The 55,135-nt window shown below is 50.3% G+C and overlaps 4 protein-coding genes across 5 annotated transcripts; 3 read left to right on the top strand and 1 right to left on the bottom strand.

Moving 5' to 3' along the window:
- Nucleotides 1-12,160: 12,160 nt before the first annotated feature.
- Nucleotides 12,161-13,740, top strand: Rangrf (RAN guanine nucleotide release factor). The gene is made up of 5 exons (XM_051167670.1): nt 12,161-12,391; nt 12,479-12,595; nt 12,779-12,935; nt 13,023-13,108; nt 13,318-13,740. Exons 1-5 carry the CDS (start codon nt 12,315-12,317, stop codon nt 13,436-13,438), a joined length of 558 nt encoding a protein of 185 aa, XP_051023627.1. The 5' UTR covers nt 12,161-12,314; the 3' UTR covers nt 13,439-13,740.
- A 16-nt stretch (nt 13,741-13,756) lies between these two features.
- On the bottom strand, nt 13,757-17,555 carry Slc25a35 (solute carrier family 25 member 35). Of its 2 annotated transcripts, XM_051167668.1 has the most exons (5): nt 16,994-17,555; nt 15,273-15,338; nt 14,720-14,872; nt 14,276-14,410; nt 13,757-14,144 (listed from the first exon to the last, which is right to left on the bottom strand). In XM_051167668.1, the coding sequence occupies exons 1-5, from the start codon at nt 17,366-17,368 to the stop codon at nt 13,971-13,973; spliced, it is 903 nt and encodes a 300-aa protein (XP_051023625.1). In that variant the 5' UTR covers nt 17,369-17,555; the 3' UTR covers nt 13,757-13,970. The 2 variants fall into 2 exon arrangements, with proteins under 2 accessions (XP_051023625.1, XP_051023626.1); XM_051167669.1 differs by lacking the exon at nt 14,720-14,872.
- A 9,508-nt stretch (nt 17,556-27,063) lies between these two features.
- Nucleotides 27,064-40,496, top strand: Arhgef15 (Rho guanine nucleotide exchange factor 15). The gene is made up of 16 exons (XM_051167834.1): nt 27,064-27,163; nt 28,572-29,226; nt 29,639-29,971; nt 30,178-30,232; nt 31,647-31,705; nt 31,784-31,995; nt 32,115-32,275; nt 32,789-32,941; nt 33,570-33,699; nt 36,902-36,976; nt 37,081-37,173; nt 37,269-37,429; nt 37,530-37,682; nt 38,000-38,082; nt 38,198-38,302; nt 40,258-40,496. Exons 2-16 carry the CDS (start codon nt 28,620-28,622, stop codon nt 40,407-40,409), a joined length of 2,532 nt encoding a protein of 843 aa, XP_051023791.1. The 5' UTR covers nt 27,064-27,163; nt 28,572-28,619; the 3' UTR covers nt 40,410-40,496.
- A 9,984-nt stretch (nt 40,497-50,480) lies between these two features.
- Odf4 (outer dense fiber of sperm tails 4) lies at nt 50,481-54,032 on the top strand. The gene is made up of 4 exons (XM_051167291.1): nt 50,481-50,527; nt 50,722-51,014; nt 53,469-53,603; nt 53,809-54,032. The coding sequence occupies exons 1-4, from the start codon at nt 50,481-50,483 to the stop codon at nt 54,030-54,032; spliced, it is 699 nt and encodes a 232-aa protein (XP_051023248.1).
- Nucleotides 54,033-55,135: the final 1,103 nt, after the last annotated feature.

Genomic DNA, 55,135 nt, shown 5'->3' with positions numbered 1-55,135 from the left:
CAGAGAAACCCTGACTCAAAAACAAACAAACAAACAAACAACAACAACAAAACCAATAAACAAAAATAAAATGATTTTTTAAAATATTATTTATTATTATGTATACAGTGCTCTTCATGTACCTGCAGGCCAGAAGAGGGCGCCAGATCACATTATAGATGGTTGTGAGCCACCATGTGGTTGCTGGGAATTGAACTCAGGCCCTCTGGAAGAGCAGTCAGTGCACTTAACCTCTGAGCCATCTCTCCACGCCTAAAATGGTTTTTAAAAGATGTATTTATTTACTGTAGAGTGCTCTATTGTCATGTACACCTGCATGCCAGAAGAGGGTACCAGCTCCCAGTGTAGACGGTTGTCAGCCAGTGTGAGTGAGACACACTTTTAATGCCAGCACTCGGGAGACAGAGGCTGTGAACTCAAGTCCAGGACAGCCAGGGCTCTGTGTAACAGAGAAACCCTGTCTCGAAGAAACAAAATAAATAAAAAATAAAAAAGGGCAGGCTGGCCTACAGAATGAGTTCCAGGACAGCTAATGTTACACAGAGAAACCTTGCTTCCAAAACCAAACCAAACCGACAACAACAAACAGTGGTTTTCAGTGCACTGGGTTTGTAGGTAGATTGGCTGTGCTGCTCCCCTCAGGCAGTTCCCCTTTGTGTCTATTTACAAAGCTCTTGCCGTCAGGTCAATGGAGAGTACTAACTTGACATTATTAGTGCTGCTTTCTCTTCCCCTCTTCCTCTGTAGCTATCCTTTCCCCTCTCCCTCTCTTCTCCCTTCAGTTTGTCAGGAGGATTTATCACAGAACTAGGCACATTACTGTCCCTTTCCATCTGTGCCCAGGTAGCAGAAGGGGGCACCATTGCTGGGGTGGCAGCAGGAGGCTTGTGGACAAAGGGCCCATTGGGGACCAGCAGATGAGAGCTGCCTTCTCCAGGAAGGCCCCTAGCCAGGGTACCTTCTGCTGTCTACTACACTAGCCCCACTCTGCTTCCCTCCAAATTGCCACTGGCATCTCTCTCTCGCAGTACAGTACAAACAAGGCACTGTGACCAGAAAAGGAGGGGGGTTCTAGGCAGCAAGCAGTGAGCCTGTGGACAGAGCAAGATGTTGCCTCTGCAGGCGGATCTCTATACGTTCGAGACCAGCCTGGTCTACAAAGTGGGTCTAGGACAGCCAAGATTACACAGAGAAACCCTGTCTCGAAAAACCAAAAAAATAAAAATAAATAAAATAAAGAGATGTTGCCTCTGGAAGCCAAGCCAAGTTCTTAACAAGCAAGAACTTTCTGGTCCAGCATTGGACACTTGGGGGCAGCAAAGAGCCAGAGAAGGTACTCCATAGGTCTGCTCCGTGCACCTCAGCATCTCTGGGGCTTCAAAAAATCAGTCCAGGTAAGCCGGTCACTAGGGTTCACCCAGCACAAACAGACATGGACGACATCATCCATCTGGTTTGGCTTCAGGAGCAGAAAGGGTGGGACAGAGGGCTGTGGCCCTGGGGCCTGCCCACCCGGTAACGATTGTGCAGAACCTTGGCACTGTGGCACAACGGAGGGAGGCTGGCTTGGAATAAGTGATGTCTTTCTTTTACTTTGAGAGCTCTCAGCAACACAGGGTTCTAGAGGTGAGAACACACAACAGTTTGCTTGCCTAAAGGGCAGACAGAGTGTGGAAAACAATATTTGCAGAGCCCCAGAGGCTGGACAGGGTACACTAAGGAACTGAGTGAATGAAAATGATTCTGTCGGAGACATGAAGAGCAAACCCGATCGTGCAGAGACCTAACGGAACATGCTAAGGAACCAGGACAACGCAGGGCGGTGGTTGGTGGCGCACGCCATAATCCCAGCGCTTGGGAGGCAGAGGCAGGCCAGCCTGGTCTACAGAGTGAGTTCTAGGACAGACAGCCAAGGCGACACAGAGAAGCCCTGTCTTGAAAAGCCAAAAAAAAAAAAAAAAAAAAGGGAATAGGAACAAGGAAACAACAAAACAACAAAAGGCACTTAAAGAGATGGACATAGGAGATACAGGTGTGAACAGATCTGGCCTTTGGCTGTCTTGAGATAGGAAGACATATGATCTACACTGGCCTCAAATCCACTGTGGAACTGAGAATGACGTTGAACTCCCAGTCCTCTGTCCTTCACTTGTGGAGGGCCATGGTTGCTTACGGGAGCGCACAACCACAGCTGGCTTACGGGAGCGCACAACCACAGCTGGCTTTATGTGGTGCTCAGAATTGAAACCAGGACTTCATGCATGCTAGGTAAACTACAGTACTGAGTGAGTAATACCCTCAGCCCCAGACTTGAGACCTACAGAGAGTAGCTGCAGGGAAGGAAAGAGGGTGGGAGGCGGAGAGAGTGCAGTGTGGAAGCTATACAGTGACCGCATAGCAGCTGTGTCCGTCTGGAACGGCCGTGGGACTTAGAGAGATGGAGAGAAACGGGAGGATTTGCGAGCCAGGAGAAGGTGAAAAAGCCAGAGTGAATGTGGACGGCTAAGTGTGAGACGGGGATAAGAAAGAAGATGGCAGAGAAGAAAGCAAGCCAGTCATGTTTTGTTTGGTTTGGTTTTTGGAGACAGGGTTTCTCTGTGTAGCCCTGGCAGTCCTGGACTCACTTTGTAGACCAGGCTGGCCTCGAACTTGCAGAGATCCACCTGCCTCTGCCTCCCTGAGTGCTGGGATTACAGGCGTGCGCCACCATGCCTGGCTGAAAGCCAGTTATGAAGCCCAGAGCTCTGGCCTGGCCCCTGGCCCACCCACCGGATATACAGTCTCTCCACTAAAGGCAAGAAGACACATTTGGGAGGCAATCTTACACTTTGCTTGGGAATCACTGAGTTTGCGGTGTCAATGGGCCATGCTGGTGGAAGCAGTTAGAGGCAGTGTCCTGCAGGCAGTTAGGAGGAACCGAGGTCCTGGGATGTGGATGGATGAGGAAGTTTATTTAGGGGGAGTATGCAGGCCTAAGAGCTCAGCACCAAAGGACTTGCCAGAGAAGAAATGATTGGCTATTACGGTCAGGTCTAACCTGTTGAGTGGCTTTCTGCTGCCTGAGTATGCTGGGAAACCTGGAAGGTATCCAGGGCAACAGAAGAGCGTTCTTTTTCTCCCCCTCCCCTCCCCCGCCCCACCCCCAAGGAGTCCCAGCAGAGCTAGAGGCAAAGTCCTTGCTTCACTACTACTGTGTGGTAGGCCCTCCCTACGCACCCAACAGCTCACCTGTGGAAATTTGCAAAGAATTGGCCTTGGCCAAATAAAGCAGGTGAGAAGGTTCTGCTGAATAGAGCTTTGTAGACTTGATCCTGTGGGCTTCCAAAATGGACCCCTTTCCTTAAGAACCCTAAGGGGTTTCTCTTTTCTTTCTTTCTTTCTTCCTTTAATGGTTATTTTCGAGACAGGGTTTCTCTGTGTAGCCTTGGCTGTCCTGGACTCACTTTGTAGACCAGGCTGGCCTCAAACTCACAGTGATCCGCCTGCCTCTGCCTCCGGAGTGCTGGGATTAAAAGTGTGCCCCACCACACCTGGCCTGGGGTTCCTTTCTTATGGAAAGGACAGGTGCAGCCCCACAGGGTCCTGGCCTGGGTTATAGGTCAGGGAAACCTCCACCCCCCCACCTCGTCCTGTCATTGTGGGTGTCTCTTCTCCACTGAAGTCTGTGTGATCCTGAAGAGCTGGTGTGGGAAAGCACACTCCACACCTTTCCTCAGACTCTGCAGGCCACAGGCTGGACTCTCACACCACACACCCCGTCATCCATTCCCTTGTCCAAATCTTGTCCTACCTCCACCTCGGGAATGCGTGGTGAGACAGGTGGGGGCTACAACCCTGGTGAGAAGACTCAAGAGTTTCCAGAGCTGATTTGGGGCGGGGGGATAATATAACTTGCTTTGTGGTGGTATGAGCTGTTACTGGCTCCAGACCCAGGCTCCTCGTGACAAAGGTTACAGAGCACTGAGTCCTTGGTCCTCGGTTTGAATAGGCTTGTCCCACCACTACTCACAATGAAGCTTGGGCTCCCTTGCTAGGAGGTGGGACTAGTGGCGTTCGTTCGGGCCCACAATATTCGGTAACCGTTTTCCTCAGTTCTCCCTGGTAGTGTAAGGGAGCGGGTGAAACAAGAACTCTGGGGTGGGGGTGGGGTGGCTCACACTGTAGCCCCCGGCTAACGTGAAACTTACTATGTAGCCCAGGATGGCCTCAAACGTGAGATCCCACTTCAGCCTCCAGAGTGGTGGACATTCAGGTCCTAACCACACCTGCATTAAAAACCATGTGCTATGTATGAGGAGCTATGATGTTCACCTCGGCCTTAGAGGACATGAAAATAAGATTACCTGAATAGGGCTCTGCCAGCTACGGTGGCCTTGCTTCCTTTGTGACTGGCTTTGAAGGCAATGTAAACAGAATGGGAAAGAGAAGGTTGATTCCAGCTGCCGCCTTCCTCCTTATCTTTTCCCCCAGTGCTACGGGGTGAACAGAAGGCCCGCTTCCGCTAAGCTGGGTCCTCGGTCCTGCCAGAGTCCCAGGGCTTTGCGCTCACTATGAAGCCAAGGACAACCTTGAACTTCCTAAAAGATTTATTATCACGGGGCTGGAGAGAAGACTCAGACACTAAGAGCTCTGGTAGAGGACCACAGTCTGGTTACCAACACACACACACACACACACACACACACACACACACACACGGCAGCTCATGACCAGGATCTGGTGTCCTTATCAGGCACCAGGCACACACACAGTACACACACATTGTATATACACAGATAAGCAGGTACACGTGAGTATATATATATATATATATGTATATATATATATATATATTTTTTTTTTTTCCAAGACAGGGTCTCTCTGTGTTAGCCCTGGCTGTCCTGCACTCACTTTGTAGACCAGGCTGGCTCGAACTCACAGCAATCCGCCTGCCTCTGCCTCCCAAGTGCTGGGATTAAAGGTGTATGCCACTACACCCAGTTTTATAAATACTTTTTTAAAAATTAAAAAGATTTCTTACGTTTCATCCTGTTTTGGTTTTATTTTTGTGGTGGTTTGATAAAAATGCCCCTTGTGGGGGTGGGGGTGGTGTGTCTTACATTTGAATACTTTCACCCTAGTTAGTGGCTGGGAAGGCTCAGGTGGTGTGACCTTGCTGGAGGAGGCATGTGTCTGAAAGAGGGCTTTGAAGGCCCCAAAGACACTGTGTTAGGATTCTGCTTCACTTTGCCTGCCTGTGATGTCACTGCCTGCCTATGATGTCACTGCCACCCTGTGATGTCACTGCGTGCCTGTGATGTCACTGCCTCTGTGATGTCACTGCCTACCTTGATGTCACTGCCTACCTGCCAATGGGGGGGGGGGGCAAGGGGAACAGGACATAGCCCTATATAAAAGGACAAACTCACCTACCACACTCTTACCTCTTACCTCCTTTCCCTCTCCCTCTTCTCTCCTCCACCCTCTCTCTTTCTCTGTCTCTCTCTTTCTCTTACTGTCTCTCTCTCTCTCTCTCTCTCTCTTACTGTCTCTGTCTCTCTCTCTCTGGGGTACCCCTTCCTCCTTTCTCTCCCCATGCTTATACAATAAAACTTCTCCATCTAATATCTGTTGCATGGCATCTTATTTTCTTGTTTTTTAAATTATTAAACTTTGACTATCCCCCCCTTTTTTTTCTTTTCCTTTTTAAAAATGATTTTATTTATTGATTTTTATGTATATGAGTGCTCTATCTGACTGTACACCTGCAGGCCAAAAAAGGGCATCAGATTCCAATGTAGATGGTTATGAGCCATTATGTGGTCGCTGGCAACTGAACTGACCTCTGGAAAAGCAGACAGTGCTCCTAGCTGCTGAGCCATCTCTTCTGCCGCTCCTCCTCCTCTTTTTCTTTCTTTCTTTCTTTTTTTTTTTTTTTTTTTTTTGTTTTGTTTTGTTTTGTTTTTTGAGACAGTTCTTCTTCTTTTTCAAGACAGGGTTTCTCTGGAATTTGCTCTGTAGGACAGATTGGCCTGAAACTCAGGAGAACCACTGGCCTCTGTCTCCCAAGTGCTGAAATTATGGGCATGTGCCATCGCCACCCAGTGCTCTGGCTATTTCTAAATCAGCTCTCTGCTTTTGGCTTAAGCTCTCTCACCTGTGGCTCCAGTCACCTGCCACCTGCTATGTCTGCTCCACAGCATGGCCTCAAACCCTCTGAAGCCAGAAGCCTGTAATCTACTCCTGTAGATTACCTTGGTCAGCGTGTCTTATCCCAGCCATAGAGCAGTAACTAACCCAGTTGTGTTTTGTCGTTGTGAGCCAGAGTCCTGCTGCATAGCCATGGTTGACCTGAAATTCACTATGTAGACCAGGCTGGTCTCAAGCTCAGCGATCCACCTGCCCCTGCCTCTTGAATGCTAGAATTGAAAGACATGCGCCACCACACCTCGCTATTTAGTTTTGAGTTGTGTGTCTGTGAGTGTAGGTGTCATAGAGTCTGGAAGAGGGGGTTGGGTCCCCTGGAACTGGAGTTACAAATGACACTGCTGCCTGAGATGGGTGCTGGCCACCACACTCAGGTCCTCTGCTAGAGCAGTCTACAGTCAAGAGCACTGAGGCGCCATCTCTCCAGCCATGGCCTTGCACTTCCTATCCCCCTTCCTGTTCCCCAAGAGCCACCAGGACTGGTTCATTTATGACTGGACCACTTTCTCTGTCGTCCAGGCTGGCCTTGAGCTGAAGATCCTCCTGCCTTGGCCTTTCAAGTACTGGGCTAACAGAAGTGAGCACCGGAGCCCAGCTCAGCTCTGGACTTTGATGAGCGCATTTTACGTACTTTATGCTGCTTTAGCTTGAGCGGATGAGGCAGCATGTGTCTTTAATTCTAGCACTCTTGGGAGCCTGAGAGAAGGCTAGCCTGGGATAGCCTGAGGAAGACCTTGTCTCAAGAACCAAACAAATAAGCAAGTGAATAATAATATAATATACTGGGGGGGCAGGGAACTGAGCCATTAAGAGCACTGGCTGCACCTGGTGGCGATGGCGCACACCTTTAGTCCCAGCACTTGGGAGGCAGAGGCAGGTGGATCTCCATGAGTTCAAGACCAGCCTGGTCTACAACAGAGCTAGTTCTAGGACAGCCAAGGCTACACAGAGAAACCCTGTCCTGAAAAACAAAAACAAAAGCACTGGCTGCTCCTCCAGAGGACCCGGGTTCCTAGAACCCACAAGGTGGCTCACAACCATCTCTATGTAACCACGGTTACATAGCAGCTCAGAACTGTCTGTAGCTCCAGCTCCAGGGGCGTCCACGGCGTCAGGGATGCATGTGGTGCACATACATGTGCATGCAGGCAAAATACTCCTACACAGGAAGCAAAATAAACTTTTTTCCTTTTTGGTTTTTTATTTTTGTTTTTTTGAGACAGGGTTTCTCTGTGTAGCCTTGGTTGTCCTGGACTCACTTTGTAGACCAGGCTGACCTCGAACTCACAGAGATCCACCTGCCTCTGCCTCCCAAGTGCTGGGATTAAAGGCGTGCGCCACCACACCCAGCTTCCTTTTTGTTTTTTGGTTTTGTTTTGTTTTGTTTTTTATTAAATTCTGGGATTAAAGGTATGTACCATTATGCCCAGAAAAATAAATAAATCTTTTTTTTGTTTTGGTTTTGTTTTTGTTTTTCGAGACAGGGTTTCTCTGTGTAGCCTTGGCTGTCCTGGACTCACTTTGTAGACCAGGCTGGCCTCGAACTCACAGCGATCTGCCTGCCTCTGCCTCCCCAGTGCTGGAATTAAAGGCGTGCGCCACCACACCCGGTTTAAATAAATCTTTTAAAAATATAATAATATACTTTTGTTTTAGTGGCACACGTGAAACTCCGGCATTTGGGAGGCTATGGCAGAAGGAATTACTAACTCAAATTCAAGGCCAGAAGCCGGGCATGGTGGCGCACGCCTATAATCCCAGCACTCGGGAGGCAGAGGCAGATGGATCGCTGTGAGTTCGAGGCCAGCCTGGTCTACAAAGTGAGTCCAGGATGGCCAAGGCTACACAGAGAAACCCTGTCTCGAAAAACCAAAAAAAAAAAAAAAAAAAAAAGAAAAATCAAATTCAAGGCCAGATTGGACCAACAAGACAGTGCCTCAAACAGAACCAGGAGGCTGGAGAGATGGCTTGGAGGTGGCACTCACTGATACTGCAGAGGACCTGGTTCAGCAGCATCCACATGGTGGTCTGTACCTCCAGTCTCAGAGGTTCTGGCACCCTCTGGGTGGCAGGCACACGGGCAGTATGCATACACATGCAAATAGAAGGCTCATGCACATAAAGTAAAATCTAGAAAATCATGAAAAACAAAACTCCACCATCATAATGAGGCTGGAGAGATGTGTGTACCCTAGCACCCATCTCAGGCAGCTCCCAGACGCTTGTAACTCCAGCTCCCAGGGGATCTGACACCTTCTTCTGGCCTCCCAAACACACACACACACACACACACACACACACACACACACACACACACACACACACACACACACGCACACACGCGCGCGCACACGGTGCACATACATTCAATGGCAGCCTGGTCTACATATTAAGTTCCAGGCCAGGCAAGACTACATAGTGAAAAACAAATAAACTAGTTGCCCTTCTGTTTTTATACATTTTTATTTTATTATTTACAAACATTTTTCAGAGTTAAGTATTCATGAATTTCACCAAAATTCCAAAGAGACCCATGGTAGGACTGAGGGCTTAAAACTGCTGCATATAAGAATTATGCTGCCTTGGGCCGGAGAGATGGCTCAGTGGTTAAGAGCACTGCCTGCTCTTCCAAAGGACCCAGGTTCAATTCCCAGCACCCACATGGCAGCTCACAACTGTCTGTAACTCCAAGATCTAATACCCCCACACCAACACACATAAATTAAAATTAAATAAAATATTTTAAACAAAAAACAATGAAAAGAAAAGAAATATGCTGCCTTAACTCTCCCAAAGAGGAATGTTTACACCGGCTGCTGCATCACTGGGGGGACAAAGTCCTTTTTTTCCCTTTATATCTATTTATTTTATTTTATGAACTTGGTGTACCTGGTGCCTGTGTAGGTCAGAAGAGGGTACAGGTTCCCCCAGAACTGGTGTTGCAGATGCTTGTGAGCCACTGTGTGGATGTTGGGTACAGAACCCAGGTCCTCTACAAGGACAGTAAGTGCTTAACTGCTGACCCATCTCTGCAGCCCCCTCTAAGCCTGTCTTTTGGTTCTTCCATCCCAAAGCACAGAACCACCTGACACAGTCATAGGTTTGCTGCCACCACTAGGCTGAGAGCTGGAGACACTCTCACTATGAGAAGAGCAGTTGTGGTCATCTGAGATTTGTCCCATGATACTGGTCCTAGCTACAGCCATGCCAAGGGTTTCACTGGACTCTGGCTGGGCACCTGGGAAGATGTAATCAGGAGAGCTTGCCAAATAGGTACTTTCAGATGGAATGGCAACAGACTGACCCCGAAAGCTCCAGTTTCTTGGGGAGTTTGGACACCCTGAGGTGCCAGCATTGAAAAGACCAAAAGAGATGGCAGATACGAAGGGAGGGATACAGAGATCTGCCAAGACACCACACTCTTCCAGGGGAGATCTGCCCCTGGGCCTTGGGACATCTCTGCTCCCTACTGTCCTGTCCCAAGAGCTCAGAGCCTGGGGAAAGGCAGAGGTCTCCAGCGAACTGTAGGCCACAGCAGGACATGAGGCATGCGAGGAAGAAACTCTCTTTTCTCCTTCTTCAGGCTCATGAGTGGGTTTCCTTTCCTGGTACTTGGTGCTATGACCTTGGAGGTCTCCATCTCTGATCTGCTTAACTGTGTACAAAGCACAGTTAACGCTGTTGTTGCTCAGGGTGGGGAGGAGAGACAGAGAGGTCTACACAGAGAGATCTCTGTGGCATAGGGGCCTGCAGCACCCCTTCTCTTTAAAGAGTAAACCTAGTTACAGTACCCAGAAACAGATGGATCAACTATATCCCCACCCCGCTTCTATTTCTTCCTCAAGACAGGGTTTCTCTGTGTAGCCTTGACTGTCCTGGACTTCCTTTGTAGACCAGGCTGGCCTTGAACTCACAGCAATCCACCTGCCTCTGCCTCCCCAGTGCTGGGATTAAAGGGGTGTGCCACCACCTCCAGGCATTCTTTCTTTTTTTTCTTTTTAATGTGCACTGGTGTTTTGTCTGCATGTATGTCTGTGTTAGGGTGTCAGATCTTGGAGTTACAGACAGTTGTGAGCTGCCATGTGGGTGCCAGGAACTGAACCCAGGTTCTATGGAAGAGCAGCCAGTGCTTTTAACTGCTGAGCCGTCTCTCCAGCCCTTTTTTTTTTTTCTTTCTTTCCTTCTTCCTTCCTTCGACGACGATGATGGGTCTCGCTATGTGACCCTGGCTGGCCTGAAACTATGCAGAACAGGATGGTCTCTAACTACAGAGACCGGATTACTTTTGCCTCTTCAGTGCTGGCATTAAAGGCATGTGCCACCACACCTGGACACCTTCAGTCCTAACAGTGCTTTAGAGATGAACAAACACCAGGAGAAAAGCCAGATGCCTATGGCAAGAAACAAGGAGTCCAAACTGGGATAGTGAGTGGCACATACTCAGTGCACTTAGGAGGCTAAGATGGGAAGAGTGCAGTTACAAAGGGAGGAGAGGAGGAGAGCGGGAAAGGGAGGTAGTGGGGGGAGAGAAGGGGGGGAGAGAGAGGGGAGGGGTAGAGAGAGAGAGGGAGGGAGGGAGGGAGGGGGAGAGAGAGAGAGGGAGGGGGGAGAGAGAGAGAGAGAGAGAGGAATCTAATAGTAAAGCAGCAGCCTGGGTTCAAGCCCTAGCATTGCAAACAAGTAACTAAACAAAATCTTCCATGCTTGGCCATCTTCACAACTCCCTGGCACCCATCTTTTTGCCCTCCCCCACGTTTATTTGCATTTCCTAGAATACACACTCTCACCTCCAAGTCACTACACCTATGCCCTGGCTAGAATACCTCTAGGATGCCCTCAGGAGCTCTGCAAATATAACTTTCAGACTCAAAGCAAACTCCACTGGTAGTTTCACAGCTCAGTAAGATGTACCTTTCTAGGCCGGGCGTGGTAGCGCACGCCTTTAATCCCAGCACTTGGGAGGCAGAGGCAGGGGGATCGCTGTGAGTTCGAGGCCAGCATGGTCTACAAAGTGAGTCCAGGATGGCCAAGGCTACACAGAGAAACCTTGTCTCGAAAAAAAAAAAAAAAAAAAAAAAAAAACCAAACCAAACCAAACCAAACCAAACCAAAACAAAAAAAAAGATGTACCTTTCTATTGCCTACGAAGGAAACGGTCTGTACGGCACCAGGAAACACGGAACCCTTGGCTACATTTCAGTAAATTATAAGGGTCCATTTGGCCAGGATGAGAACCCGTTTGCCCGGTTCTCAGCTGGGAAGCTGAGGTAAAGGGGTGGCGGCCTCGTGGCTCCCAGGCACTGGCACTAGCAGATCTATTCAGCAGTGTAACTATACACCTCCACGACTATTATGTTCTAAACATTACGCCAGGTGCTGGGGATCAAGGATGAATGGGGAAATCAGCTGTTAGGATAAAGTTTGAACAAATACTTAAAGAACACTCTAAAAGTCTGTAAAGGAAAAACAACAGTTTAATCCGTGCTTTGGTCCAGGTGTACTGGGAGAGCGCTTCCCCTCGGCCCTCCCAAGGGGAAGACTTGAGGGGATTAGAACTTTAATCCTCAGGTTAGGTGTCAAGGCTTGAGGTCCGAATCCTAACCCAGACCCACACCTGGGCTTGTTGTTTCCCTAATTCCCAGCACGAGATCCGGAAATTAGTGGTCAGCCCACTGGAGTCAAGTGGCCGCAGAACACCCTTTACTCCGGAGACCCCCACCTAGACAGGCCCTTTAATGCAACAACTGTTCTTAAGGACGGTCTCAAGTGACCTTCTTAGAAGGTACGAACCCTTTAAAATGAAGGAGCGAGTGGGCACCAGCGATTAACCCGTCGCTAGTATCACAAATTTCGACCCAAGTAGGACGGCAAACCAGACCCCCAAACTACGCCCAGACTAAAAACCAGGCTTTAGAAAACAGCCACGGATAGCCCCGCCCCGCCCCCGAGCGCGGGCGGCGATTGGTTAGCGTGATCGTGGGGCGTGGCTAGATCTTAAAGGTACCAGATCCTAGTAGGCCGGGAGGAGGTGGTGGCTGCTCCAGGAACCCGGGGGGCAGGTGATGCCTCGGAGGCCCGTGTAGATTTCTTTAAAACCTCGCTAATGTCCAGACTCAAGTCCTAGATCTATGGAGCCTACCAGAAACTGTCCACTGTTCGGAGGCGCCTTCTCCGCCATCCTCCCCCCTGGGGCCATTGATGTGAGGTAAGAAAGCCCAGGCGGCCCGGAGACCTGTCGGGTGGGTTTCAAGAAGAAGCCAGAGACAACTAGAGTGCCCCTGCCCCTATCCAGTGACCTCCGACCGGTCCCGGATAACCAAGAAGTTTTCTGCCATCCCGTGACCGACCAGAGTGTGATCGTGGAACTTCTGGAGCTGCAGGCCCATGTGCGAGGCGAAGCGGCTGCGCGGTGAGAAAGCTAGCCAATGGGAGGCCGGGAGCCGAGGAAGTGGGCGGGGCCTGTGACGGGACGGTTATTCAGGACGAAAAAACTCCAAGGGCAGTAGCAGGCTGGCCACTAGAGAGCCTGTCTCGAGGGTGGTGATGGGTCATTCAGAGATGCCCCTCCCTACCTCTGTCCCTCCAACTCCAGGTACCATTTTGAGGACGTTGGCGGGGTGCAGGGGGCTAGGGCCGTGCACGTGTTATCTGTGCAGCCTCTCTGTTTGGAGAACTTATCTTTGAGGGGCTGCTGTCAAGATGCCTGGTTCCTTTCTGGCAAGCAGCAGGTAGCTAAAGAAAACCAGCAGGTGAGGGCCACGGCTACTGGGATGCCCTGGAGTGGGGGAGGGGAAGCTCCAGGTACCCCGTTAGCATGGCGATTCTGATCTCTTTAGGTAGCAAAGGATGTCACACTGCATCAGGCCTTGCTTCGGCTGCCCCGGTACCAGACTGACCTCTTGCTCACTTTCAACCAGCCCCCGTAAGGACTAATGAAAGGGTGGGGAGCTCGCACCTGGGTCCCCATGACAGTTAGGCTGGGTGGGTCGAACTAGGAAGAGTGGCTGGTGGGCCCCTTCAAGGAAGCAGAAACGGTCCCGGGCTGACAGGTCAGAGATTCCTGGTCTTGTGGGGACTAGGAAGTGCGATCTTGAAAGCCTCAAGCTGCAGCATTCTCTTTCTCCCTCTAAGGTCTAACAGCAGGTCTCTTGGCCCTGAAAGTCTGACATGTCCACCTTGGAGCCTGGATAACTTTCAACAACTGGTGACTAGTTTGACTCTCCATGACCCCAACATCTTTGGTCCCCAGTAAAGATGGTTAAAAAACACAACATACTGCTGCTGAGGACTCGAGGACCCAGTTCTAAGAGGGGGAGCTCCCTTCCGCTTCTTCCCTGGACATAAACATAAGACACCTCCTCTGCAGAAATAAACTTGCTTTATGAACAATAGGGTTTCTGTGGGCTTTGAATCTAAGGGGACACTTAGGTCTCCCCATTCCCCTTTGGTCTTGGAAAGGGGAGTTTTAAAGCTGTGCACAGGAGCAGGAGGGACCCAAGAATGACAGTAGAAAACATACTTTGGAGTGACTGATTCAACCCTGAGGTGGGTATTAAGTACAGAGGGGGGACTTGTGGGGCAATTTAAAGCAACACTCAAGGGAAGGAATATAAATTACTGTTCAAATGATTCAACCCTAAAGGAGCAGAGAAAAAGTGGGCACAGCTGTCCCCCTAAAGTGGATGAAAAGTCCATCTGTCAGTAAATAGTCACCGAGATAGGAAGTAGTAGAGGCAGAGGTGCCCAGAGAGAGCTAGCTGGTCTGGAGTGCGGGCGAGCGACTGTTATTTAGCGTATGTGTTGTAAAGGAAGCGCAGCTGATCCCAGAAGAAGAGGGAGAGGATAGTGTGGGGCCCGAGGCGAAAATAGGAGGCACCTATACCCTTGTACATGCCAAAAAAGCCCTCTGTCCGAGCTGTCTGCAGCAGAGCGTCCAAGATCCCCCGGTACATGAGGCCCTGGAGCGTGTTGGAGAGGGAGGGAGAGCATGGGGAGCAGGTCAGAGCCCACCTGCGCAGGCAGCATCTGCGCACCTGCTTCTCCGCCCCCAGCTCTTCCTGCCAGCCTGCGTCCTCCGGTGCGCTCTTACCTTGCCTTGAGTGTCCGTGGGTTGGTTATAAAGCCTTGTGCTAGCCACATCAAAGGGTGTCATGGCCAGGACGACTGCCACACCACTCACCATGGCAGCCGCCAGAGCCACCTTCCAGCTCTGGGGAGGAAAAATCTGTAAGAAAGAGAATGAATTTTATTAACCACACAGTCGTTCAACCTTCGAACAGGAGAGGCCCCGCCCTGGGAACATAACTGGTAATTCTGGGAGCTTCCATACCACCAGAGATAACAGTGTGATAGCCTGAAGGAGGGGTGTCTGGAGGGCTGAGGTACCCTTTCTTAGGCTATGACAACAGAATCCAGTCTAAGGAGTCTGGTTCCCACGCCCTCTTGCTCCCTCACTTTTGGCACCAGGGCCCACCTCCCTTTTCCCACCCCTGTTCCCCACTTCAGGGATGGCCCCACCCCTCCCAGGCAGTACCTCCCACTGGCTCAGGAGGTCCTTGGTGGATGAGAAGGTGCACAGCTGCGTGGAGGAGCCGATGACAACTCTGGGCAGGCCGCCCACGGCCCCACGCCACAACCCCACTAGACCATGTTTCTGGCCAATCTCGGTTAGTGCCTGAAACATGCCCTGGGGTGGGGGGAGACCACGGGATTGGAGTTCAGTCACCCCAGCATCAGGGACTGCCTCCTGCTAACACTGCCAAGGATCGCACACCTGCTGTCCAGACAGCAAGTTCAGTGAAGGCTTAGAGCCAGAACGGGGCCCCTCAGGTATCTATTGACTCTTGCCAATCCCGAATTCAGGTACAGAAGCGAGGCCATCACCAGGCCAAGAGGATGGGCAGGAGGAACAGAAGCGGGGGATTTGAGGATGAAGGGAGAATGAGGGTCCGGGTGGGCTCCAGGGTCTGATGGGTGAAACTTGATGGGGTTGGGCAGAGCAGTGGCTAGGGTTGGCGGTCGCTGCCAGGTAGAGGCAAGAAGTCAGGAGAAAATGGGGGACATGGTTGCTTTGGGGACCCCCTCACCTGATGCTTATACTGGTGCCCTACAGCAATTTCAGAGGTTGCCTGTGCCTGTAGGTGTGTCTTCACCTGGAGACAAGAGAGTGTCACAGCCTGTGCCCCACTGGTCATCCTCCCACCGTGGAGACCAAAACACCTGAACCCCTCACTTCCTCTAGGGTATTAAGCAGTGAATATATTTTCTTAATCTGCTAATTACTGTTGTTCCCACTTAACAAGTTGGTCATGAGACTCTGTCCCTTGGCTGCAGTCCCAGGGGACAGACCTCCTAGCACTGCAGGATACCCTGCCCCCTCTACATCCTCCTTCCCTTGGGGCTGGGGGTGGGGGTGAAGTTGGGGAACAGCAGTGTTTCCTAAGACTTCATGTTGGGCAAGATCTGGATGTCCAGCCTCTTATGCCAGCTCCCAGATCTGCGCTCCCACTGCCACCTCCACCTGCCTCGCAGTCAGGCTGCCTAAAACGAGTCCTTGGGCTCCCACGGCCCAAAGCGGGTATGAATTCCGCTGATTTTTGGAGATGCCTTTGCTCTCAAATCTCATACGCTAGGAACGAGACTGAGTTGGCTTCCCAATAGCTCATCTCATTCTTTGAGCTGCACTACGCCTGGCCTAGTCCCAACAACAACCAGCTGTGTGACCTTGAGCAGGGAAACCTACCATCTCTGGGTCTGAGGATCCCAACCCTTCACCTATATCTGATCACTCAAAGAACTAAACTGTGAGACTGCGATTCTGTGATGCCCAGGACTTTCCTGAGCCTACACTCAGGCTGCTTGTCCTGCTCCACAAAGTCAACCTCAGTGTTAGTAATAATAAGAAAAGTTAGAGGGTCACTGGGCGTGGGGGCACATGTTTGTTGTTGAAGCACTTCCATGGCCTAGGCAAGGAGAATCAAGAGTTTGAAGCCAGCTTGGGCTCATAGTGAGTTTCAGTTTAGCCTGGTCTATACAGCCAGACCCTGTATTTAAACAGAAAAGCCGGGCGTGGTGGCGCACACCTTCAATCCCAGCACTCCGGAGGCAGAGGCAGGTGTATCTCTTGTGTGTTCGAGGCCAGCCTGGTCTACAAAGTGAGTCCAGGACAGACAAAGCTAACACAGACTCAAGTCTTGAAAAACCAAAAAAAGAAAAAAAGAAAGAAAAGAAAAAGAAAAAGGAAGCTTGCCAACCACTTGCCCTCGGCCAGGACCTACACTGATGCTTCACATGTGCCTTTTTTGCCTCCCGTCAGCCTCCCGACAACCACACAAAAGTCTGTACTTACTCCTGCTTTATAGATGTGGCAACGACAGATAGTTTTCAAAGCCAGGGTTGGAATTCCAGAAAGCCTGATTCCAAAGCTCAGGGGTAGGTAGCTATGAATCACACCTCTTAGCTGGAGCACAGAGATGGCTGAGGTTGGGCTGTGGTTTGAAGCCAGGCTGTGCTCCAGAGGGAGTTTTGTGACACTACAATATGGGGAGACCCTGCCTCAACAAACTAGTGACACCACCACTCAAAAGAAAGTCCCCGGAAGCAAACTCTGTAATCTCCATCAACACAGGGCCATTGCCGAGTCAGTGGGGTGGGGGTGCATAAGGCAGATCAGAAGGCCTTGATGCTCGCTGGCACTTTCCTTTGCCTTTGCCTGCTTAAAGGGAACAGCACCCTGTCACCAATGCCCTTTGGAAGGCCAGGCTCCCACTGGACACTAAGGCCCTGACAAGACCACCCCTCCTCTTACCATGTAGATTGGACTTCCCAAATAGGCTCCCATGACCCCAGCTAGAGCCCCCGCTGCGGCGCTGCGGACAGGACTGTGGGTGCCTTCGTCGGTACGCAGGTATCCCCTAGCTTCCGCCAGCCCGTAGGTGCCCAGTCGGATGCCATTCATCAGGAACTGGTACAAGAGCGCAGGGGCCAGGCCCTTCTGCAGGGCAGCCAGGCCATCCACCCTGCCGATGGTGACGAAGGCGTGGAAGACGTTTCGGTAGTGGCGCTGGTAGGTGCCAGGGGCCCGCAGTTCTCCCTGCAATTGCATTCTGGTCTTCACGACCTCCAGGGGATTGGTGAACACACAGGCCCCGCAGGCAGCCAGACCACTCATCAAGAAATCCATGGTAAGGGTAGCAATCGCCTCAGAAAGCAGGGGTGGATCCCAGGGCAACACCTGGCTTCCTGAAGCCCAGGCTGCGACAGATAGAAATTTACAGAGCTAAAGTGCCAGGGTCTAAAGTCAAGCAGGGAAGTTAAGTTAGAGGGAATTTGGGGGTCAGAGGGTGGCAAAGAGGCACGAAAGTGAAGTGGAGTGAGGCAGGAAGGCGCCGTTGACCAAGGGATCTGAGGTCAGGGAGGAGCAGAAGTTAGAAGCTGGCAGGCGGGATGCCTGGGATGACAGGCTACGGGGACCAGGGAGTTATCTTAGGAAAACGCGGGGCTGGGAAACGGTAGCTGGGGAAGCAAGGAAAAAAAAAAAAAAAGGCAACAGGAGGAAAAGACTCAGAGGGAAGACCCGGGGGTGACTCGGCGACAGCAAGAGGAGCGTGGCGAAGGGAGTTAGGGTCCCGGGGCTGAGGATGAGCGGTGGCCGGGTGGCCACGGGAGCAGGAGCACCTTTCCCCGGAGGTAGCCTGCCGAGGCCGGGCCGCCACTCTCAGGTCTCTGGATCGAAGCGCCAATGGGGACTCCGGGGGTGAGCCGCAGCCGAGCGCCTCAGCCAATGAGCGCAGAGCCGGCTCGGCGACCAATGAGAGGCGCTCCCAGCGGCCCGGCCCTCGGCCTCGGCACGAGCAGCTCGAGTTAACTCTCCTCGCTCCGGCTCCAAGGCCAGGCGCTCGCCCCTGGGTACCCGGAGCTGCGGTGGGCACGGGATGCTGAGCGCCGGAGGTTGGGCAGTTCCTCCAGCGGCTGGCGGCCTTCCCGGAGGTAGTCCTCTAGCCCAGAACGGGACACACCTGCTCACAGGCACCCATCCCCTAAGGCCCAATAAAGTGTTTGTAAGATCTCGCACCGGGGTGTGGCCAGCTGCGGGCGCCGAGGGAGGGGAAGCCTGAAGGCCAGCCAGCGAACGAAGCTCGATTTTATTAAGCTCTTGATCCTCACAGTGACCTAGCGGAGGCGGAGGCAGGCCAAGACAAGGATTTCCATCTCCTGCTCTCCAGCGAGGCTTAGGTTACAGAGGACAAACGTGGCTCTTGTCCTTACTTCATTCGTGTGGATAATTATGAAAGGACCCGTGGGAAAGAACCGGGAAAGAGCGGAGAGGGAAAGCTTGGGAGAAAGAAGACAGGCACTTGGGGCTTGTCATCCGGGTGCGGGGGGTGGGGAGTGGGGGAGAAGCAGAAGGTTCGCTCACCCGAGGAACCCTAAGGACCCTGCTGAGCGCTGAGTTTCGACTTGCGGCTTCCTTCCTGCCATCTGGATCACCCTGGGCAAGTTCTCCTGTAGAAGGAGAAAGGCTGTCTGTGGGACAAACTTCAGAGGAAACTGTAAAAGGAACTTTTCTTCGCCTGCTTCAGTTGTTGTCTGGAAAAATTACTGCCTCTGTCTGCTAACCTAGGCCTAGTCCTGGAAGCTTCTAGCCTCCATACAATTCTAACCTAGGCACGGAATGTTTTCAGCCTCTGCCACTTATGCTTAATAAGCTGCGAGCTTATTTTTCCGTTCTGAGCTCTGGGCTGGGTGGTTCAACTCAGCTCAAACTCCTCTCCCAGCTGACTTACTCAATGCGGCTTCTCTCTCAGCCCAGAATTGAGCTCTGCTTGGCCTCAGACTAACTCTAGTAACCTGCTCTAATCTCATTGGCTCCTCACTCTCTTGGCTTGATTGGTCTTCCTTCACCTGTGGTCTCTCTCCACCCACCGCCTGTCTCTCTATTGCTGTCCGGGCAAAGCTGTCTTCTCTCCCTTTCTCTCCTCACTGCTCTCCCAGGCGTCTGTCTTTCCTCTCTCCTCCCTCTTCTCCTGAGTGTTGGGCATCTCCTATTCTGTTAAATGTTTCTCTGATTTGTCACTTGTCTGCCTCTCAGACTTCACTTTCAAACGTGGTACGTGCTTCCTTCTCCAAGCTAACTTTACCTTCATTGTTTGGGATTACAGGTGTGTACTGAGGGCGTGTCTGCATTAACAGCCTGAGGAACCATGCTGTTGGATCAAAACGCCTCCACAAGAAAGGATGTGCTGGTGTTACAACTCAGTAATTTACTGGGAAGTCAGGAGTTGACTGTAAAAATAATTTTTATTTCCCTGCTCTTTTTTTTTTTTTTGGTTTTCCAAGACAGGGTTTCTCTGTGTAGCCTTGACTATTCTGGACTCGATTTGTCGACCAGGCTAGCCTTGAACTCATAGAGATCCACCTGTCTCTGCCTCCCAAGTGCTGGGATTACAGGCATGCGCCACCAATGCCCTGCAATTTTTTTCTTTTTTCCTTTTTAAGGGTTTTTCGAGATAAGGTTTCTCTGTGTAACAGTCCTACCTGTCCTGGAACCACTTTTGTAGACAGAGAACTACCTGCCTCTGCCTCCCAAGTGTTGGAAATAAAGGTGTGCGCCACCAAACCCAGCTTCCTACTCAGTTGTCTGGAGGCTTACTGCCTCCCTCTGCTAACCTAGGCCTAGTCCTGGAAGCTTCTAGCCTCCACACAATCTGAGACCTAGAATGTTTTCTTTTCTTTTCTTTTTTTTTTTTTTTCGGGTGGGGGTAGTTTTGTTTGTTTGTTTGTTTTTGAGATAGAATATTTTCAGCCTCTGAGACAAACTACTTAATAAGCTCAGCTCACCCTACTTATTCTTGCTGAGCTCTGGGCTGGCTGGTTCAACTCAGCTGTTCTGGCTCAAACTCTCCTCCTAGCTGACTTATTTAATCTGGCTTCTCTCTCTGTCTGGAATTGCTCAGCTTGGCCTCAAACGAACTCCAACAACCGGCACTAATTTTCTGGCTCCTTCTGTCTTCACCTGAGTTCTCTCTGCAAACCATCTCTCTATTACTGTCCTGGTAAAGCTGCCTCTTAAGCAGTACGCTATACTGTCAAATCTTCTCTGGTTTGCTACTCAAGTAGACATCACTTTCAAACATGGGTGCTTCCTTCTACAAACTATCTTTACCTCAGTTTGGGATAGAAGGCATGTACCACTACGCCTGGACCTAAGCTTTTCTTTACCTGATACTTGCTCTATACCAGACTGGCCTTGAACTCAGATCTGCTTGCATCTGTCTCCTGGATTAAAGGCGTGTTTGTATTTCAGCCGGATCACACAGACCTAGAAGGTCTTTGGATGTGATCTCTTGCCAGGACAGCCATGTTCTGAACTAACATTCCTCTACAGTTGACAGAGCTCTTCCCACTTCCTGGAGGTCCTTGCTCCTTTCTTTGGTGATGTCCGGTCAGAATGTACCTTGAAGATCTTCTGATGGCTTTTCCCAAATGTCCTTATTCACTCTCATCCTCCTTTATTCCTATTTTAGGGACACCTCAGGAATGTTCCTATTGTCCTCAGTTAGCAGTTGCTAATTTCCCTGCCTCACTAGGCTGGAAGCTCCTAGAAGGCCTGGGGGTCAAATCTGAGTCATATAATTTGTTGTTTGTAAGACAACCTTACTGTGTGCAGCCTAAAGGGGCCTCAAACTCAAATCCTCCTGCCTCAGCATGTGGAATACTGGAGCTTTCAGGACTGCTGCCATAGCGGGTGACACCACACACACATGCAGCTTTCCATGTTATTCTGTCATTATTATCATATACTGCTGTTTTGTGTTTTTCTGAGACAGGCTTTCTCTGTGTAACATCCCTGGCTGTCCTGGACTCACTTTGTAGACCCTTGAACTCACAGAGATCCACCTACCTCTGCCTCCCAAGTGCCGAGATTATAGGTGTGCACCACCACTGCCAGCTACCGCTATGACATGTTTGTTTGTTTGTTTTTCCAGACAGGGTTTCTCTGTGTAGCCTTGGCTGTCCTGGACTTGCTTTGTAGACCAGGCTGGCCTCGAACTCAGAGCAGTTTGCCTGCCTCTGCCTCCCGAGTGCTGCCCAACCTGTGTTATGATTCTTTTAAAAAAGATTTATTTATTAATTATTATGTATACAGTACTCTGTCTGCATGTACACCTGCAGGCCTGAAGAAGGCATCAGATCACATTATAAATGGTTGTGAGCCACCATGTAGTTGCTGGGAATTGAACTCAGGGCCTCTGGAAGAATAGTTGATGCTCTTAACCTCGGAGCCATCTCTCCAGCCCCCACACAACTGCTATGATTAGTGAAACAACATTGAAGCATTATTTTTTATTGAAGTCCAAACTGTATTCAAATTTCTTTGACTCCTTTTCTGTTCCAGGACCACATACAGAATATTAAATTACATTTAATTGTCACAGTCTCTTCTTCTCAGTTATGGCAGTTCCTCAAGCTTCCTCTGTTTTGTTTCTGCTTTTTTGTTTTTAAGATTTAACCTTTGTTATTGACTTGTTTGTTTGTTTATAGATAGGGTCTTACTATGTAGCCTTGGCTGTCCTCAAACTCAGACCTGCCTGCTTCTGTCTACTGAGTGCTGCGATTACAGGCATTCACAACTATTGCTGGTCTCCAGAGGACCCGGTTTTAATTCTCAGCACCACATGACAGCTCATAACGTCAATTCTAGGGGGTATTTGATTCCCCCTTCTGGCCTCTGATGGTACTGCATGCACTTGTATAAGTACACAGAGGTGAATAAATAATAAAAACACATCTTTTTCAAAAACAAAATAATGGCTGCATGTGGTGGCCCACACCTTTAATCCCAGCACTCGGGAGGCAGAGGCAGGCAGATCTACAAAGTGAAGCCAAGACAGCCAAGGCTACACAGAGAAACCTTGTCTGTAAAACCAAAAAACCAAAAAATAAATAAATAAATAAATAAGCCATCACCAGATGGGTGCTTTTGGCATTGGTCGGAGCTCTGCTACTTTTCCCCTTGCTGTGACCGCATGCCTCACAAGGAACAAATTAAGGGAGGAAAGGAGTGTTCCGCCTCATGGCTCAAGAGACGGAGTCCATTGTGACAGCAAGGCTGGCCCCCTGTATCCAGTCAGGAAGCAGAGAAAGATGAGTGGTGGAAAGTGTTGGTGTCTTTAAAAACTCAGTTATGTGAGCCGGGCATGGTGGCGCACGCCATTAATCCCAGCACCTGGGAGGCAGAGGCAGGCAGATCGCTGTAAGTTCGAGGCCAGCCTGGTCTAAAAAGTGAGTCCAGGATGGCCAAGGCTACACAGAGAAACCCTGTCTCGAAAAACCAAAAAAAAAAAAAAAACAAAAAAAACTCAGTTATATTATGTAAACATGTTTTTGTTTTAATACCAGGTATAGGATAGGGCCTGATTCAGATTGTCCACAGCAGCAAATTATTTGCCTCCTGTGGGCTCTGAGAGGGGCTCTTGGCCAGCTGCAGATAGCTTAATTCTGAGGACTCTGGAGAATAAATAAAGGGGGGTGGGGGTGAGGGTGGGGGGTGGGAAAGAAGAAGGCTGCTGCTGCTGCTCCCCCATTGCTGCTGCTCCCCCATTGCTGCTGCTCCCCGTTGCTATCGTTGATGTAGTCTGAGGAAGCTGGAGATGTCCGGAGATGAAGATGGATTTGCCCCAAGGAACCAGCAACGCTAACCACCTGGAAGAAACTAAAGAGCATTCTGCTGCCTCTGCCCACGAACCTTCTTTCTCTCCTACCTGAAGTCTGGGTGTTGGAAGATCGGAGTGGCGGAGGGAAAAAGAGACATAAGGAGCCCAATTAAAATAGAATAAAAAGCGGAGTGTGGTGGTGCACACCTTTAATCCCAGCACTCGGGAGGCAGAGGCATGTGGATCACTGTGAGTTCGAGGCCAGCCTGGTCTACAAAGCGAGTCCAGGATAGCCAGGGCTATCCAGAGAGACTCTGTCTTGAAAAACAAAAATAAAAAATAAAACAAAAACAAAGACAAAAGGGTCTCAGAATGTAGCCCTGGTTGGCCTGGTACTTCCTATGCAGACCAGGCTGGCCTCGAACTCACAGAGATTAAGCTGCCACCTCTCAAGTTTTGGAGTTAAAGGTATGTACCATTGCGCTACGCTCTGTAGTAGTTATAGCCAAGCATTTGGCCAGGAGGGCTGCATGAGCCAGGAGTTTAGGACCAAACTGGACAACCTAAAGAGACCAATCTTTCAAGAAAACAAAACAAAGTCATGGGATGGTGGCGCACGCCTTTAATCCCAGCACTCAGAGGCAGCTGGATCTCTGTGAGTTCAAGGCCAGCCTGGTCTACAAAGTGAGTTCCCGTACAGCCAAGGCTACACAGAGAAACCCTGTCTTGAAAAACATAACAATTGGGGGCTGGAGAGATGGCTCAGAGGTTAAGAGCACTAGCTGCTCTTCCAAAGGTCCTGAGTTCAATTCCCAGCAACCACACGGTGGCTCACAACCATCTACAATGTGATCTGATGCCCTCTTCTGAGCTGCAGGTGTACATGCAGGCAGAACACTGTATACATAATAATAGATAAATATGTCTTTGAAAAATGTAACAATTGAGCCGGGCGTGGTGGTGCACGCCTTTAATCCCAGCACTTGGGAGGCAGAGGCAGGCGGATCGCTGTGAGTTCGAGGCCAGCCTGGTCTACAAAGTGAGTCCAGGATGGCCAAGGCTACACAGAGAGACCCTGTCTCGAAAAGCCAAAAAAAAAAAAAAAAAAAAAAAAAAAAGAAAAAAAGAAAAGAAAAATGTAACAATTAAGCTTTCATTGAGCAAACTATTGTATGCCTGACCCTGTTTCATAACTTTCGGAATACATTACATTATTAGTCTTTGTTTATTAATTTTGTTTGGTTTTGTTTTTTAAGACAGGGTTTCTTTTATAGTCCTGGCTGTCCTGGACTTGCTTTGTAGACCAGGCTGGCCTTGAACTCATAGAGATCTGCCTGCCTTTGCCTTCCGAGTGCTGGGATTAAAGGCATGAGCCACCATGCCTGGCTACAATTCATTTCTTTTTTTTTTTTTTTTTTTTTTGGTTAAACCGGGAGTGGAGGTACACTTCTTTAATCCCAGTACTCAGGGAGACAGAGACAGGTGGAGCTCTGTGAGTTCGAGGCCAGCCTGGTCTACAAAGTGAGTCCAGGACAGTCAAGGCTACACAGAGAAACCCTGCCTTGAAAAAATAAAAGCAAAAAACAAACTAACTAACTAACAAAACCCCAAAACTTGTTTTTGTTTTTTTTTGAGGCAGAATTTCTTCATGTAGCCCTGGATATTCTGGGACTTTCTCTGTAGACCAGGCTGGCCTCAAACTCACAGAGATCCTCCTGCCTCTGCCTCCCTAGTGTTGGGATTAAAGGCATGTGCCACCATGCCTGGCTCCTTCTTACTTTCTTTTTAAAAAATATTAATTTTTAATCATATATGATTATTTGTGTGTAGGAATATGGGTGTGGATGCTTCTATATGGATTTGTGCACGTGAGCACAGGTACCCAAGAAGGCCAGGGTGTTAGATTCCCCCCAAAGCTGGGGTTATGGGTGGTTGTGTGGGTGCTGAGAACTGAACTTGAGTCCTCTGGAAAAGTAGTAAGTGCTACACCGTCTCTCAACCCTTACTTTCTTCTTTAATAATTATTTTCATGTATGAGCGTGTGTGCATGCGTGCGTGCGTGCGTGCGTGTGTGCGTGCGTGCGTGCGTGTGTGCGCGCGCCATTTTTGGGCACTCTTAGAGGCTAGAGGAGGGTGTATGTGGGATCCTCTGTGGCTGGAGTCATAGGTGAACCATGGCTTATTGGGAACTGAACTCAGGTCCTTTGAAGTCTCTCAACCACTGAGTCATCATCTCTCTCGCTCCCTTAGTTTCCTTTCTTTGATTTTGCAGGACTCAGATGAGGAACAGAGCCTCACAAGGCACTCAACAGGAGCCCTACTGCTAACTCATGCCTCCTTTAGCCTGGATTCCCTCTCCACTCCCACCCACCCCCCACCCTTTTTTTTTGAGACAATGCTTCACCACGTAGCCCATTGGATTGAATTTTTAGAGTGGCGGGGACAAACCTCTTTGAGAGGGTCCTGACTGCCTGGAGAAGAAGGGATGCTTCATGGAGATTTCTCAGGAAGATTTCCAGGCGTCAGACACAACTCCAAAAACCCTAAGGCAGGAGCAGGCCTGAAGGGAGAAGCAGGGGAATAGGGTAGATTGTGTAGTTCCTTAGAAAGACTTCATGCTGCCGGGCGTGGTGGCACACGCCTTTAATCCCAGCACTCAGGGAGGCAGAGGAAGGCGGATCACTGTGAGTTCAAGGCCAGTCTGGTCTACAAAGTGAGTCCAGGACAGCCAGGACTGTTACACACAGAAACCCTCTCTTGAAAAAACAAAAACAAAGAAAACCAAACAAAAAGACTTGGGCTAGAGAGATGGCTCAAAGGTTTAAGAGTACCGGTTGCTCTTCCGAAGGTCCCGAGTTCAATTCCCAGCAACCAATGGTGGCTTACAACCACTTGTAATGAGATCTGGTTCCTTCTTGTGGGCAGGCACACGTGTGGGCAGAATAATAAATAATAAATAAATCTTAAAAAAAAAAAAAAAAAAAAGACAGCCGGGCATGGTGGCGCACGCCTTTAATCCCAGCACTTGGGAGGCAGAGGCAGGAGGATCGCTGTGAGTTCGAGGCCAGCCTGGTCTACAAAGCGAGTCCAGGACAGTCAAGGCTACACAGAGAAACCCTGTCTCGAAAAACCAAAAAAAAAAAAAAAAAAAAAAGACTTTGTGCTTTTGACATTGAGCAAAAAAGCACTTAAAACATCCTTCAATACTAGTTTACGGAATTTTCTTCCCAGTGTCTGGCTTGGAGATTAGAGAGGTGTGTCCCCGTGACAGGAGGGCTGACAGGGACCTGCCCCTGCAACTCCCACCAGCCTCCCTCCCAGGCTGGGGCGTGGCTCACTTCCACCCCTTTCAGTTGTTTTTATGACACATTCCCAGCCCTGGGGACTCAGTTTCCCAATGAGAGAGGAAATTAAAGGTATCTGGTGTGTGTTGTGTGTGGGGTGCAGTCTCCACAACCTGTCTCCCTTTCTCCGCAGGCACGCATTGACTTCTGGGACAATCACTGTGGGAGCCTCCCAGTGGGGCAGGGACTGGGAGTCAAGAGAAACTAGGAATAAAGAAGAGTGGGCAGCAGGTCACCCTGCAAATCTGGAAGACCCCCCTTCCCCACCTCTCCTGGCCTGACACAATGGCTGGGTGGGGCGGAGGAACCGGCTTCCTCTGTGGAGATGGAAATCTAGGCCTTCAGTTCCCGCCCCAAAGACTCAGGAACAGTTATTTGGAGTTACAGACCTTGGGCGGCATTTGGTGCTCCAAGGGGACAGGAAGATAAGGCCGAAAACAGAAACCCCCTCAAACCATAAAGGTAAATTCCTGGGGCGGGGGGCCTCTGCAGATGGCAGGGGGTGGGGTGGGGTGTTGAAGAGAGGTTCCCTCGGTGTGGTGTGCTTGGCTCACACCAAGGCAATCCGTTGGAAATTGGGGTGATAGACGGTTATGCGAGTGGTACAAGCGATGGCCAGGCATCCCTTAGCTAAGAGGGAGACACGCAGATGGGCATGCCGCACTGTACTGCCAGCCCGGCTTGCCAGGGCCACCTCATCCTCATCCAACCCCGCCACACAGCAGAACAGGTGAAGGCGGGGTGGGGGTGTCACAAAGTAGCCTTCTCTCCATACCTGGGTTCCAGCCTTTTCAAACCTCTGACACCTTGGATGCGGGATTCCTCACATCCTCTAGGCCCCGGTGTGCGCATGTGGAGCACGGTGGTGCGGTTGAGGGGGGTGGCGGTGTCGTCCGGTTGGGAGGAGGATCGGATTCCTGTTTCCTGCCCCTACTCACACAGCCCGAGGAGGTGACTGAGAGTGGAGGGAATTGGAGGGTAAGTGCCTGGGGCCTCCCACTATCCCGGGCCCGGTAAACCACCTGAGTCTGGAGCAGGCAAGGAAGTGAAAATGCAGGTACCTGGGATGGGGGAAGAGTGGGTTCGCTGAAGGGGCAGAGACTGGGAACAGGAGGGCAAGCTTGGGTGACCTTACTGAGGGGTTGGCTTCCTGGCAGCATGTAGGGGCCACTGAGTGAGCTGTGATCTAAGGGGTCCCCAGTACCCATCTTTTCTCAAGAACCTAACCTGGGACCTGGAAGGCTATGACTTCTGACTGCTCTAGGGAACTTAGGGGCACTCTTGTGTCAGAGCTCTGGTCCCCCACCCTCCTTGTCCCCAAGAGGAAGAGAAACGTAGGACCCAGCGTCCCAGTGCCACTGGTCCTGTGCTTAGGCCTGGCTTGTGGCCACCTCCCTGGCATCCAGACAGGACCCAGAGTCCCACTGGAGCCTCTCTCTGTGACCAGACTCAGGTGTGGCAGGAACAAGGATGGGGAGCAGAAGAGACCAGGCTGGGGCCTCCTGGTCTCCTGGGGTCAGAGGCTCCAGGAATCTTCATGGCAGGAAAAGGAGACTAAAAATAATCCGGAAAGGGAGGGAGAGTCAGTCCGGAGAGAGGAACTGGGAAATGGGAGGGGGGGAGGGGCAGCCGGAGCCGGGAAACAGTGATGCATCCCTCAGCTCAGACACCACAGAACGCGGGCCACAGCCACTCACTTCTCGATGCATCCGTGACACGCCACGATTCACCCCCTTCTCCCATGGCACACCCAAGCCCCACTCGTCCAGGATTATAAACCCCTACACACACACACACACACACACACACACACACACAGTGGTTAAACCAGCAAGCTGAGTTCCCCTCCCTGCACCTTACTGGTTCTGTCACCCCTGCCTCCCCATCCTCCCCAACTGCTTGTACTTAGTCCCCGCTGTGTCCTCTGGCCAGCGAATGTCAAAACACACAGAAGCTGGGCCTTGCGGGCACAGGCCTGTAATCCCAGCAGCGCTCTGCTCCGGAGGGAGGCTGAGGGAGGAGGATCAGAAGTTTGAGGCCAGTCTGCGACGCCTAATGAGAGACCCTATCTTAAAAAAGTAAAAACTAGGCCTGGATGTGGTGGCGCCCGCCTTTAATCCCAGCACTGGGGAGGCAGAGGCAGGAGGAACGCTGTGAGTTCGAGGACAGCCTGATCTAAAAAGCGAGTCTAGGATAGCCAAGGCTACCATAGAGACCCTGTCTCGAAAACCAAAAAAAAAAAAAATCTGACTAGAAATAAGACAGCATAGAAGAGGGAAAAAAAGGAGGGAAGTGCATCAGCCTTCAATCTCCACTCGAAAACATGGCCTCAGTCCACCCACCAGGGGAGACACTGAGGGCCACTTTCTCCCTCCACCCTCCTCAGGGATGACTTTCTCAGAACACCCCACTCCTCGGAAACACTCAGAGGACGATGTCAGCTCAGTCTCTCCCTGCAGCCACACCCCCTACCCTGAAGCCCCCTCGGATCATCCGCCCCCGGCCCCCTTCTCGCCATAGAGCTCCACAGCCAGGGCCTCCCCACAATGGCTCCTCCCCGAAAGCATGTCCTCAAATTTCCAACGATGCCCCTTCGGCTCCGATGTGCACCTCCATCTTCTGGGAGCCCCCCACCGCTTCCCTGAAGCCCCCTGCCCTTCTGCCCCCCTCGGCTTCTAGAGCCAGCCTGGAGTCTCAGACTTCCGACTCACCTTCCAGCACACCCAGTCCCAGCCCAGTGTCCCGGCGCTCCGCCTCCCCGGAGCCGGCTCCCTGCTCTCTTGTACCCCCACCCAAGCCCTCGGGGTCTCCCCGAACACCGCCGCCCTCGCTCCCTGTGCCTCTCCTGGATGGCTCGGCCTCGGCCCCTGGCACGGTCCGCAGGCTGGCGGGCAAGTTTGAATGGGGGGCTGACGGCAAGGCCAGGTCCTCAGACTCTCTGGAGCGATGCTCCCAAGGGAACGCGGACGTGAATGGGGAGAGAGAGACCCCCCTAGTCGCCCTTCCCGGGACCGGGTCGCAGGAGAACGGCGCTCCCGGAGGTAAGCTTATGGTGCGGCTGGGCGGCCTCACCGTAGCTCTTTGTGTTCAATGTTTGTAGACTTTGAAGGGCTAGACTTTCTTTTTGGTTTTTCCGGACAGAGTTTCTCTGTGTAGCCCTGGTTGTCCTAGACTCGCTTTTTAGATCAGGCTGGCCTCGAACTCATAGCGATCCGCCTTGCCCCTGCCTCCCCAGTGCTGGAGTTAAAGGTGTGCGCCGCCACCACCATCCGGCTAAGGGCTAGAATTTCTAATGTAGATTTTGTGTTTGAGAAATCCGTTTTCTGCGTTTCTCAGAGTGCGCGGACCGTGGGGGTGGAGGAGACCTGTAGATAGCCTGGGTTAGTCCTTGGTGCGGGGTAGAGGCATAGACGGGATGGGCATTGCTCCTTAGGCAACCCCCTTCTGCCACAGACGCTGCCCTGGCCTGCCCGCCACGCTGCCCTTGTGTTTGCCACGTAGCAAAGCCTGGCCTGGAGCTCCGATGGGTGCCTGTGGGGAGTTCTGAGGACATCCTCAGGGCGCCCTGCCGGGCATCCCCACTCCGAGCCTCACGCTCCCGCATCAACGCTCCAGTCATCAGCCATCCTCCGGTTGTCCTCACATCCTACCGCTCCACCGCCGAGCGCAAACTCCTACCTCCCCTCAAGCCCCCCAAGCCAACTAGAGTCAGACAGGGTACCAGCACCTCTGAGGAGCTTCCACAGCCGGACCTGGAACTGCCTTCAGAGGATGGAATCCAAACAGGTGCAAGGCCTGAGAGTTCAGGACTCGGAGGGGAGGGAGGGGACGTGGCGTCTGGAGTTGGTAGGATCGCTGGGCTTTCTGGGGAGTGGTAGTTTTGGAGATGGGGGGTGGGTGGGGGGGTGAGGGGATGGGGCAGCGCTGAGGCTGGGTATCTTAGGCTGAGGGTTCTGGGGATTAGTTCTGGTCACTCTGGGTTTTCTCTCCAGGGGACAGACCTGAAGAAACTCCTCAGCATGCTCCTCCTGCAGCCTTGGAGAAAAGGTACCGAACTCCCCACGAAGGCTTCCCCCTCTCCTCTCACCTCACCGTGCTTTCACCTAAGGTTGGCTAACCTTCAAATCCACAGGAATGCTAGCTTACTCAGGTAAGGGGGGAGGGGGTAGAGGGGAGAAGCCAGGACTCCAGAGACAAGGAACCCAGGATTTTAATCTGACCTCTCTCCCTATTAGTCATGAAACCTTAAATACATTATCTTTTCCTGGGTCTCGGAGTCTTTCCCTTAGAAATAGGGCTAAGCATGCCTCTGGCCAGGCTACGTGGCACAGCTCTAATCCCAGCACTCAGCACACCCAGGCAGGGAAATCAGGAGTCCAGGCTGGCTTGGAATAGTTTCATAGTTCATTTTCAAAACAACAACGAACAAAAAGAAAAGCAAAGGCAGGGCCCCAAGCTCTGCTTTAATTTTCTTATTCTGACTTTATATTAAAAAAATTTTTTTTTGAGACAGGGTTTCTCTGTGTAGCCTTGGCTGTCCTGGACTCACTTTATAGACCAGGCTGGCCTCAAACTCACAGTGATCCACCTGCCTCTGCCTTCCGGAGTGCTGGGATTAAAGGTGTGCACCACCATGCCTGGGTAAAACACATTTTTAATATTTATTTCTATTTTTCATTTATTTGTTTGTTTTTTTCCAGACAGGGTTTTTCTGTGTAACAGCCCTAGAACTCCCTTTGTAGACCAGGGTGGCCTCGAACTCATATGAATCCTCTTGCTTCTGTTTCCCTAGTGCTGGGATTAAAGGCATACAACACCATGCCTGGCTAAAATTTCTTTTTAATTATGTGTAAGGGCCCACCGATCTCCAACCCCCTCCATAGGTTGAGTTACAGGCAGTTATGAGCTACCTGATGTGGACACCATGAATCAAACTTGGGCCCTCTGCGAGAGTAGCGCAGGCTCTTAACCCACTGAGCCATTTCTCAAGCCCTCTATTAAAATGATTGATGATTGTTGGCAAAACCATTTGGCAACCATGGCCACCTATTACACTGTCCAGGCTTGCTAATCATCTTAGATTTTTTTTTTTTTTAAATCAGACGTAATCATCTGGGTATGTCCGTTTGCTTAGAGAATATTTACTGCAGCAGCTTTTAGCTTGAGTGAATGGCTGGCAACTAGGAGATGCTACCACAGCTGTCCAGACAAGGCTGCTCTGTGAGCCGGCTAGAGGGAGGGGCCTGAAAGCATCTGCTTTACACTAGTTGATGTAGCAGGGGTGTTTAGGGCCTGATTTGCCGAGGGCCTCCCCTCCAACAGGCACATAGGAACACATGGAATTTGATCTGGGGAGCTCCCTCCACACAATGTGTGTCTCTCTCTTCTGGTACCAGGGGAATTACCCCCACCCCCACTCCCCCAGAGTGGACCTCATATGGTTTCCTTTCTTTCTCCACAGGGATGAGGAAGGACTGGAAGGGCTGAGGGAGCAGCAGTGGGAGCTGCCTCTGCAGGACGGTGGGTCTCTGCTGTGACAGGCAGGAGGGGAGGGTTCTGCGCCCTGGACTTCCCTGACGTTCTCTGTCTACCTTCCAGAACCTTTATACCAGACGTACAGAGCAGCTGTGCTGTCAGAGGAGCTGTGGGGCGTGGGTGAGGATGGGAGTCCCTCTCCAGCTAATCCTGGAGAAGCTCCCACCTTCTCCAGGCTCCCTGGACCTCGAAACACCCTGTGGCAGGAGCTCCCAGCTGTGCGAGCCAGCGGTCTCTTAGAAAGTCTAAGCCCAGAGGAAAGGCGCATGCAGGAGGTGGGTACCTGGGTGGGACTGAGATGGCTGGAATGGGGACAGGGAGGGCACATGGCCTGAGTACTAGGATAGTTGGGAGGTGGCTGGCCTTTCTACTGTGGCCCTGTTCTCCTGTCTAGAGCCTGTTTGAGGTGGTGACCTCAGAAGCCTCCTACCTGCGCTCCCTGAGGCTGCTGACTGACACCTTCGTCCTGAGCCAGGCTCTCCGGGACACACTCACACCTAGGGATCACCACACGCTTTTCTCCAATGTGCAGCGCGTCCAGGGTGTCAGTGAGAGGTCAGTGGGGCCCTGTCTTCCTAGGAATCTGGGCCTTGGGCTGATGAACAACACCCCCCCCCCCTTAGCTTTCTTCCTCTTCTAGATCTTTCCATAATGCCAGTTAGTTTTCAGCACTCTCCTGAAAACCCTGGAAAACCAGACTCTCTGTGTGCCCCCCCCCCACTTTTTTTTCTGGTTTTTCGAGACAGGGTTTCTCTGTGTAGCCTTGGTGTCCTGGACTCACTTTGTAGACCAGGCTGGCCTTAAACTCATAGTGAGTGCTGGCATTCAAGGAGTGTGCCACCACGCCCGGCTTTCTGTCCCCCCCCCCTTTTTTTTTTTTTTTTTTTGGTTTTTCGAGACAGGGTTTCTCTGTGTAGCCTTGGCTGTCCTGGACCCACTTTGTAGACCAGGCTGGCCTTGAACTCACAGCGATCCACCTGCCTCTGCCTCCCGAGTGCTGGGATTATAGGCGTGTGCCGCCGCGCCCGGCTTCTGTCCCCTTCTTAACTGCTTCCTCTGTGCTCTCAGATTTCTAGGAACGCTACTGTCTCGTGTCCGTTCCTCCCCACACATCAGTGACCTGTGTGATGTGGTGCACGCCCACGCCGTCGGCCCTTTTTCAGTGTATGTGGACTACGTACGGAACCAACAGTACCAGGAGGAGACCTACAGCCGACTTCTGTGAGGACCGCGGTTTTCTCCTTTCTCCCTGGGAATGCGTTCCCAAGAACACCAGTGGGTAGAGCTGAGCCTTATATGTACATATCTATGAAAATAATTTACAAACTAGGCCCAGGAATAGACTAACAATAGCTAACAATAAAACAGAAAAATTAGAGCAATATAATGTGCTAAAATTGTCGGCATCACTATGCTCGCCCTTTATGGACATTAGTAAGTACAGTAAGAATTACTTGGATGCAGCTCCGTTGACGCCACCATGGTCAGTTTGATAAACAGGACAGCTACCAGGTGACTAATGGGCGGGTGGCACATACACATGGATACACCAGACAAAGGACTGATTATTGGTATCCCAGAGGAGATAGGGTGGGGCGCCTTGCGATTTTTATCTCTGCTAGTCAGAAAAGCATTTGAAAAGTATGAGTTGTTTGTTTCTGGAGCATTCCACTTAACGGTGTTGGGTCCTTGAAATTATAAAAGCAAAACTATGGAGAAGGGGACTTCTGTATCCCAAAGGTGGAGGAGGAGCCTGTGGAAGCGTGTTAAAGCTGAGGCCCGAGCTCCTGGCAGGGCTCCTGGCCGCCCTTCAGGGAGTCCCTAAGCATCTGGGCTTTTTTCTTCTCAGAGACACAAACATGCGCTTCTCTGCAGAGCTGAGAAAGCTGCAGAGCCTCCCCAAATGTGAGCGCCTCCCGCTGCCTTCTTTTCTGCTGCTGCCCTTCCAGCGTATCACCCGCCTCCGGATGCTGTTGCAGGTTAGCGTCCTGGCTCAGGCCCGCCCTCAGCTCCTCAGTAGGCAGACTGGTTTAGAGAAAGCCTTCTGGATACTTCCACTCAGTCTCAAACTAGTTGAGCTCTCCAAAGGAACAAACAACAGTTTGGGGGAGGAACAAAAAGCAAACTTTAAGCCGGGTGGTGGTGTGTCGCACGCCTTACAGCCCAGCACCCAGCAGGCAGAGGCAGGTGGATCTCTGTGAGTTCAAGGCCAGCCTGGTCTATAGAGTGAGTTTCAGAACAGCCAACAGCTACAAAGAGAAACCCTGTCTCGAAGACAAACAAACAAAAAACAAACCTCAGATATTCCAGTGTTTGTGGACTTCAGAGGGCTACTGTAAATACACAGATTTATAATGTATCTATAAAATTGGATTTTGCTGGTGGCTGCATGGAGTGAGAACTGTAGACGGCTTGCCCAGCATGCACAAGGAAGGCCTTGGATATAGTCTCCAGTGCAACTAAAATAAATGAAAAAAAAAAAGTGGGATTAAAAAATGGGGTTTTGAGAGGCTTTTTTTTTTTTTTCTTTTTAACTGTCCTGGACTCACTTTGTAGACCAGGCTGGCCTCGAACTCACAGCGATCCGCCTGTCTCTGCCTCCCAAGTGCTGGGACTAAAAGTGTACACCATTATGCTCGGCATTTTTTTTTTTTTCTTTCTTTCTTTCTTTTTTTTTTGAAAGAGTTTCTCTGTGTAGCCCTAGCTGTCTTGGAACTGGCTCTGTAGACCAGGCTGGCCTTGAACTCGGAGATCTGCCTTTCTGAGTGCTGGTAATAAAGGTGTGTGCCGCCACCACCTGGTGAGAAACACTTCTTTTATATCTATTTGTGTATTTGTGTGTGTGTGTGTGTGTGGTGTGTTTAGGTTCAGTTTTCTTAACCAATATATTTTATTATGCTTATTACCCGAGCGTACGTCCCTTATAACCCGACTAACTGAAACAATAGGAAAAAAGGATTAAAGAATAACAAAACCGTAAGGATATCAGTTCCGAGGAACAATTCTCCTGGCGTTGCCAGCAGGATTTCTTCTGCTAGAACCTGGAATAACCACAACCCGGAACCTCAGCGTGTGTGTGTGTGTGTGTGTGTGTGTGTGTGTGTGTGTGTGTGTGTGTAAGTCAGAGGACAACTTGCAGAAGCCAGTTTGCTTTCTCATCACCTGGGTCCTAGGTGGGTCTCATCTCAGGTCGTTAGGCTTGACTGCAAAATGCCTTTCCCCACTGCGCCATGACAGGACACATTGCAGGAATCAGTTCTCGAATTCTGTCTCCTGGTCCCACAAAAGCTCTCACCCTCTGAGCCAGAGAAACACCTTTCAACCCCAAGTATAGACGCCCCTTCGACTAACTTACCTAATACTGGAATTTTTAAAAGTATTTATATATTTTGATTTTATATGTATGTTTTGCCTGCATGTATATATGTGTGCCTAGTGCCTGTGGAGGCTGGAAAAGTGGGTTGTATCCTCTGGAACTGGCGTTACAGTTAGTTCTGAGCTACGGTGTGACTGCTGGGAGCTGAACCTGGGTCCTCTGAAAAGGCAGTGAGTGCTCTTAACTGCTGAGCCATCTCTTCAGCCCTCCAGTATTTCTTTCTTTCTTTTCTTTTCTTTTTTTTTTTTTTTTTGGTTTTTCGAGACAGGGTTTCTCCGTGTAGCCTTGGCCATCCTGGACTCACTTTGTAGACCAGGCTGGCCTCAAACTCACAGCGATCCACCTGCCTCTGCCTCCCAGGTGCTGGGATTAAAGGCGTGCGTCACCACGCCCGGCTCTCTTTCTTTCTTTTCAAGACAGGGTTTCTCTGTGTAGCCTTGGCTGTCCTGGACTTGATTTGTAGACCAGGCTGGCCTCGAACTCAGAGATCCGCCTGCCTCCTGAGTGCTGGGATTACAGGCATGCGCCACCACACTGGACTAGTATTAGAATCTTAATGTGAAAACTATTGTTTTCTTTCTTTCTTTTTTTCATTCTGGCTTTGGTTTTTGTTTGTTTGTTTGTTTTGTTTATTGTTTTACTGTTTGGGTTTGGTTGTTGTTGTTTTTTAGAACTTATTACTCAGGCCAGCCTCAAACTTGCAGTCTTCTGCCTCAGCTTCTTGTGTTGGGGTAGCAGGTGTTTCCAGACTTTCTTTTGTTATTTTTATTTTTTTAAAGTTAATTCTCTTCAGCTGGGCCATGGTGGTGCACACCTTTGATCCCAGTACTTGGGAGGCAGAGGCAGGTGGATCGCTGTGAGTTTGAGGCCAGCCTGGTCTACAAAGCGAGTTCAGGACAGTCAAGGCTACACAGAGAAACCCTGTCTCAGAAAAACAAGAACAAAACATTTAATTCTTCTCGTGTGTTGGAGGATGAAGCTGATGCCTCATTCATGCTAAACAAGTGCTCTACCTCGGAGCTTCTAGCCAGCTTCTGTTAATTTTATTCAGCTTTGTCTGGCTTCCATGCAGACAGCATGGGAACAGTAACACTGTCCTACCTCAAGGAGTGCTGGGTATGCCCTTGAGGCCCAGTGCTGAGCGCTCTAAGGTTGTATAGCCCCAGGGACGAGTGTACAAGGGCAGGAGACATTATTTACACGACTTTTATAAAGGAGGAGACTGAGGAGTAGTTTGAATAACTTAGCCTAATTCATGCAAAAAATAATACATGGAACCAGGTGTGGTGGTCCATGCCAGCATTCCAGAGGCTGGGCAGAAGGATTCAGAGTTCAAGGCCAGGCAGGGCTGCTTAGCAGAAAACAAACAAACAAACCCCACAAAACCAGAAGAAAAAAAAATGCTATTTCAGAAAAACATACACGCTAAAAATAAAATAAACAGAACTCCAGGCATTTCTAACTGCCCTGCTATACTGTTAGGCTAGTTTTATAAGCAACACCCCGCCCCCGGCATTTATGGGTGCCCAGGGTCCATATATATACATATCACCTCATAGAATCCCCAGAATGCTAAGTAGGACCAGCTCCATCTTATAAATGGGGAAACTGAGGCTCTGAACAGTAACATGGCTTGCTCAGGCTCTGGCAGCTGGTAAACGGTAGGTCTCATGGCCTTGCTGAGGGTTATCTGGGTGGCCCTGTGAACCCTAAAGGGAATATTGGGCAAAGCTGGGTGGGGTCCGCAGCACGTCAGAATCTCAGGGGCACCAAGGACTCAGTCACCCTTTCTCTTTGTTTTCCAGAATATCCTAAGCCAGACGGAGGAGGGGTCCAGTCGTCAGGAGAATGCCCAGAAGGCACTGGGTGCTGTGAGCAAGGTGGGCAGGGCGATAGCGGAGGAGGGAAGAGGTGGCAAGTGGTAGAGGGGAGGTGGGAGGGGGCAGATGGCCGTTGGGATGCATGACTCCACTTTCCTCACCAGATCATTGAGCGCTGCAGCCTTGAGGTGGGGCGCATGAAGCAGACCGAAGAGCTGATCCGCCTCACCCAAAGGTTGCGCTTCCACAAAGTCAAGGTTAGTCCTGCCCAGACTCTCCGTTTGGCCTTTCCTCACCATGCTGCCGAGGTTAGACCCTTCTCTCTCCTCTGCCCCGCCCCTGTCCCACACAGGCTCTACCGTTGGTCTCCTGGTCAAGACGCCTGGAGTTACAGGGGGAGCTGACGGAGCTGGGGTGTCGGAGGGGCGGTGTGCTCTTCACCTCCCGCCCCCGCTTCACTCCCCTCTGCCTGCTGCTCTTCAGTGACCTGCTGCTTATCACTCAGCCCAAGAGGTGAGTCCTGCGTGGGAGTGGAGGGAGGCGGAGCCGGGGTGGGGAAGAGGCACTCAGCGGGACGCCTGGCTCTCCTCTGAACGCCCTCTTCCCCGGGCAGTGGGCAGCGGCTGCAGGTTCTGGACTATGCCCATCGCTCCCTGGTGCAGGCCCAGCAGGTTCCTGACCCATCCGGACCCCCTACATTTCGGCTCTCGCTTCTCAGCAACCATCAGGGCCGCCCCACCCACAGGCTACTGCAAGCCGCCTCTCTGTGAGTCGTGAGGACAGCCTTGGGGGTTGGGGGTGTGGCTCAGTGGTAGAGCGCTGGCCTAGCATGCAGGAGACCCTCGATACAAACCCCAGCACTGCCGAAGACAACCAACCGTCATGGCAGCACACCTCTCTTATCTGAGCCCTGAGGAGACTGGGCGGCCGTATCAAAACATGCAAACAAAGCCGGGCTGTGGTGGCGCACGCCTTCACGTGACCTTTCACACTGCGGCGTACTCCATTGTTGTTCTGTCCTCTCTGATGTCCCCGAGGAGTAGCCTGGGCCAACCGTGAATCCCCTCCCCTGTTCACCACTAGGTCAGACATGCAGCGCTGGCTGGGAGCCTTTCCCACCCCGGGTCCCCTTCCCTGTTCCTCAGACACCATCTATGAGGACTGTGGTAAGTACCTCTCAAAAGGCGGAGGGGAAGAAACAGGAGTCTTAAGGGGAATTCGGGATGACAACTAAAAGGAAACAGGGTCCAACTGAAACGGTACCCACACTTCCTTCACCAGAGTGCTCCCAAGAGCTGTGTACAGAGCCGTCTACACCGTCCAAGCCTGAGGGGCAAAGTCTGGAGCCCAAGGGCCCCCGAAAGCATCTGCACAAGAATCCTGAAGGTGAGGGAGCCTTTCATGTAATCATTCAGGAAATATTTATTGAGCAGCATGAGCCAAACACTAATGTTTGATTTTCCCTCTGGCAGTGCTGGCATCTAGTCCTTGCCTTACACATGCTAGGCAAATGCTGCACTAAGGAGCCACACCCTAGCGGCATATACTTAATTTTGTTTGTTTGTTTTGTTTTTGTTTTTTGAGACAGGGTTTCTCTGTGTAGCCTTGGCTGTTCTGGACTCACTTTGTAGACCAGGCTGGTCTCAAACTCACAGCGATCCATATTTATTTGTTTTTTTTTTTTAAATAGTTTATTTAATTTTACTTTGTACATTGGTATGAGGATATCAGATCCCTTGGAACTGGAGTTTTGAGCTGCCATGTGGTTGCTGGAACTGAATCCAGGTCCTTTGGAAGAACAGATAGTACTCTTAACCACTAAACCATCTCTCCAGCCCCTGTTTATTATGTATATAGTGTTCTGCCCAAAGGTGTGCCTGCACACCAGAAGAGGGCACCAGATCTCATTATAGATGGTTGTGAGCCACAAGGTGGTTGCTGGGAATTGAACTCAGGACCTCTGGAAGAACAGTCAGTGCTTTTAACCTCTAAGCCATCTCTCCAGCCACAGTTTGTTTTGTTTTTCAAGATAGGTTTTCTCTGTGTAGCTCTGGCTGTCCTAGAACTCACTCTATAGACCAGGCTAACCTTGAACTCAGAGATGCACCTGCCTCTGCCTTCCAAGTGCTAAGATTAAAGACATGGGCCACCACTGCCTGGCTGAGACTCCTTCTCAAAAAAAAAAAAAAAAATTCCAGTAGTGGCTTTTATTTGTACTTCCAGCACGGGGGAGGTTGTTTGATTGGGTTACATAGTGAATTCTTAAAGAGCTAGAACTAGATAGCAAGACATTGTCTCAAACAAAACAGGTCTAAATGGGATAAATAAGCATAAATTATATGTAGTATGTAGGAAGGGGATGGGTGCAACGAAAAAAGGAGTAAGGAAGGTGGGAATCTAGGGTTTGGGGAGACAGACCTCACTAGGAGGCAAGGTGTGAGCTTGGCAGAGGTGGCTCAGTCTGCGTAGTCAGTGTCTGGAGGGGGCGTAGAGCAGGTGGAGTGTACAGCAAAGGCCTGGTTCCTGTTGTGCAGTAGAGGAGCTGTACGGAGGCCACTGTGCCTAGGCTCATCCGGAAAGGGGGATGGGAGCAAATCAGGTCACAGAGACAAGATCTTTCAGTCCCCTGCAAGGATTCTTTTTTCAGATTTATTTTTCTTCATTATTTAAGTTTTTGTTTGTTTTGTTTTGGGTTGTTTTGTTGTTGTTGTTGTTTTCAAGACAGGGTTTCTCTGTGTAGCTTTGGCTGTCCTGGACTCACTTTGTAGACCAGGCTGGTCTCAAACTCACAGAGACCCACCTGCCTCTGTCTCCTGAGTGCTGGGATTAAAGGTATGCACCACCACGGCTGGCCCTATTGAAGTTTTTAAAGATTCATCTATTTTATTATTTTATGTATATAAGTGTCTTGCCAGCCTGTATGTCTGTGCACATGTGTGTGCCTGGCGCCTGCTGAGGTCGGAAGAGGGCACTGGAGCCCTTGGGACTGGAGTTCCTGATGGTTGTGGGTCACCATGTGGGTGGTGGGAATTGAACCAGGGTCCTCTGGAAGAGCACCAGTTTCTCTTAACGGCTGAGACAGCTCTCCAGCTCAGAAGCTCTTCTGATTGAGTAACGTGAGTCATCACTGCAGGACCCAGCATAGAATTGATACACACCCTCTCGCATGCTGATATCCCTTCCAGGAGCAGTAGTGGCTGAGGTGGAGTGTTCTGGGCTTCTCTGCTAATCTCCAACCCGCCATGTCCCTGAGACCCCCCCCCCCCCCCCCCCCGCACCCTACCCCCCCTCCCCAGCTTCTGTCCTTGCTCCACACAAGCCTTTCTTTCCTTCTGCCCCAGGTTGGCTCAAGGGGCTTCCTGGAGCCTTCCCTGCCCAACTGGTATGTGAGGTCACAGGAGAACATGAGAGGAGAAAGCATCTTCGCCAGCATCAGAAGCTCCTTGAGGCTGCGGGACCCTCTTCAGACACTCCCGACACCCCTCAACCCTAATGCAGGCTAGGGAGGGGCACAGATTGGGACACTGGCAGCAGCATGCAGAAGACAAAGTCTGCCCATCTGTCCATCCGTCCATCCATCCGTCCACTCATCCATATACCTATTTACTGTCAGTGGAAACACTACCTCTCGTGGCAACCAATAGGGATAGAGCTTCCAGACAGAGGAGCTCATGGAGCAAGGCCAACTGAGCCCAGGACAACAAGAAAGGACGAGGATTGCTTGAACGTGTTGCCAGCAGAGTCAGGAGCTAAGTACAGAGTGGCCAAGGCTGAGGCCCTGGCTGTCAAGTATCCCTGAATGTTCACAACCTAGGAAGACAAAGCCGGGGCGGTGAGAAATGGCATCGCTGGAGTAGTCCTGTCGGTAGCAGGCATGGGCCGGGACCCCTCAGCCCAAGGAGATGGTGATTTGGGCCCAGGAGATCAGTAGTCACCCTACTTGGCTCTTCACAAGCCACTGGTCCTGCTTTTTGAGTATAGGAAGAAATATTAATCCGATACTTCTGTTTCTGGGATGTTTCCTGTGCCCTTTCAAACCACTTCCTTTCTTCTAGAAGAACCCAGAGTGCATCTCAGAGGACGTTTGCATTTGTGTCCATGTATATAGGAAGGCAGTTGTGTTGAGTGTGTGGGGTGTGTGTGTGTGTGTGTGTGTGTGTGTGTGTGTGTGTGTGTGTAACAGAGAGAGAGAGACAGAGAGTGTGTCTCCTGTCGGTGACTGAAAACTTAAATTTCTTTTTTCACCTCACATTCTTCCTGTTATTTTCTCCAAAGAAGTCATTTGGCCTGAGTTCTAAAAGAGAGTAAAGTGTAGCTCTCCCAGCGGCTGGGACTGTGGATGGACGCCATGGATTCTGGGCCTCTTGTCTCTCTCTGGGTTCCATGACAGTTGAAGGGTGGCGTAATGAAGTAGCCAGTGGCCTGGCAAGGAAGGCACAAGGAACCAAACATCTGGGGTGCAGAACCCTCTGCGGTCTGTGGACTTTTTCCTGTCCCGGGCACTGACCTCCATCATCCACGTCTTCCAGCTTGAGGTATCCTCGTGATGTCAGCCCGCCTCAGCCTCAGCCTCAGGCTGCAGAACAAGCTGCATCCCTGGCCAGCCAGCCGGTGACCATGCTGGGCTTCTATCCTCTCAGAAACAGAAGGGCCCATTCAGGAGGGAGTAGAAAGCTGGTGCGGTGGGTTGCCCAACCTCAACTGCGGTTTCTGCGGCTGAGAGCCCGTCCTGCGTGATGCGGGCAAAGGAGGCGGAGCATACAGTTGCTGGGGGCGGGGCCCAGGCCTGGTCAAAGGCTTTTCCTTCACAACTGTGCAACACTGCCCTTTATCTGTGACAAGCTGCCCAGACAGAAGCTGCCATGATGACTAGGGGAGGAGTAATGACTCTGGGGTCTTGAAGGCAGAAGGGCACTCGGCATGTTCTCAGTGTTCACTCAGCAAAGTGCTGGCCACGTGAGATGGTGGCATCTTTCTGAGGCTCTTCAAGACTTGAAAGAGCAGTGGTCTACAAATATGGTTTTATATGGGGGAAATGCAAATAAAATGCATTTAAGAAAAGAAACACATAGACATAATGTTCAATTTCTTTCTTTCTTTCTTTCTTTCTTTCTTTCTTTCTTTTTTTTTAGGTTTTTTGAGACAGGGTTTCTCTGTGTAGCCTTGGCTGTCCTGGACTTACTTTGTAGACCAGGCTGGCCTCGAACTCACAGTGATCCACCTGCTTCTGCCTCCCAAGTGCTGGGATTAAAGGCGTGTGCCACCACGGCTGGCTTCTTTTTCTTTTTTTAAATTAATTTATTTTTATGTTACGTGCATCAATGTTTTGCCTGCATGTAAGTCTGTGTGAGGGTGGCAGATCTTGGAGGTACAGACAGTTGTGAACTAACATGTGGATGTTGGGAATTGAATCTGGGTCCTCTGGAAAAGCAGCCAGTGCTCTTAACCACAGAGCCATCTCTCCAGCCCCTTTTTATTTTATTTTTTATGTTTTATTTATTTATTTACTTTTGGGGTTTTTCGAGACAGGGTTTCTCTGTATAGCTTAGACTTACTTTGTAGACCAGGCTGGCCTCGAACTCACAGCGATCCACCTGCTGCTGCCTCCCAAGTGCTGGGATTAAAGGCTCGCGCCACCGCTGCCTGGCTACCGCTCAATTTCTTTTAAACTGCTGAGCAAGAAAAGCAATATCGAACTTCCACACTTATTTTGTGCAGCTTCTACTCAGATTTAAAGCCAAGAGCAAAATTAAGACTCCCCTTCCCCCCTTCACCCCCCCCCCCCACCCTCTGGTTCAGGTAAACTCAGATGAGCTCCCCCTAGATTGTAGCTGGAGTGGCCTTTTAAATATTGTCTTTTTTTTTTTTAATGTTATTTATTTACTTATTTATTTATTATGTCTTCATATACACCAGAAGAGGGCATCGGATCATAATACAGATGGCTGTGAGCCACCATGTGGTTGCTGGGAATTGAACTCAGGACCTCTGGAAGAGCAGACAGTGCTCTTAACCACTGAGCCATCTCTCCAGCCCCAGGTTTGGCACTTTTATACCTGTGTCATTGATGTTGCTATTCTGGGGATCTGGGGAGCGTTTATGTTCTTTACAGTTGGACCAGCATGGGCTGCATCTCCCGCTAAGCTAGCGTCAGATCGCGCTGCTTTGCTTCATCCGTCACTTTGCACACCAGTCTCATTCTCATAGTCTCCAAGGTGGTGCGCGCCTTTAATCCCAGCACTCGGGAGGCAGGGGGGGTGTTTCTCTGTGTAGCCTTGGCTGCCCTGGACTCACTTTGTAGACCAGGCTGGCCTTGAACTTGCAGAGATCTACCTGCCTCTGCCTCCTGAGTGCTGGAATTAAAAGTGTGCGCCACCACCACCTGGCTAGATTTACTTTTATGTATATTCTCCCACCCCCTCTCTGTGTCTCTCTCTTGAGACAGGGTTTCTCTGTGTAACTTTGGCTATCCTGAAACTCGCTCTGTAAACCACGCTGGCCTACAGCTCAGAGATCTGCCTGCCTGTGCTTCCCAAGTGCCGGGACTTAAGGCATGTGCCACCACCACCTGGCATAACTGATCTTTTTTTTTTTTTTTTTTTTTTTTTTTGGTTTTTCAAGACAGGGTTTCTCTTGGCTGTCCAGGACTCACTTTGTAGACCAGGCTGGCCTCGAACTTACAGAGATCTGCCTGCCTCTGCCTCCCAAGTGCCTGGGATTAAAGGTGTGCACCACCATCGCCTGGCGATAATTGATCTTTTTTTTTTCCAAAGATTTATTTATTTATTATCATACATACAATGCTCTATTTGCATGTACACCTGCACACCAGCAGAGGGCAGCAGATCTCACTACAGACGGTTGTGAGCCACCATGTGGTTGCTGGGAATTAAACTCAGGACCTCTAGAAGAACAGACAGTGCTCTTAACCTCTGAGCCATCTCTCTAGTCCTGATAATTGATCTTTAAAAAATAAATATTGGGCCGGGCGTGGTGGCGCACGCCTTTAATCCCAGCACTCGGGAGGCAGAGGCAGGCGGATCGCTGTGAGTTCGAGGCCAGCCTGGTCTAAAAAGTGAGTCCAGGATGGCCAAGGCTACACAGAGAAACCCTGTCTCGAAAAAAAAAAACAAAAAAAAAAAAAAAATAAATAAAAAATAAAAAATAAATATTGGAGCCGGGCGTGGTGGCGCACGCCTTTAATCCCAGCATTCAGGAGGCAGAGGCAGGCAGATCATTGAGTTCGAAGCCAGCCTGGTCTACAAAGTGAGTCCAGGACAGCCAAGGCTACACAGAGAAACCCTGTCTCGAAAAACCAAAAATAAATAAATAAATAAATAAATAAAGTAAAATAAAATAAATATTATATATTATTATTGGAGAGGGCATTGTGTGGAGGTCAGGTGACAACTTTGCGAAGTCAGTCCTCTGTTCTTACCTTTAAGTAGGTTCTGGGGATCAAATCCAGGCTGCCAGGATTGCACAGCCAACAACTCTAATGACTTAGCTGCCTTGCCAGCTCTTAGAATTCACCTCCTGAGTGCTGGGATTAAAGGCGTGCGCCACCACGCCCGGCTTGAATTAGAATCTTTATTACACCGTGATTACAGTGTAAGGCACAAAATAGCCTGCTGTTCCCACTTACTAGGACATGGCTCCTGACCAGGTGTCTCCTATGTTAGACAGGCACATCCACGGGTCCTTTAGGGTCTTGGTGGCCTTGCATTGCTTCTCTGTTAAGTTCAGGTGATGAGAACATTCGTGACTTCCTATCTACGTCACTGTGCCAGAGTCATTTCCCCAGGGCTGCGCTTGTCCTACCCATGGCTCTCCAGAATTTCTCTCATCCTTGGGCGGAAGGCCCTGACTCCTCTAACCACTGTCCAGCCTCCCATTTGTTGTACTTTGATATATCTAGAGATTTCCAATGGAACCTTCTGGATTCAAATGCAGACTCCACCACTTGCTGGCTTTGTGCCTTGAGTAAATTACTCAGACAGAACCAGTGCTAATGATGGTAGTTCCCACCTGCCATTATTTGGGTTCCCCAGAAGTTGACCCCAGAAGTACTGGGGAGGTGAACCCATGACACACTTAAGAAAGACATAAGGAAGTGAGAGAGGAAAGGCCTGTCCAACTGGAGACAACCAGGACCAGGGGGAGCTGTAGGTGACTGACGGGATTGGGGTGGGGGGAGAGGGAGGACAAAGTATGGCCCCAGGCTATGAAACGAAGTTTTACATAATGGAACAGCTGACAGTGATGATTGCAGACCATGCTGACCTGATTTTAACCTGATTTTAAAAGCCTAAGAATTATGTATTCGTGCACGCCTCAGCACGTATATGCAGTCAGTGCACCACATGCATAGTAGCGGTGGGTGTCAGAGGCAGCGTGGAACCCCTTATGGACAACTGTGAGTCTTCGCGTGTGTGCTGGACACTGAACCTGGATTCCCTGCAGGAGCAGTCAGTGCTTTAAACCACCAAGCCATTGCTGCAGCCCCATACAAGGCCTGGGCAGTTATTGCCTGGACTCTCACAGGAAAACATCTCCAGCTCCTGAAACAGCTCTGTTACCTGTTCTAGTCAGGGGTTGAGACATTTAGGGGATCCATGCCACATCTGCCACCCTTCCCTTGACGCTCTACTGCCTCGCTCTTTCAGACTTTTCCTTGGGCAAGGAGGAGGCTGCTGTGTTTACTGTGTCGTCTTTAATGTGTCTTCCGAGCTTTGTCTGTCTGTTGACACTAACAGTGGAAATTCATCAGACAGTGTTTACCTTGTGCACTGTGACTACATAAACATTCCATGGCAGGGCTGGAGGCCGCTAAGATTACAGTTCCTTTCTTGAACTGTCCTCTTTCATTCTTTCCTGACTTTTATTTTATTTATTTATTTATTTTTGGTTTTTCGAGACAGGGTTTCTCTGTGTAGCCCTGGCTGTCCTGGACTTGCTTTGTAGACCAGGCTGGCCTCGAACTCAAACTCACAGCGATCCGCCCGCCTCTGCCTCTGAGTGCTGGGATTAAAGGCGGTGTTGAGTTGTATCGGATCTAAGCAACCCTAGAACAGTACCAGATGAGGAGACTGAGGTACAACAAAGCTCTGTGACTGTATCGCACAGAAGGGGTCACTTGGAGCTTGAGGGGCCACTGTGGGTACAGGAGACAATGGCAGAAACAGATAAAGACGGAAGAAGTGCAAGAGCGTAACTGCATAAAGACAGAAAAAAAGGTGACAACAAATGCAAAAAACAAACAAACAAAAAACAAAACAAATGCAAAATGACCAATCTTAAGGAGAGAAACATTGTATTTTCTTCCGCTCCGAAAGCTTTTCTCTTGAACCTCTGCAGCTTTGGCATGAAAACAACCCAGTCAACGCTGCCGGGGCTTCAAGATTAAGACTCAGTTGCAGGCTGGGCGTGGTGGCGCAAGCCTTTAATCCCAGCACTCGGGAGGCAGAGGCAGGCGTATCGCTGTGAGTTCGAGGCCAGCCTGGTCTACAATGTAAGTCCAGGATGGCCAAGGCTACACAGAGAAACCCTGTCTCAAAAAAAAAAAAAAAAAAAAAAAAAGACTCAGTTGCAGCAGCCAGGTTTGGGGGGGGGTGCACACCTTTATTTATTTATTTATTTGGTTTTTCGAGACAGGGTTTCTCTGTGTAGCCTTGGCTGTCCTGGACTCACTTTGTAGACCAGGCTGGCCTCGAACTCACAGCGATCTGCCTGCCTCTGCCTCCCGAGTGCTGGGATTAAAGGTGTGCGCCACCACGCCCGGCTTATTTTTTATTTTTGTTTTTTTATTCATTTATTCAGATTACAACTCAATTGTTATCCCATCACTTGTATCCTCCCATTCCTCCCTCCCTCCGGCTTTCACCCTATTCCCCTCCCCTAGGTCTATGACCGAGGGGGATCTCCTCCCCCACTTTATGGTCACAGGCTATCAAGTCTCATCTTGGTAGCCTGCTTATTCTTTGAGTGTCACCAGGGCTCCCCACCAAGGGGAGGTGGTCAAATATGGGGCACCAGAGTTCATGTCTAAGTCAGTCCATGCTCCTGTCCATTGGCTGGATCAGAGTTGGGGTTCGATGTTTACTACTTGTATTATCCCTGGATAGGGTGCATACCTTTAATCCCAGCACTCAGGAGGCAGAGGCAGGCAGATCTCTGTAAGTTCGAGGCCAGCCTGGTCTACAAAGTTAGTTCAGGACAGCCAAGGCTACACAGAGAGACCCTGTCTAGAAAAACAAAAACAAACAAACAAAAATATATTAAAAACTCTCAGATCCCAGCAATGACCCCCTCGATCTTCAAGAAAATAATGGTCATAGTGACAAAGGACTCCATCTGGATGGTGGCAACACTAACCAGAGGCCGAGACTGTCCCAATGCCTGGCTCACTGCTGGGCCTGCACCAAACTACGGACAGGCAGGACCCATGTTCCTCCTTAAAACCTCTCAGATTTGCTGGGCTCAGCAGCTAAAGACTGACGCTGCCCTGGGACCTGTGCCTCCAGTGAATCCATCAACACCACAGGAGCCTGGTGGGATGGCCATCTGGATAATGAGCAAGTCTGTCATTTTAATTCATACACAGGCTGTTTGGATTACACTTCCTGCCATGCTTTATCCTTCTCAGATCCCTGGCGGCATCGGTGGGTAGGCTAACTGTAGGTTTGTCAGCCTGGCAGCAGCAGGTAAGCAGCTCCTTTCCTGGAGGCTGCAGCCACCTAATTAGTGCATTTCGTATGTAAAAATCAGGCCTTGCTTTTTTTTTTTTTTGGTTTTTTTGAGACAGGGTTTCTCTGTGTAGCCTTGGCCATCCTGGACTCACTTTGTAGACCAGGCTGTCCTCGAACTCACAGCGATCCGCCTGCCTCTGCCTCCCGAGTGCTGGGATTAAAGGCGTGCGCCACCACGCCCGGCTCAGGCCTTGCTTTTTCTGGATCAACTAGGTCTCTTGTTAAGGGAAGGCAATCAGGTTTGTCCTGCTAACAGGCTTCATATTAAAATATAAACAGGTTTCAGGTGTAACTATTTTTTTTTTCGAGATAGGGTTTCTCTGTGTAGTCTTGGCTGTCCTCGACTCACTTTCTAGACCAGGCTGGCCTTGAACTCACAATGATCTGCCTGCCTCTGCCTCCCAAGTGCTGGGATTAAAGGCATGCGCCACCATGCCTGGCTCAGGTGTAACTTTTTACTATTCATTTATTTAAAAGAACTTGCTTTGCAATGACTCCTCTCAACAATAACTATTCATTTCTCTGACAAATGATTAGATGGAAGAAAAAAAAAAAAAAAAAAAAAAAAAAAAAAAAAAGAACAAAAACATGATTTAGAATATGTAAATGCAAACTATAGAAATACGAGGAAATTATTTAAGGTATTTGAAAAATGTTTCAAATTTCTTTGTTTGGTTTTTGGTATTAGGAGACAGGGTTTCTCTGGGTAGCCCTGGCTGTCCTGGACTAGCTTTGTAGACCAGGCTGGCCTTGAACTCAGAGACCAGTCTGCCTCTGCCTCCCGAGTGCTGGGATTAAAGGCGTGTGCCAGCATGCCTAGCTATGTTTCAAATTTTCTTCTTCCCTCTATTCTATTGTTGTACTATGATTTCAAAAGTCCAGAATTTTGACACTGATCGCTGGAGGTCTGAGGAGCTGACAGAGCCCTCACTGCTTTCTACTCAGTCATAAGCTCAGGGCTTTGAGTTTTCTCTTCTTCTTCTCCTCCTCCTCCATTCTTCTTCTTTTGGTTTTGACAGGAGATCAAGTGGACTCCAGACAAACATAGCCTAAGTTTCTGCACTGTCTGTTCCTCCTCTTTCTTGGTTACTAGGAAAGTTTACCTTCTGTCTCTATTCTACGTTTGTCTCGGCAGATTCCCACCGGGCTGACAACCATCAATCATCCAGGGAGCACCTGTGGACTGCAAACTGCGGCGCTCTGGACTTACTGAAAGCTGATGTAAACCAGCCCAGCCATCCCAGAGACAACTTGTGAGGAGACAGTTGCCTGAGTCCAGCCATCTCAAGACCAACTTCTCGCCGGGCGTGGTGGCACACGCCTTTAATCCCAGCACTCGGGAGGCAGAGGCAGGCGGATCGCTGTGAGTTCGAGGCCAGCCTGGTCTACAAAGTGAGTTCAGGATGGCCAAGGCTACACAGAGAAACCCTGTCTCGAAAAACAAAAAAACAAAAAAACAAAAAAAAAAAAACAAAAACAAAAAAAAAAAAGACCAACTTCTCCATCTTGCTGGCAGGTTAAACTAAGTTCATGTTCTCAGGCCCAGGGACCTACTCCTATCCTGATTGGTGGGCTGGCACAGGCGTCTGTGGTTCCATCTTTTGAATATGCTCTACAACTGCCCGTCAAGGTTGCAGCTCCCGGGTCTATTCTGAGGCTCTGATCCATCAGTAGCAGTTTGACTGCCATACATTTTTGTCATCTGTATTTGAGCCTTGTGTTTGAGCTATGTTGGATCTAAGTGGACCCCATAACTGGATTGAGAAGTAAAGATGAAAAGGAAAAAAAAAAAAGTAAGTAAAGAGGCTAGGGATGGGATCTCATACCTGTAAAATCCTAGCACTTTGGGAGGCAGAGGCAAGAGGACGTCCATGAGGTCATTGCTTTGTCTCAAACCTGGGAAAAATGGCTGAGGTGTCTATTTAACATGTCAAAGCAGATGGGGCCTGCAGATTCTCCCAGCATCCCTCAGTCCCTACCTGTTACAGGACTCTCCTGGCTGGCATACCCAGCCCCCTTACCCTAAACTTCTCCAGCCCAGGGGCTGGGCTGCCCTTCCCTATATAATCCAAACATTTTTGCTGCCTGCTCCTTTTGAACCTTTGGCCCCCTGGCTGCTGCACCTGGCTCCCCTTTCCTCACGTGTTCAGGGTCACGTCCACTCTGGACTCTCCCCATGCGTCAGCCCCTGGCTGTGCTCTCCCTTTTGTCTATATAAACGTCCTCCTCCACCACACCAGGAGCAGTCATGTCCTTTCCTTTATATTTCTTTTTTTTCACTCAGCCATCCTGGGCTATCTAGTGAGTCCTAGGCCAGCGTGAGCTACACAGGAAGTACCTGTCAAGAGAAAGTGGGGAGCTGAGAGACGGGAGACCAAGAGACTGACCATTGTTGATTTGGAACTGAGTCGAGAGGTGAGATGGGAGAAACTGAGGAAGCAGCGGGAAGGTTGGCATGGGCTTGGGAGAAGGAAGGCATGTGGGTCTTTTCCTGGTGGCACACCTTTTCCCTCTCCACTGTCAGCATTTAGGAAAGGGGGTGTGTGTGTCTCTCAGATCACCACCTTAGTTAGGTAAAGGGGACAGTAGCTAGAGAGAGGCATCTGGTCCACAGGGGCTGGAGTGCAAGGAATAGAATTTTGAGAAAGGGTTAGAGCTGAGTCCATGGCCCATCCCCCATCTCACTGCTCCCCAGCAGTATTCCATGGCAGTTAGGGTCTGCTCAGCAGAATGGAGCGAGGCCTTCTCTTGGATCTGGAGCTCAGATGCCTGAAAAGAGCGCCGCCCCCCTTTCTTCCTCGGACACTAGGCCTGTGATGAAAGCTGATTTGACTGAGGAAGATGTTGTGAAGCTAAGGGCCAGGTGAGTGTGGGGAGGGAAAGGGACTAGCGGGTGTAAGGGCCAGAGGAGCAACACCCAAGGCCCAGAGAGGAGAGAGAGCAGGCATAGGAGGCCTAGGCAGGAAAAGGAGGCTGGCTCAGGAGGCAGGGCGGAGGAGAGGTGGCCTGGGCAGAGCACAGGGGCTGGTGCAGGACTGCCGCCTCTTGCTCCAGCAGGAACCAGCGCTCGCTCATGGACTACCGTCGCAACTCCCTGCTGCCCTTCCAGTGGAGAATCACACACAGCACCCGCTGGATGGCCCAGGTGGTGGCCTCGGAGTTCAGCCTGGTGGCCTTCATGGTGCTTCTGGTCATGGTCTTCTCCAAGAAATGGCTGTACCCCTCCAAGAGTCGCTTCCATCAGCGCTTCCCCAAAAACGTCACCAACAAAATTTACACCTCCATTCACACCATGTCCACGGGGCCCCTGTACGTGTGCATATCTAAAAGCTGCTCCGAGGACGATAAAGGTGAGGTCCTTCCTCTTTCCATCCACAGTCCCCAGCCTGCCTTGACCTCTGACCTCTCGGGTGGGCCCCCACCGTCTTGTTCCCTCCCGTCAGTCAGTCATCTTCATTTGGCTTACAAGATGGCTCTCTGCTGGCGTGATGATCTCAGGGTCGTTTCCTTCCTTTGGTTTGACCAAATCAGTTTGCCCGACCCAGTAGAAAATGTCAGGTCCTTCCTTTAAGGGTGTTGAGAGGATCATTCCCGAATAAAATCATTTTTTTAGCTGGGAGCTGCTATCTCCTTCTAGTCTCACCTCTCTGGGCCTGAGGCCCCGCCTCTCTGGGCCTGAGGCCCCGCCTCTCTGGGTCTGGGGTCCCACCTCTCTGGGCCTGAGGCCCCGCCTCTGGGCCAGCTCTGCATTTCCTTTTTATTGTTTGGCTTCCTTATTCCTTCCTTCCCTGAATTCTCACAGCTGCTTAATTTCTGACTTGAGTTTCGTTTCCTGTTGTCCCTTCAACCACCTCAGAAATGTCCAGGTCTAGGTGTCCCTTGCCATCTTTCTCCTTCACATAAGCGGAAACAGGGATATAACAATTTTGCCTTTTTTGTTGTTGTTTTTGAGACAGGGTTTCTCTGTGTAGCCCTGGCTGTCCTGGAACTCGCTTGCTCTGTAGACCAGGCTGGCCTTGAACTCAGATTCCGGCCTGCCTCTGGCCCCAGAGTGCCGGGATTAAAGGCATGCGCCACCACACCTGACTTTGCTTTCTGTCTTCCAATAAGTGAAGAATCTAGGCTTTCCACAGCTTTTGCTACCCACTCCTGCCACTGTGGTGGCCCAACTATCAGGAGCCAAGTGACCGGGGCCAAAATCAACCTTTCTCACTTTAAGTTGTTGCCGGGTATTTAGTCCCAGTGCTGAGTAGATAACTAATACAGAAAAGTGGTGACAGAAGGGCAGGGCCGTTCCTGCACCCACATCTGATCACGTGGAAGGAAGCCCTTGGAACAGGTTTACCGGAAGAATCTAGCTCCGTTTAGCCAGATTATAGTGAGACCCGGGAGTGAAAAAACAGTAAAGGGTCTGGAAAACAACACAGTTATGCCACAAAAGGAGCAAACTGGAAGGCGTGGACAGCAATGGCACAGCTGTTAATGAACTCAGGCGCTTTCGAAATAAGCCAAACACTTTGCATTGGGACAGTGGGGAAGATGGTTTGAAGCCAGTCTCAGGAACTGGCCAGGCTTCAGGGTCTAAAATTATAATCGTGTTTACAGATTTCTTTTGAAATCTTTCCTAAGTCCATTAACAATTTGCGAACTTTTCTTTTGAGAATTGCTGTTTGTGTCATTTCCCCCCCTTCTTTCTATTTTTCTCTTATTGATTTTTTTGTATTGATTTGTTAAGTTTCCTCTATGTAGCCCTGGCTGTCCTGGAACTTGCTATATAGACCAGGCTGGCCTTGAATTTACAAAAATCTGCTTGCCTCTGCCTCTGGAATGCTGAGATTAAAGACATATGCCGCCGCCACCATGCCGGGCTTTTAAAATTTTATTATTATCATTATTGTTGACTCAAGGGCTTACTATGCAACTCTGACTGTCCTGGAACTCACTCTGTAGACCAGACTGGCCTTGAACTCACAGATATCCGATTGCCTCTGCCTCTCTCTCTCGTGTTGATATTAAAAGGCGTGAGCCACCACATCTGGCTATTTTTATTTATTTAGAAACATTGTATTGTAGTCTATATTGGCCGGTAAAACAACCAGGCAGCTTAAACTCATGGCTATCCCCTTGCCTCAGCCTATAGGTGTGGGCGACCACATTGGCTTTCAGCCAGTTAATCAAATGGTTGGCATTGCCAATATCAGGAGTCTGCTTCTGTGATCCCTCCTGTGCGGTATTTCTTTGGTTCTGAATGACCTGTTTTCTCCTGTTTGTTCACTTACTTGTATTTCTTTCATTTTTGTGAATCCTGAGTTCCTCCTTATTTTTGTCTCCCACCCACCCACCCACCCCAAGACATTTTTAGGCTGTGGACAGTCCATCCAATTTTTGGGGTGGCTAAGATAAGTTTCATGCTGGCCTTGGGGCTGGGCTTTGCCCTCACCGCCTGGCTGCACCTGCCGTACCTGACGTGCCTGGAGAGACTGCCTTTCTTTGGCTTGATTGCAATCATCCTGAGCTTCTGTGAAGGTGCCCCCCAGCTCTGAAAAAGGTCCTTAATTCCCTAACCCACATGGTCCCGGGCCGGTCTCGCTCTTATCTGGGGGTGGGGGCGAGGGAGGGGTGGAGTCAGGGCTTAGGGGGCGGGGAAAGAACTGAGAACGGAGGTACACCGTTTTCTGATCCCTGGAGACGGGAGGGGATGATTTCCTCAGTGTAAATGGTTTGCGGCTGTAGCTCGGCAGATGAGGCAGATCCATTGTGCGATTCTTAGGTGAGAATAAGATTTCTCCACTCCTGCCTCCCAGTCGCCTTCATTTTCCTCACCCTCATGCTGTTCCCCGTTAACCTCTGGATCTACGAGCTGAAGAAGAACATCTCCGTCCCTGTTGGCTGGAGCTATTTCATTGGTTGGCTGGTGTTCATCCTGTATTTCACTTGTGGTAAGTGTGTGTGGGGGGGGGGGCACGAAGGCATGTGGGAGGGTCAGGGCAGAGAGTGTGTGGAGGGAAGGAGCAGGCAACCCCCCCCCCGCGCGCGCGCGCGCCCCAGGTCCACCCCGAGAGTCCATAGGGTCTTAACTTTCCCTTGGGCTCACCTCACCTGTCACCTTCCCATGACACCCCCCTTTCTTGTTTTTCTCACTAGGGGTCCTCTGCTACCTCAATTATAAAAACTTCTGGAGCCTGATTGCGAGCTGCTCCTCGCCCAAGGGTGCTTGCAACAATGGAGTGGAAAAGTCTCTGATGGGTACCTGCCAGACCTCCTGCGCCCAGGAGGACAGCCTAGACCCTGCTAAGCAAAACGATGAGCAACCGGCATCCTCCCCAGCAACCGACAGCTACATCTGTCCTTGTCATGACAAAAAATGAGCAAAGGACGATTTGGGGACCAGTTCTGCATCCCTCTTCCTCAACTTGGCCTTGTCTGTGCCTTCAGGTGGTGTGGAATAAATTGTCCATCTCTTCTTCATCGTGTCTGATGGTCGTTGAGGAGCACCAGAGGAGGCAGAGGGGAAAGGAAGGGGGGAAAACAAACATCTTGTCTGTTTCCCAGTTGTTCCAGCCTGTGAACTTTTTGGCACCCTTTTGTCCCCAACCAGCAGCCTCTATCATTGTATATCTGTTGTGGGTAGGAGGGACTCTGTGGTGGAACATTTACCTGACACTCATGAGAACCTGGCTTTGATGCAACAGAACTGGAAACAGAAAAACAAATGTAACCCTAGCCAGGTTTGGTGACACATGCCTATAATCCCAGGAGGCTGAGGCAGGAGGATGGCTAGCTTGAGCCCTATGAGATGATGGCTTCAAAAACAAAAAATAAAATATAACAAGCCAAAAATACATACATATATATATGTATATATACACATATATATATCAAGCCAAACTTATTATAAGTATCTGGCTGGGGAAAGTGCAGTGTATTGTATTGTTTTTTGTTTTTTCAAGACAGGGTTTCTCTGTGTAGCCTTGGCTGTCCTGGACTCACTTGTAGACCAGGCTGGCCTCGAACTCACAGTGATCTGCCTGCCTCCGCCTCCCGAATGCTGGGATTAAAGGCGTGCGCCACCACGCCCGGCTCCCAAGTGCTGTAACTGAAGGTTTTGCAGGATCACAAATAGACATGCAGAGTGGTGTGGTGGATGTAAACATGTTTTTGTTCTGATCCCAAGTGTGGGATGGGGAACAGACTTGTGAGAGAGCAGGTGATGTTTATCTGCTGGAAGACGGACCACTTTGTGTGGGGGCTTGGTTTTTGCCAGCTGAAACCCAGCTAAGACCAAGTTTATAAGCTGTTTATTGCTGGATAAAAGTTTACCCCCAGCAGCCGGGCGTGGTGGCGCACGCCTTTAATCCCAGTCCTCGGGAGGCGGCAGAGGCAGGCGGATCGCTGTGAGTTCGAGGCCAGCCTGGTCTACAAAGCGAGTCCAGGACAGCCAAGGCTACACAGAGAAACCCTGTCTCGAAAA

This window comes from Acomys russatus, chromosome 25, assembly GCF_903995435.1.
Source record: "Acomys russatus chromosome 25, mAcoRus1.1, whole genome shotgun sequence".
Lineage (NCBI taxonomy): Eukaryota > Metazoa > Chordata > Mammalia > Rodentia > Muridae > Acomys > Acomys russatus.
The sequence above is the reverse complement of the archived record's forward strand: the minus strand, read 5'-3'. Positions and strand labels throughout refer to the sequence as shown.

Bases quoted from the DNA above. Each gene is read 5' to 3' on its own strand.
- Arhgef15 (XM_051167834.1), top strand. From the start codon at position 28,620: ATGTCAGCTCAGTCTCTCCCTGCAGCCACACCCCCTACCCTGAAGCCC. The intron at 29,972-30,177 runs GTGCAAGGCCTG...TTTTCTCTCCAG, and splicing joins AGAGGATGGAATCCAAACAG to GGGACAGACCTGAAGAAACT. The intron at 38,083-38,197 runs GTAAGTACCTCT...TTCCTTCACCAG, and splicing joins CACCATCTATGAGGACTGTG to AGTGCTCCCAAGAGCTGTGT.
- Rangrf (XM_051167670.1), top strand. From the start codon at position 12,315: ATGGAGCCTACCAGAAACTGTCCACTGTTCGGAGGCGCCTTCTCCGCC. The intron at 12,596-12,778 runs GTGAGAAAGCTA...CTCCAACTCCAG, and splicing joins CGAGGCGAAGCGGCTGCGCG to GTACCATTTTGAGGACGTTG. The intron at 13,109-13,317 runs GTAAGGACTAAT...TCTCCCTCTAAG, and splicing joins CTCACTTTCAACCAGCCCCC to GTCTAACAGCAGGTCTCTTG.
- Slc25a35 (XM_051167668.1), bottom strand. From the start codon at position 17,368: ATGGATTTCTTGATGAGTGGTCTGGCTGCCTGCGGGGCCTGTGTGTTC. The intron at 14,873-15,272 runs GTGAGGGGGTCC...CCCCCACCCCAG, and splicing joins GGCACCAGTATAAGCATCAG to GGCATGTTTCAGGCACTAAC. The intron at 14,145-14,275 runs GTAAGAGCGCAC...AACACGCTCCAG, and splicing joins CCACGGACACTCAAGGCAAG to GGCCTCATGTACCGGGGGAT.
- Odf4 (XM_051167291.1), top strand. From the start codon at position 50,481: ATGAAAGCTGATTTGACTGAGGAAGATGTTGTGAAGCTAAGGGCCAG. The intron at 50,528-50,721 runs GTGAGTGTGGGG...TTGCTCCAGCAG, and splicing joins GTTGTGAAGCTAAGGGCCAG to GAACCAGCGCTCGCTCATGG. The intron at 51,015-53,468 runs GTGAGGTCCTTC...CCTGCCTCCCAG, and splicing joins CTGCTCCGAGGACGATAAAG to TCGCCTTCATTTTCCTCACC.